The sequence below is a fragment of the Phycodurus eques genome, chromosome 1, assembly GCF_024500275.1.
Source record: "Phycodurus eques isolate BA_2022a chromosome 1, UOR_Pequ_1.1, whole genome shotgun sequence".
NCBI lineage: Eukaryota > Metazoa > Chordata > Actinopteri > Syngnathiformes > Syngnathidae > Phycodurus > Phycodurus eques.
The window spans coordinates 13,983,345-14,055,433 of NC_084525.1; the positions used below are offsets into that span (position 1 = coordinate 13,983,345).

The window sequence follows — 72,089 nt, forward strand, 5'->3', positions numbered from 1 at the left end:
ATTTCATTTATTAAGGAAACAAAAATCTGTTCAAAGTTACCTGGCGCTGTCTGAAAAAGTAATGGCCCACCTAAACCTAAAAAATGGTTGGGCCATCCTCAACAGCAACAACTGAAATCAAGTGTTTTCTATAACTGGCAATGATTCTTTCCTGTCTCCGCTCTTTCTTGATGAATGTTTTAATTAAATAAAAATGGAGGGTTTTCAAGCATGAACGGCCTTTTTAAGGTCATCATTCAAGTCTGGACTTTGACTAGGCCACTCCAAAACCTTTTTTTTTTTTTTTTTTTAAAGTCATGGTGGTGGTGGTGTGTTTTAGATCAGTATCCTGCTGCAGAATCCAAGGACACCTCAGCTTGAGGTCACAGCCTGATGGCTGAAAATTCTCCTTCAGGATTTTTTGTTAAAGAGCGTAATTCATTATTCCATCAATTACAGCAAGTTGTCCAGCTCCTGAATCACATTACCACCATCATGTTTGACTGTTGGTATGATGTTCTCTTTCTGAAATGCTGTGCTACATTTGCGCAAAATATAACAAGACACACACCTTCCAAAAACATTCATCTCGTCAGTCTATATAATAGTCGCCCAAAACATTTTTGCCCAGTATCTTCCTTATTGTTGTGTCATGAACACTGACCTTAACTGAGGCAAGGAAGGCCTGCAGTTCTATACATTTTTGTAATTGCATGCCATTAGAAATGACCATGTTTGATAGCTGTACTCTTGAATGTAAGTAAAGGGGGAGCCTTTGGTCATACTGGGAGAAGCGGGAATGAAAAGTGCAGGACAATACAGGACCATAAAAAAAGGCTTCCTGTTGTTTTAAAATACTTTACAAGCTTGTAATCACAAGCAGGGATAAGTTTGTTGTTGTTTTCCTAGCCCCTCTCCTTCAGGAATTGTACATCAAAACTTGTGATTTGTTTTCTAAGGCAACATAATCATGTTATTGTCATAATAATTTAGGCTTTTTTTGCCAAATGTTTGATATTTCTTCTTGTGTTCTCCGGCCAGAAATTCTGCAGTACACCTCCAGCCAACCAGAGGCTTCCCTGATCTCCCAAATAAAAATTGTATTTGTGGAAATATGCGTTTGCTAGATTATTGTTATTTTTCCGTTGTAATAATGTTTCTTTATTTCAATGCTTCTTACTTAATTTTACATAAACCTGCTTATTTTCCAGTATACAGTACATGGGTTGCACCCATGTAAATTGGACCAAATCATTGCTTGTTCCAAGCAACTTGTGATGGCAGGAGTGTGACCTTAGTTTAACTCTTTAACTCAATCCACCAAAAACAACAAACAAGAGCCAGTAGCAACATCAAAAGAAACTGTTTGGCATGGGAAGTGGAGATTTGGCACATTTTACTACTATACTAGGGTCGCGGGCGTGCTGGAGCCTATCCCAGCTATCATCGGGCAGGAGGGGGGGTACACCCTGAACTGGTTGCCAGCCAATCACAGGGCACATACAAACAAACAACCATTCACACTCACATTCACACCTACGGACAATTTAGAGTTGTCAATTAACCTACCACACATGTTTTTGGGATGTGGGAGGAAACCGGAGTGCCCAGAGAAAACCCACGCAGGCACGGGGAGAACATGCAAACTCCACACAGGCGGGGCCGGGGATTGAACCCTGATCCTCAGAACTGTGAGGTAGACACTCTAACCAGTCGACCACCGTGCCGCCCCTTTGCAAGCTACATATTTAAAATCCCAGATCTCATTTTAACACTGCCTCCCAGTGAGAACATGTAGCCACCTTTCACACATGCATTCTTCTTGTGCCTCCCAAAGTTCTCCTTGAGCAGCTCCAGCAGCACCATCAACATATGCAACTTCTGTCATCCAAGTGCTGCAACTGGATACCTATGAGATAATTTTATTATTGTATTATTTTTTATTTTTTAGGGTTACAATTAATCAGTGACATTTCATAATTAATCAGCTGACTGGCACGTAAATGACAAAATGTTATGAGTTCAATTTCCTTTCACAAAACTAAAAATGGCACAACACAAAAGTTTTATCCAAAATGTAGTGTTTATTGACATAAAGAAAAGACAAAACAAGAACTATTCACATTTGAGTAAGTTTACTTTCTTGGTATTACCCTGAAAAGGACTTAAAATTATAAAACTCTTACACAGTAAATCATTTATTGAATAGTTAGTGGTTAATTACCCTTTGTCTTGTTAAACGTGACAATGGTTAATGTTTCTGTCACTGATTCTCCCAGGCGCATTTGTGATAGATTAGTCATATATGATCTGTCATAAAAGAATTCAAAAGTCAGTAATTCAATAATAGGTAAAACTCATGTAGATGAATGTAGGACTTGTGGGAAATGTTAAAAGATTTGAGTTCTAGAAGAGGTTAAAAACGTATATACGTTTAAATATGGTGAACTCTGTTTAAAAATACTTGTCTATACCTGTACAATATGTCAGGTTTGTGATCTGCTAGTTTAGCCTCTTTGAGAAAAGCGAATGCTGGTCGACTGTTTATGCCTGCTAAAGACAGAGGAGGGGATTCTCTGCGTGATGTCTCATTCTCGGTAGAGCTTCCGGAAAAGCAACATCATTGTCTGAGTGGTCATTTTATCTCGCTTTATTCAGGTATAATACGTGAATATTAATGTGCATAAGCTTTAAGAAACCAGTTTGTTCAAACTTGTTTTTAAATCATATATTTGTTTTGACTCTGTTGGCCGCTGTACTTTCACGTTTATGTCAGAGTTGAGTTCGCTAGTTTGGGTGACGCTCAGCGGCCATTTTTTATTTATTTTTTTGACAATTGTGCAAAAAGATGCAGAGTCCTCTGGCACTTAGAGCAGTTTGAATGACTAATATAGCAATAGTCCGGTGCAATGACCATTGTGCAAAGGGCGCCGAGACTTCAAGCGAGTAGTACGATAATCTGGGACAATGTTGATTGTGCAAATGTTGCAGATACTCCTCAGTCAGTGTGCAAGTGGGGCAGATGCTAGTCTGGCATGAGTGGCCAGTATTGGTCAACAACAGATATGCAAATAGTGCAGCATGGCGAGACTACTACAGTGAGTGCACAACCATGTGTAATTGGCCCCACAGAAATGTGACAACAAACTCAAGACAAAAAAAAATTAGCAGTATGTTGCAATTTCATCTCCCTTTATTCAGGCTGTTACACATTCTTTGTGCGGTCTTTTATTATTGTTCCAAAGACTGGAAAGTTCCAGTGTTCGACAACAGGAAATGCCACAGCTGTGTAATCTCAAGTGTCACAGGCAGGCTACGTACTCGACCATGACATTGTCAGAAAAAATCAGGGTGGACTGGTGACAATTATTTTGTTTCCTGTGGTTTGTGTCAACCTCCACCCGGGGCCACCGGATATTTGTTGTTGGTTAGAAAATTTATGTTTGGAATTTAATGTTGAAATTTGATATTTTTGTTCTTATATGATGGGTCACCTCACTAACATACTGTATATTCAGAGCCACAACATTAGGTACACCTCCACAATCTAATGAGATCCAATACAAAATATGCTATTAATGAGATAATAATGGTCAGTATTGAGAGATATTTATTTAACAGTATGTTTAGTATAAAGCCTGCAGTTGCACTGAATAATACTGGACGGTATGTTCATTATATTGTTTAATTTAAGATTTTAGTGAATATTTCTCTCTTTGTAAAGACAGAATTTCTGATGCAGCTCCTGTGTTTGATCCGATCTAACTGTGCAGTTGTACCGAATTTTGTGGCCGATATGTGCATGTGATATTCATGTGTAAAACAACACTGCCAATACACCAAATTAATTAAGTGAACTGAACTGGTCGCCAGCCAATCACAGGGCACACATAGACAAACAACCATTCACACTCACATTTATACCTACGGACAATTTTGAGTTTTCAATCAACCTACCATGCATGTTTTTGGAATGTGAGGGGTAACTGGAGTACCCGGAGAAAACCCACGCAGGCACGGGGAGAACATATGAACTCCACCCAGTCATGGCCGGATTCGAACCCCAGGTCCTCAGAACTCTGAGGCAGTGTGCTAAACAATCGCACACCGTGCCGCCGAGTGATAAAGTCATTTTTGGTATTATGTCTCAGAAAAGCATGGCAGAGGTGCTTCTTTAGAAGTGTTGAGTAGCAGTGAGTGGAAGTGCATGTTAATTTAGATTCTTCTTTGCTGACTTTATTTAATTCAGTTTATGAACTCCTTCAGCCTCGATGCAACCATGTTACTGTATATCATAAGGCCAGACGACTACACAGGTGAATACTAGCAAGTTTTTAAATTCTACCTTAACTTAAGGAAAATATTTTTCACCGCCATGTATTTCATCACTCAGAGATGTTAAAACATTTACTTTGGGTCTGATTAGTCAGAGAACTGTTATTATTATTGGGAAAAAAGGAATTAGAAAAAAATTGTACAAATATTTTACTTTTGGGGGAAAGTTGATAACAGAGCAATGTCATGGGATAAATTGTCTACTGGGAAACAGCAAGAAGTGATAAGATGTAAGATATGAAATGAATGATGTAAATGATATTATATTGCACATCTCAGGTTTCTGCAGAAGCTGCAGGTTAGGAGCATGTTTTCCCATCCCTGACCTTTGCTCGCTCACACAGACTCTTGTCATACTTGTTTGTGGGAATTCTCCAATTCCTTTCAAGCTCAGACTCAGAACCCTTTCTACCCGCACGAGTGTTTCTAACCAATAGCAGAATATTTTCCAGGGTTCATGTAAAGGCACGTCACACTGTTTCTCTAATAAAACAGGAATTTATTTGTCTTTGTTCAACATCCTGGGCTTAAACATTGATAAGCAATGCAAGCAATGACAAAATTATGGTGCGGTGTGATGAATCGTTTAATTATTTTGGACTCCTCATAAAATGGGGAGTCAAACAAGAATTAGGCCGTAAAATATTTAAAGGGTATAATAAAGGAATTACTTGCTCAATAAATGTGATTTCATTTGTTGTTGATGTATGAATGATTTAGTGGCTATAAAGCTGTAGACCATTATGAACAGTTCACATATACCGTTTGGAACTTTTATTATAATGAAATTGGATAGAATCCAACTAATAAATAACCTTTTGACGTAACATAAACAGTCGATTAGGTGATAAACAGAGATACGTTAGTCAACATACATGTGTAGTGGAGAAATACTCTTAGGGGACTTGAAATATATTTGGAATAGGGTGCATAAACATAATATACACAAAATATTTATTCAACAAAGGTCCGTCTTTGCTTCTAGTCAAAGCAAAGCTTCCAGTTAAATTAGTCAGCATGGCCAATTATTGCATTGAAATCTTGTTGTTTGCGGATCAAATGCAGATCTTCATGATGGCTCGATCTACCACTGCAGTCGGAGAACACTGGAAATACAAAGAAGAATTTCAAGAATTCAACAGTCATATATCACATTGAATAATATCCTCTTGACCTCGACTGAGTGACAATTTCAGATGCTGGGAAACAACATCTGCCAAAGTCAGTTTTCTGTTATAATTTAGGAGTATGAAGTGCAGATCCGGCGGAACGGTGTACGACTGGTTCGAGTGTCTGCCTCACAGTTCTGAGGACCGGGGTTCAATCCCCGGCCCCACCTGTATGGAGTTTGCATGTTCTCCCCATGCCTGCGTGGGTTTTCTCCGGGCACTCCGGTTTCTTTCCACATCCCCAAAACATGCATGGTAGGTTAATTGACAACTCTAAATTGCCCATAGGTGTGACTGTGAGTGCGAATGGTTGTTTGTTTCTATGTGCCCTGCGATTGGCTGGCAAACAGTTCAGGGTGTACCCCGCCTCCTGCCCGATGATAGCTGGGATAGGCTCCAGCACGCCCACGACCCTAGTGAGGAGAAGTGCCTCAGAAAATGGATGGATGGATGGATGGATGGAAGTGCAGATCCAAAACATTACTTTTACCCTCCTGTTACCTTTAATTTTCAAAACATTTTGGATTGCTACTATTATTATTTTGCTTTTTAAAAAAATATTTAATAGGAACAAAGAGGATAACAAAATCATTTATTTGCTGTGTTGACTATCTATCCATCCATCCATTTTCTGAGCCGCTTTTCCTCACTAGGGTCGCGGACGTGCTGGAGCCTATCCCAGCTGTCATCGGGCAGGAGGCGGGGTACACCCTGAACTGGTTGCCAGCCAATCGCAGGGCACATAGAAACAAACAAACAACCATTCGCACTCACAGTCACACCTACGGGCAATTTAGAGTCTCCAATTAATGCATGTTTTTGGGATGTGGGAGGAAACCGGAGTGCCCGGAGAAAACCCACACAGACACGGGGAGAACATCCAAACTCCACACAGGCGGGGCCGGGGATTGAACCCGGGCCCTCAGAACTGTGAGGCTGACGCTCTAACCAGTTGGCCACCGTGCCACCTGTTGACTATCTAAATAGCCCTAAATATAGTCTTTTGTCAAAGCTCACCCAAGGACCACATGATTAGCCCACAGGGCTGTTCCAAAAATATCTCCGCAGTAATGGGACATTTCCTACAAATGTTGTTGAAATGATTATTTGAAAATAACTTTTGCAGAGATTCATATAAAAAAAGTATTGCAAACTGATATTTATCTGTTTCTTATGTTATTAAATCAAAGATGATAATTAATGTAAGAAATTATTAACACGGTCGGTATGTTCGCATAGATGAATATCTTTAATTATCAATAATAACATGTAATTAAGGGTATCCATCCAATCTCTGAGCCGTTTATCCTTTCGAGGGGCGCGATGTGCTGGAGCCTATCCCAGCTGACTCTGGACACCCAGAACTGTGGCACATACTGTATAAACAAACAACCATTCCAACTCACATTCACACCTACGGACAATTTAGAGTCGCCAATTGATCTACCATGAATGGTTTTGGAATAATTTAATTAAATTTGAGCAAATTTGTTATATCAGAAGTGTATATCAAACTGTAGCCCTTCAAATGAATCAGTACCAAAGAAGTAGATCTCAATTTTATTGTTCTTGTAATTTACCCAGTTGTTCCCATTAAACTAGGTAGTCAATTAACATAAACAAGCAAAAATAAATAAAAATACTTCAAGTTTGCTAAGTTCTCCAAGACTGATGTACCTCATGAAATACCCAAGAAACCGCTATGACCCCGTCAATTTGACACTGAATTGTAAAACTGGCCAGGATGATTTCCCCCCTCCCCTCCTTGACTGCATTCCTTATGGACTGGAATAATGAGTAACTAAAGCATTTGCACAAAAATATTAAAAATACTCACCTTATTGTAGCTCCATCTCTCAGCGTTGCTGGTCTCTGCTTCAAATGAAATGAAATGACATAACATGCATCAGGATGACCGAAGGAAACATACATACACGCATTGTGCAATGTGCTCTTACCTAGAACTCATGTAAGATCCCAATCTGTGACGGAAGAGGGGCCTCTGTTTTCAATGAAACGGACATGATTAGTTTTTATGAAATTAATTTCAATAAAAAATACAATGCAGAGGCCGGTCTCCCATTACTAAGATACAGTAGACATAAAAAAATCTACACACCCCTGTTAAAATGCCATCTTTTTGTGATATAAAAAAAAAAACAAGACTAAGATGAAGCATGTCAAAACCTTTCCCACCATTATTGTGATCTACTACCTGTACAACTCATTTGAAAAAAAAAAAAAAAAAATTTGAGAGGTGAATTAAATGGAAACAACTAAAATAATGTGATTGCACAACCTATAACTGTGTTCAGAATTAACCAATCACATTCCAACTCATTGAATGGGACTCAGCACACAGCAGCTTTGTGTTTGCGCCAAACTTGCTTTTTTGAATTTTGGCCAAAAAGTTAAACTTTGGACAGACCATAACACATTTTCCCACGTGTCTGGGAGATTTTTTTTTTTTTTTTTTTTTGCGATCTAGGGCTTATTTCTTTCCACCCCACCCCATAGACCAGAGATGTATGCAGAAGATGGGAGAATGTTGTCACGTCATAAACAGCTGGTATTTGCCATAAATTTCTGCAGCTCCTTCAATGTTGCTTTCAGTGCCCTGGCAGCCTCCTGACAAATTTTCTTCTTGTCTTTTAATGGGTTTTGGAGGGAAGTCTTGAAGAAGTTCTTGTTAATGTCACTCTTGTGCCATATTTTCTACTTGATTATGACTTCACTGTGTTGTATGGTATATTGTATTTAATACCTTTGAAATTCTTTTGTACCTTTCTCAATGATACAGTTAGATCCCTCTGAAGCTGTGGAGGCTCTCTGTGGACCATGGGTTGTTCTGTAAGATGTGACTACAAAAATGTCATGAATAGCCGACTAGAACATCAGAACTTTGTTTGTGATTAATCAGACGTACTTAAAATGGTGGCAGGTGTGTGCTGACGCCAATTTAACATGAATTAAAATATAATTTATGATTTGTTTATTCTGAACACAACTGCGTCCCAAGTTATAAGAGGGTGTGCACACTGTTCCTCTCTAGAAAAGATGTAGGATTTGTTTTTTTTCTCAATATCGTTGTACAGATTATAAATCATGTTAATGGTGGAAAAAGTTTGAAATTATTCATTTGTATTCTAACAGTGGTGTGTAGACTTTTTATAGCTGCTGTAAATCAGAAGCCATGGCTACTGGACCAAATTCGACCCCATTAACATCCAACAAAGCAATGACTAAGATTTTCAATTACCCAACATTGTGTACAGGATGTGTGTGTGTGTGTGTGTGTGTGAGAGAGAGAGAGAGAGAGAGAGAGAGAGAGAGAGAGAGAGAGAGAGAGAGAGAGAGAGAGAGAGAGAGAGAAGGACAGAGCGAAATAGAGAGAGAAAGAGCAAAAGAGAGAAAATGAAAGAGAGACAAAAAAATTGAGAGAGAGCGAGAGACAGATAAAGAGACAGAAAGAACAAATGAGAGAGAGAGACAAAGAGAGTGAGAGCGTTCCCAGCAGCCATTTTGGTCATTTTTTCCTCCGTATTCGAGTCAGGTTTTCTCCTTGGTCTGTCATGATATCCATGATATACCGTGGGTGGGAGAGGACTAATTCAGCCTGCGGTTTACCACAGATTTCCATACGTTCCCTCTCAGCCAGTCACGTTCTGATGGCGTCACTCATGTTTGTCGCATTGTCAAGGCTTTCAGCTGATGAAACATGGATGCCAGGCAGATTTGAAGCCTGTTTGTTGCTCTGGCAGTGTCGAATGAAGCTCCCTTGTCTGGCCTTTGTCTAAAGATTTATGTGACACATGCATTTCTGGTGGATTTCCACAAAATCTGACCTCTGCATGTCCCATCCGAGTACAGAAGATGAGTCACACACTGGATCAGTGGACAGCTTTGTCGTACTCTGGGGATTTAAGAACCTTCCTCAAGGGGACATTAGTGATGGAAGCCGACGGGAATCGCGCTGTGGAAGCTTCAATCACAGGGTGCATTCCCAACCACTCACGGCTCTCAGACCACTTTTACATCCTTCAGGCTTACAGTATATAGCAAGATTGTTGTTTAGTACAGCTCACAGCAGTGTTCACCAATCATCCCCCTGATAGCATTAAACAACTTTTTTCTCCCTTGGCAAATTCACTTCCTGCTTATTTCCAGTGTTCTCAGGTTTCAATACACTTTAAATCCACACCGTCTTTCGTTGTTCTGCTAAGCTATCCTGATAGAAATTTAAAATGTTGCAGCACTAAAAATAGTCTGATTCTGCATTACACCTTCTGTATTGTAGCATGATCGGTTGTATGTGTTATACTTTTAAAGCATTTTTGTTTCTGATTAAATGCAGCAACCAAAGGTCATCGGGCTGAGTTCTGTTAGCAATTCATGGTAGTGTTAAGAACACAAGAAGAGCTCAGCTCAGCTCTGGAACGAGTTCTCCAGAAAGATGATGAATTTTCCTCTTCAAAACAACTGAGTGTCTGTTTCCATGTTCATTGTAAGTGTTGTGATTTTATTCTGCTTTTATGTTATCCATATGAACAAATATTTTGCGGCCTGATTTTTAAAGTGATGCAATATAAGTTATTTCTCTTCACATTACAGTTTTGCAGCGTTACATCGTGAGACTTTGCTGCAAGGGGCACAATATTTACTCGATTCATTTGTAGAGCAATACAGTAAACATTTTCCCACTCTGAGCTAAAACACAGTTTGCCTTCAAGCAACAATAACAAGCTTACGGTAGATATTCAGCAAACAGGCCAAAGTTTGGGCGGAGCCAGGCCAAGGGCCTTTGGTGTTCATGCTATTTTGTCTTGTTCCCAGTTGATAAAGCAAAGTATCGTCTGGCAGGTTCCAGGTGTGTTTTAAGACCATCCCAGCCAAAGTAAATCTGTTGTTTGAATTGTCAAAGTATTTCCTCTTTTGAAATTTTTAATTTTTATGCAGACAAACTGTTCAGAAGCCTTACTGATGGGAAAACAAGAGAGAGACAAACACACGGATTTGTGTGGCTCTATTTAGATATTCTAAAATGATTCATATGTTTGTGCTTTCATGTTTTCCTGGGCTTGCCTTTAGGAAAGCTTTGATTTAAAGACTACCATAATGTTTTTAAGGTACTGCTCGTCAGAACTCACATGCTTCACCGATAATTTACAGTTACTGGCCATCGGGTTAGAAAACTCATTCATATAGCTGCAACATGCTATGGAATGCACATCAGCTCAGCCTGAGAATTCTGACCATGTGCTTGTAAACGGGGTAAGAAGGGCTCACTACTTGAACACCCACTATAAATGCCATTCAAACAAACAAAGGTTATGGGAACAAATAAACCCGTTTTTACAACATTCCGAGTGAGCACTGTGTGTAAGCCTGTGCGCTGAAGTTTTGGCCATAATCATCATATGAGTCTGAAGCTTGACACGATAGATTTTTAGCCTATACTGTACAGTATGTATTATATACCTCTTAAATCTAAGGTGTCATGCAAGGTTAAAGAAAATATTGTCAATTAGCTATAACTCCAATTCCAATGAAGTTGGGACATTGTCCATCCATCCATCCATTTTCTGAGCCGCTTCTCCTCACTACGGTCGCGGGCGTGCTGGAGCCTATCCCAGCTGTCATCGGGCAGGAGGCGGGGTACACGCTGAACTGGTTGCCAGCCAATCGCAGGGCACATAGGAACAAACAACCATTCGCACTCACAGTCATGCCTACGGGCAATTTAGAGTCTCCAATTCATGCATGTTTTTGGGATGTGGGAGGAAACCGGAGTGCCCGGAGAAAACCCACGCAGGCACGGGGAGAACATGCAAACTCCACACAGGCGGGGCCAGGGATTGAACCCAGGTCCTCAGAACTGTGAGGCTGACGCTCTAACCAGTCGTCCACCGTGCCGCCTAAGTTGGGACATTGTGTTAAACATAAATAAAAACAGAATACAATGATTTGCAAATCATGTTCAACCTATATTTAATTGAATACACAACAAAGACAAGATATTTAATGTTCAAACTGATAAACTTTATTGTTTTTAGCAAATAATCATTAACTTGGAATTTTATGGCTGCAACACGTTCCAAAAAAGCTGGGACAAGTGGCAAAAAGACTGAGAAAGTTGAGGAATGCAAATCAAACACCTGTTTGGAACATCCCACAGGTGAACAGGCTAATTAGGAGCAGGTGGGTGCCATGCTTGGGTCTTAAAAGGAGCGTCCCTGAATTGCTCAGTCATTCACAAGCAAAGATGGGGCGAGGTTCACCTCTTTGTGAACAAGTCCGTGAGAAAACAGTCGAACAGTTTAAGGACAATGTTCCTAAACGTACAATTGCAAGGAATTTAGGGATTTCATCATCTACGGTCCATAATATCATCAAAAGGTTCAGAGAATCTGGAGAAATCACTGCATGTAAGCGGCAAGGCCGAAAACCAACATTGAATGCCCGTGACCTTCGATCCCTCAGGTGGCACAGCATCAAAAACCAACATCACTGTGTAAAGGATATCACCACATGGGCTCAGGAACACTTCAGAAAACCAATGTCAGTAAATACGGTTTGGTGCTACATCCGTAAGTGCAAGTTGAAACTCTACTATGCAAAGCATAAGCCATTTATCAACAACACCCATAAACGCCGCCGGTTTCTCTGGGCCCGAGCTCATCTAAGATGGACTGATGCAAAGTGCAAAAGTGTTCTGTGGTCCGACGAGTCCACATTTAGAATTGTTTTTGGAAATTGTGGACGTCGTGTCCTCCGGGCCAGAGGAATAGAACCATCCGGACTGTTATCGACGCAAAGTTCAAAAGCCAGCATCTGTGATGGTATGGGGCTGTGTTAGTGCCAATGGCATGGGTAACTTACACATCTGTGAAGGCACCATTAATGTTGAAAGGTACATACAGGTTTTGAAGAAAATAAATGCTGCATCCAAGCAACGTCTTTTTCATGGACACCCCTGCTTATTTCTACAAGACAATGCCAAACCAATTTCTGCACGTGTTACAACAGCGTGGCTTCGTAGTAAAAGAGTGCGGGTACTAGACTGGCCTGCCTGCAGACCAGACCTGTCTCCCATTGAAAATGTGTGGCGCATTATGAAGCGTAAAATACGACAACGGAGACCTGTTGAACAGCTGAAGCTGTACATCAAACAAGAATGGGAAAGAATTCCACCTACAAAGCTTCAACAATTAGTGTCCTCAGTTCCCAAACGTTTATATTCAATTAAATATAGATTGAACATGATTTGTAAATCATTGTATTCTGTTTTTATTTATGTTTAACACAACGTCCCAACTTAATTTGAATTGGGTTTGTATTTTCACTAAACATATTGATAGATTATAATGTTTTTGTAAAACAGGCTTTAAAACAACTGTTGTCATTAATTTAGTTAGACTGACATGCTCTCAGAAATAGGGGACACATTATGACGATATAATGTATATATATGACAAGCAATGCCTGGCAAATTACTTTAAAAATGTACTGTTATGTACTTTAATCTATGACCACATCATACAACAAAGAGCATGGATGTTTTGTTTTTTTTTTGATTGTTTATGTTTTGTTTGTTTTTTGTAGTTTTTTGTGTGTGTGACAGTGGCCTCTTGGAAAAGTAATTTTGACTCTGTATGTTTCACATATATTGAGGAGTGACAATAAATGCTATCATACCATAGCGTATATATTAATAGTTACTCATTTTTGAAAGTCATTAGTTACATTCCAATATAACTGCAGTACAGTCACACCATGCCGGAAGGCTTTAACAGAAACCATAGTTAGTTAATGGCATCCCATTAAATGTTAAAATCCGATCTCCAAAAAGTGTTCGTAAAAAGGCTAAATTTGGTTTAAATGCATTTTAACATGGATTACTGAGCTTGTGATATAAATATGGCCTAAATATGGTACGTTGTTGCCAGAGTTACCTTGAAGTGAAGAAACGGGTCCAAGCAGGTTGGAACGGGTGGAGGAAGGTGTCAGGTGTGTTATGTGACAGAAGAGTCTCTGCTAGGATGAAGGGCAAAGTTTATAAAACAGTGGTGAGGCCAGCCGTGATGTATGGATTAGAGACAGTGGCACCGAAGAGACAACAGGAAGCAGAGATGGAGGTGGCGGAAATGAAGATGTTGAGGTTCGCTCTTGGAGTGACCAGGTTGGATAAAATTAGAAATGAGCTCATCAGAGGGACAGCCAAGGTTCGATGTTTTGGAGACAAAGTTAGAGAGAGCAGACTTCGATGGTTTGGACACGCCCAGAGGAGAAATAGTGGGTATATTGGTAGAAGGATGATGAGGATGGAGCTGCCAGGCAAGAGAGCTAGAGGAAGACCAAAGAGAAGGTTGATTGATGTCGTGAGGGAAGACATGATGGCAGTTGGTGTTCGAGAGGAGGATGCAGGAGATAGGCTTACATGGAAAAGGATGACGCGCTGTGGCGACCCCTAACGGGACAAGCCGAAAGGAAAAGAAGAAAGAAGAAGTTGCCAGAGTTACCTTGAAAAACTAACTTTGTTATTTTACTGATTACCAGATCTTAAAAGTAACTTAGTTACTTTATTGATGACTTGATTTCAAATGTAACTATAAGTTAGAGTACAAGTAACTTTTTAGTTATTTTCGGCAGCTGCCAAGTGGCAGGAATATCACTTATCCACAATACTAAAAGAACATTAGCTTAACCGTAGTCATTACTTAGTAATATACACCACACAAGTTACAGAAGGAAATCAACATGAACCAATAACTTAAACATTAGTGTAGTTGAAGCCACATTAATTGAGCAACTTGCAGACATAACATGCCAAATACAGTAAGTACCTAAACATGGAAACAAGAACACCATTCTCAAATACACTTCTCTAAAAACATGTAACAGACAGACAGACAGACAGACAGATAGATAGATAGATAGATAGATAGATAGATAGATAGATAGATAGATAGATAGATAGATAGATAGATAGATAGATAGATAGATAGATAGATAGATAGATAGGCAGGCAGGCAGGCAGGCAGGCAGGCTGACATACAGACAGACAGACTGTAGCAACCAGTCTTGCCACAATTACCTTGAAAAAGTAACCTAGTTATTTTACTGATTACTTGAGCAACAATCAAATACACTTTTTCTGAAGGAAAATAACAAACATAGTGTGGTGACAGTTAAACCGTGCATTTCTTTGCACTTTCATATTTACTGTACCTTCACTGTGGATTCAATGATAAACAATGACCTCTCAGTCTGCCTATTCGGTCAAATGCCATTGGACTGTTGAGGTGCTGCTTCTTCAAGTCATCAGCTACAAAGGATTGTAAAGAATCGTTGAGGACTCAATAGTAACTACCATTAGTTTAATGAAGTAACTATAATCTGATTGCTTTCCTGGAAATGGTAACAAATTACATTGCTCGTTACTCAAAATGGCGGCATCGCTGGTTATAAGATTACAGAATGCATTAGAATATACAAATGTTTAACACTGTAAAATAAAGTCCCTGAAAAGCAAAAATAAAATTATTCTCCCCGATTTACTAACCCCTCATTGTTGGAACTATTCCATTTATGAATGACAGACGAAACAAAAATATTACACGATGGTGGAACCTTGTCGCAGTGTGCGAACATTTCATTCATCCCTTTTGTGCCGGTGGTTCAGCAATGTGGGGAGGTTGATTTCACTCAGCCGCTCCAACGTCGCGGTCAGTCACTACTTTGCTTATGGCGTCACTGTGTGCCTTTTCTGTGTTTTTCACCTTTATTTTTTACGTTTTGGTAGCTCAATGTGGGTCCAAGAAAAGCAATGGACAAGCCTGGCAAGCGGGAGTGATTCACTGTAGACTTAAAAAAGATTATTTGTAAGAAGTATCAATGGTGCACGCATTGTAAAGCTTGCTCGCAAGTACAGTACAATGTGGAAGAAACAAGTCCACAATGGCCACGATTGTGGAAAAAAATGACTTTGACTCAAGGGAGTCAAGTTACTTCGAAAGGACCGAGAGAAACATCTGGACCACCGAGAAAAGCTGTTGATCGTTTGGATCAATGAAAAACAGCTAGTGAGTGTTAACATTTCCGAGACGATCATTTGCGACAAGGCGAGGCACTGAATTGTTGTCAAGAAGCTCCAAGCCAAGAAGTCAAGGTAAAGTGTATTTCGTTCTTTATTCTTCACAATTTTAGCAACCTGTTAAGTCCATCCATCCATCTATTTTCTGAGCCGCTTCTCTCGTTTGTTTGTGTGTGCCCTGCGATTGGCTGGCAACCAGTTCAGGGTGTACCCCGCCTCCTGCCCACAGTTATCTGGGATAGGCTCCAGCACGCCCGTGACCCTAGTGCGGATAAGCGGTAAAGAAAATGGATGGATGGCTCTCCCTTTGTCAGGTTTGCAAGATAATTTGGGTTGGAAATGCCCAGGATGCCATTTTTCAAGCTATTCTAGTTGTTCTTTTACGTCTGGCAGTTGAAACGGCCGGATTTCTCATTCATATGCAACATAAATAACCTTTGCTCTGATTGGATTACGCATCTTCTCAATTTTAATGTCTGTCTGTTCTGTGATTCTAACAATTACATTCCACAAGCATTACCAGTACCTTTTGAAATTACTTGACCCTTGCACTGACTTCAGAATCAAAGCAAATCCAAGGGCTGTTTCCTGTTGCTCCCAGATGTATGTACATATGTATATATGTATCATGCAAGACGGATAAGACAGATGCGGAAGACTGATTTTTCCACTGCGAACGAACAGCGAGCGCAAAGGCTTATCTAACTTGACAAACGGAACACAACTGCATAGCAATCTCTTACAGAGATCATGAAGTGTTTTAGAACATTTATAATATGCTTACAAGCAAGTTATTTATTTTAACCGAATGCCGTCTTTTGTACAATATGACATAAACAACAGTTGTTAGCGTCCCTCTGGAGCTGCACTTAGTCTTTGATATAAGATTCCTTAGCTTCTATTTAATGTTTTATCTTGTTCATGGCATATGAGACATATTAGAAGGATGAAAGTACATTTCAGCCTCAGTCATTTGAGGACCACAGCTCTGTTGTAGTATAATACATAGCATCTTAAATGAGCCACCACTAATAACCACAATTAAGTATTTTATATGGAATGCACTGTGTAATTGCACTGCTGCATTTCCAAGCAAGGCTCTGTCAACGAGCAAACCAAAGACGTCAAGGCACACGCTATCACGTTCGGGAGAGCTGGTTTGGGTATTAGCAAAACGGAAGCATGGGTACCTTTTGTGTGATTAGACAGAAGAGAATAAATAGGAGCAGTAGTGCTCCGAAGATGGAGGCGATGATGAAGCCAAGCTTGTACAGGTCTCTCAGTGGTCTTCTCTGAGAGGCCTTCACTGACCTCGTAACATAACTGTCTGTAGAAGATTACACACAATCTGTGACCTCTGAGGCTCCAAGTAACATCACAGAACTCAAAAGATTAATGATCCCACCTGTGCAACCTTGTGTGGGGGACACTTTCGGTTGCTCCGTGCTTGAGCTAAAGAACTTTGAGTATTCATCCTGGCAACTCCAGTTCATTGGTGCATCACTCTTCGTTACCAGCTCCAGATAAACAGACAGCACCCTTGAAGCTTTCTGCAGTGCTTCTCCAGGAGACCCTCTGTAAAGCACTTCAAAACTCTCTGGCTTGTCCTGTAATGGGTATCAGGAAACATAGGTTCTATAAGTTTCCACATAAACATTTTGTGATGTATCTTCTACAACCCTAATTCCAATGAAGTTGGGACATTGTGTTAAACATAAATAAAAACAGAATACAATGATTTGCAAATCATGTTCGACCTATATTTAATTGAATACACGACACACACAAGATATTTAATGTTCAAACTGATAAACTTGATTGTTTTTAGCAAATAATCATTAACTTAAAATTTTATGGCTGCAACACGTTCCAAAGAAGCTGGGACAGGGTCATGTTTACCACTGTGTTACATCACCTTTTCTTTTAACAACATTCAATAAACGTTTGGGAACTGAGGACACTAATCGTTGAAGCTTTGTAGGTGGAATTCTTTCCCATTCTTGATTGATATACGGCTTCTGCTGTTCAACAGTCCGGGGTCTCCGTTGTCGTATTTTACGCTTCATAATGCGCCACACATTTTCAATGGGAGACAGGTCTGGACTGCAGGCAGGCCAGTCTTGTTACCTGCACTCTTTTACTACGAAGCCACACTCTTGTAACACGTGCAGAATGTGGTTTCGCATTGTCTTGCTGAAATAAGCAGGGGCGTCCATGAAAAAGACGTTGCTTGGATGGCAGCATATATTTCTCCAAAACCTGTATGTACATTTTAGCATTAATGGTGCCTTCACAGATGTGTAAATTACCCATGCCATTGGCACTAACACAGCCCCATACCATCACAGATGTTGGCTTTTGAACTTCGTGTCCATAACAGTCCGGATGGTTATTTTCCTCTTTGTCCCGGAGGACACGACGTCCACAATTTCCCAAAACAATTTGAAATGTGGACTCGTCGGACCACAGAACACTTTTCCACTTTGCATCAGTCCATCTTAGATGAGCTCGGGCCCAGAGAAACCGGCGGCGTTTATGGGTGTTGTTGATAAATGGCTTATGCTTTGCATAGTAGAGTTTCAACTTGCACTTACGGATGTAGCACCAAACCGTATTTACTGACATTGGTTTTCTGAAGTGTTCCTGAGCCCATGTGGTGATATCCTTTACACATTGATGTCATTTTTTGATGCAGTGTTGCCTGAGGGATCGAAGGTCACGGGCATTCAATGTTGGATTTCTCCAGATTCTCTGAACCTTTTGATGATATTATGGACCATAGATGATGAAATCGCTAAATTCCTTGCAATTGTACGTTTAGGAATGTTGTCCTGAAACTGTTCGACTATTTTCTCACGCACTTGTTCACAAAGAGTTGAAGCTCACCCCATATTTGCTTGTGAATGACTGAGCAATTCAGGGAAGCTCCTTTTATACCCAATCATGGCACTCACCTGTTCCCAATTAGCCCGTTCACCTGTGGGATGTTCCAAACAACTTTTCTCAGTCCTTTTTGCCACCCGAAAGAATTCCACCTACAAAGCTTCAACAATTAGTGTCCTCAGTTCCCAAACGTTTATTGAATGTTGTTAAAAGGAAAGGTGATGTAACACAGTGGTGAACATGAGCGTGTCCCAGCTTTTTGGAAGGTGTTGCAGCCATAAAATTCTAAGGTAATGATTATTTGCTAAAAACAATAAAGTTTATCACTTTGAACATTAAGTATCTTGTCTTTGTAGTGTATTCAATTAAATATAGGTTGAACATGATTTGAAAATCATTGTATTCTGTTTTTATTTATGTTTAACACAACGTCCCAACTTCATTGGAATTGGGGTTGTATAATGCAGCGTACTTCTGGTTTCCAGTACAGAAAAAGGCCTCTTATATCACAAGCCACGCTCACCTCAATCTCCTCGTTGATCTGAGGAACACATTTCTGGGAGTAGATGTTGAGGATGAGTGTTCTCAAAGACTGAACATAGGTATAGTTGACCGAACCCCTGCTATATTTGAAGTGAGTGGTGAGGAGCTCCAATATCCAGGGTAAGGCAGCTTTCACGAAGCAACACTTGCTCTGTGGGGAATCAGTGTGCAGTCATAAAGATTGAAGATTAAAGGTCCTGTATTTTGGCTATTTAGACCTCCATAGAGTGACTCTCTAACTTGGACTTAATATAAAAGTATCAATTTCATAAAAAAAAAACACTTCAGTTTTGTCAAACGAGTGTTCAAAAAAGGGCCCTATGATAGCTTCTTCTTTTTGACCCAGTTTTGCATCCGCTTTGTCCATATTTGGCTAAGACCGTCCCCTTTTCTCTAACAGGTTGCATCTGTGAAAAAGACCCACCTGTGACAATACACGTTTGTTATGTTGACAGCGCTGGCTCGGGAGCAGAAAGGGAAGGCGGAGAGCTTTGCTAGTGACATAGATAAGCTCGAGAAATTCGAATGACCTGATTTAAGGCCTCTCGGCAGAAAAACCTCTGAAACTCAGGAATGCCTGGACGATTTTAATTCATATTTCACATGTTTACTGAGGCACCACAGAGACAATATTTCATCCCAAATACTAGAACAAGTTGGTTTGGCAAAATACAGTATGTCCCACCCCGCCACTCCCTCCTTGAGCCGTCACCTTGTTGTGGTGGAGGGGTTTGTGTGTCCCAGTGATCCTAGGAGCTAAGTTGTCTTGGGCTTTATGCCCCTGGCAGGGTCACCCATGACAAACAGGTCCTAGGTGAGGGACCAGACAAAGCACGGCTCAAAGACCCCTAATGATGACGACAAAGGATGGACTTCGTTTTCCCTTGCCCGGACGCGGGTCACCGGGGCCCCCCCACTGGAGGCAGGCCTGGTGGTGGGGCTCGAAGGCGAGCGCCTGGTGGGGCCTGCACCCATGGGGCCCGGCCGGGCACATCCCGAAAGGGTAACGTGGGTCCGCCTTCCCATGGGCTCACCACCTGTGGGAGGGGCCATAGGGGTCGGGTGCAGTGTGAGCTGGGCGGTGGCCGAAGGCGGGGACCTTGGCGATCCGAGCCCCGGCTACAGAAGCTGGCTCTAGGGACGTGGAATGTCACCTCTCTGGCAGGGAAGGAGCCCGAGCTGGTGTGTGAGGTCGAGAAGTTCCGACTAGATATAGTCGGACTCGCCTCCACACACAGCTTGGGCTCTGGTACCAGTCCTCTCGAGAGGGGTTGGAGTCTCTTCCACTCTGGAGTTGCCCACGGTGAGAGGCGCCGAGCAGGTGTGGGTATACTTATTGCCCCCCGGCTCGGCACCTGTACGTTGGGGTTCACCCCGGTGGACGAGAGGGTAGACTCCCTCCGCCTTCGGGTGGGGGGACGGGTCCTGACTGTTGTTTGTGCCTATGCACCAAACAGCAGTTCAGAGTACCCACCCTTTTTGTAGTCCTTGGAGGGGGTGCTGGAGAGTGCTCCCGCTGGGGACTCCATTGTTCTGTTGGGGGACTTCAATGCTCACGTGGGCAATGACAGTGAGACCTGGAAGGGCGTGATTGGGAGGAACGGCCCCCCCGATCAGAACCCGAGCGGTGTTCTGTTATTGGACTTCTGTGCTCGTCATGGATTGTCCATAACGAACACCATGTTCAAGCATAAGGGTGTCCACACGTGCACTTGGCACCAGGACACCCTAGGTCGCAGTTTGATGATTGACTTTGTGGTCGTGTCATCGGACTTGCGGCCACATGTCTTGGACACTCGGGTGAAGAGAGGGGCGGAGCTGTCAACTGATCACCACCTGGTGGTGAGTTGGCTCCGATGGTGGGGGAAGATGCCGGTCCGACGTGGCAGGCCCAAACGTATTGTGAGGGTCTGCTGGGAACGTCTGGCAGAATCCCCTGTCAGAAGGAGTTTCAACTCCCACCTCCGATAGAACTGCAACATCGCGTGGACATCGGGGACAGTGCCTCTGGATTGGCAGACTGGGGTGGTGGTCCCCGTTTTTAAGAAGGGGGACCGGAGGGTGTGTTCCAACTACAGGGGGATCACACTGCTCAGCCTCCCTGGTGAGGTCTATTCAGGGGTGCTGGAGAGGAGGGTCCGTCGGGAAGTCGAATCTCAGATTTAGGAGGAGCAGTGTGGTTTTCGTCCTGGCCGTGGGACAGTGGACCAGCTCTACACCCTCGGCAGGGTCCTCGAGGGTGCATGGGAGTTCGCCCAACCAGTCTACATGTGTTTGTGGACTTGGAGAAGGCGTTCGACCGTATCCCTCGGGGATTCCTGTGGAGGGTGCTTCAGGAGTATGGGGTACCGAACCCCCTGATACGGGCTGTTCGGTCACTGTACGACCGGAGTCAGAGTTTGGTCCGCATATCCGGCATTAAGTCGGACTCGTTCCCGGTGAGGGTTGGACCCCGCCAAGGCTGCCCTTTGTCGCCGATTCTGTTCATAACATTTATGGACAGAATTTCTAGGCGCATCCAAGGCGTAGAGGGGGTCCGGTTTGGTGGCCTCAGTATTGCATCTCTGCTTTTTGCTGATGATGTGGTTCTGTTGGCTTCATCTAGCCGTGAGCTCCAACTCTCAATGGAGCAGTTCGCAGCCGAGTGTGAAGCAGCTGGGATGAGAATCAGCACCTCCAAATCTGAGACCATGGTCCTCAGTCGGAAAAGGGTGGGATGCCCTCTCCAGGTCGGGGATGAGATCCTGCCCCAAGTGGAGGAGTTCAAGTATCTTGGGGTCTTGTTCACGAGTGATGACGGAAGAATGGAACGGGTGATCGACAGACGGATCGGTGCAGCGTCTGCAGTGATGCAGACTTTGTATCGGTATGTTGTGGTAAAGAAGGAGCTAAGCCGAAAGGCGAAGCTCTCAATTTACCGGTCGATCTTCGTTCCTACCCTCACCTATGGTCATGAGCTGTGGGTCGTGACCGAAAGAACGAGATCCTGGATACAAGCGGCCGAAATGAGTTTCCTCCGCTCTCCCTTGAGATAGGGTGAGAAGCTCGGTCATCCGGGAGGATCTCAGTGTAGAGCCGCTGCTCCTCCGCATTGAGAGAAGCCAGATGAGGTGGCTGGGGCATCTGATTCGGATGCCTCCCGGACGCCTCCCTGGTGAGGTGTTCCGGGCACGTCCCACCGGGAGGAGACCCCGGGGACGACCCAGGACGCGCTGGAGAGACTACGTCCTTCGGCTGGCCTGGGAACGCCTCGGGATCCCCCCGGAAGAGCTGGATGAAGTGGCTGGGGAGAGGGAAGTCTGGGCGTACCTGCTAAAGCTACTGCCCCTGCGACCCGACCCGGATAAGCGGTAGAAAATGGATGGATGGATGGACAGTATGTCCCCTTTAAAATAAGAAATTGACATCCATCCATCCATCTATCCATACATCCATTTTCTTCACCGCTTATCCTCACTAGGGTTGCGGGCTGCTAGAGCCTATCCAACCTATCTTCGGGCGGGAGGCGGGGTACATCATGAATTGGTCGACATCCAATCGCAGGGCACATAGAAACAAACAATCATTCACACTCACAGTCACACTTACGGGGAATTTAGAGTCTTCAATCAACCTACCACGCATGTTTTTGGGATGTGGGAGGAAACCGGAGTGCCCGGAGAAAACCCACCCAGGCACGGGGAGAACATGCAAACTCCACACAGGCGGGGCCGGGATTTGAACCCCGGTCCCCAAAACTGTGAGGCAGATGTGCTAACCAGTCGCCCACCGTGCCGGCAGAATGGACATAATGACAGAAAACTTGATTGTTGAAATTTCTGCTGATTGTAAGAAATTTTGTGTTAAAGGTCAAATAAAGCATGCTAGTAGGCTACAATTAGTAGAGGCTCTGTTAATTGGATTTCAACTAGTTTGTGGTCTCAATAAGATCGCCATGACACCCGAGTTAGATCCACACAGGCCTCTAGTATGGCAATTTGTTTTCTGCTTGTTACAGAACTGAGTGAAATTGGAGTACCGAACATTTACAGAGAAATTCTTAAATCCCCTGATTGAATAGAGTGAGTTTACCTAGGCTAACTTAAACCATTAGGAAGCCATCTCATAAAATCAAAAGGTACCTTACCAAAGATTTCTGTTCTATGAATGTGTAGGTTATCGAGCACCCGCTTCTCAATTGGTTATCCATCTGTTGAGACATTGTGGAGACAGAACCATGTTTTTGTTTTCAGAATCAGAGTGTAACTGTTTATAAACTATAAACACAGCAGAACACGTTATCAATATTCAGGCAGGCCCTAGTTGCCTTCACTGAATTCATTTTCAGCATCATTTGATTGAGAGGTAAAGGTGTCACATCACAGTCCAGCAGCTCGAGGACGGGCCTTATTTTATATATTATGTATCCTTTATTTAACCAGGTAAAAGCTTATTGAGAGATAAATATATTTTTCAAAAGCCAAGAGGCAGCAGAAATTATACAGTACATAACACAACAACATTCATACAATAAATAAAAATAAAGAATAGTAAAATGTATGGCATCTAATATAAAAACAGTGACAAAGCCCAAATGCTTTTGAGTACATTTTTTTTTTTTGAGGGGGTGGGGGGTTCATTTAAATTTAGCAGGCTTTAAGACCTGGGCCTCTTTAGAATCAGAATCAGAATCATCTTTATTTGCCAAGTATGTCAAAAACACACAAGGAATTTGTCTCCAGTAGTTGGAGCCGCTCTTGTATGACAACAGACAGTCAATTGACAGAGAATACTTTTGAGACATAAAAACACAGTCACTGAGCAATAAAAGGTTACCAGAAATGTGGTCATGCCGATACATTTTTTTTTGTTGACAATTGTGCAAATGATGCAGAGTCCTCTAGCAATTAGAGCAGTTTGAAATGACTAATAGAACAATAGTCTGATACAATGACCATTGTGCAAATTTCGCAGACTTCAAGAAATGTATGCAGTTTAAAGTGACTACTAGTGCGATAATCTGGAACAGTGAGTGCACGAGTAATGTATAATTGACCCGATAGAGATGTAATAACAATCTCAAGACAAAACTGGCAGCATGTTACAATGGAATTGTAAGTTAACTGTTTAAGAAGTTAACAGCAAGAGGGAAGAAGCTGTTAGAATGTCTGCTAGTATGGTCTGGAAGTTGTGTTGTTTGAAGTTAGAGTTCACAGTATTGGATTTCAAAAGGCAGGCGTATTATTCAGAATCAGAATCAGAATCAGAATCATCTTTATTTGCCAAGTATGTCCAAAACACACAAGGAATTTGTCTCCGGTAGTTGGAGCCGCTCTAGTACAACAAACAGTCAATTTACAGAACACTTTGGGGACATAAAGACATTGACAAAAAACAATTGTGCAAAAAGATGCAGAGTCCTCTAGCACTTAGAGCAGTTCGAACGACTAATATTGCAATAGTCCGGTGCAATGACCATTGTGCAAAGGGCGCTGACAATTTTAACTTTCTTCCTACGTCCATCCACTGATGTTCTTCCACTTACGCGAGGTCGGGTCGGGGCAGCAGCTTAAGCAGGGAAGCCCAGACTTACCTCTCCCCAGCCACTCCGTCCACCTCTATCGGGGTAATCCTGAGGTGTTCCCAGGCCACCTGAGAGACGTAGCCTCTTCACCGTGTCCTGGGTCATCCCTGGGGCCTCCTCCCAGTGGGATGTGACCGGACCACCTCACCAGGGAGGTGTCCAGGTGGCAGCCTAACCAGATGCCCGAGCCACATCATGTGACTCCTCCCGATGCAGATGCAGCGACTCGACTCTGAAACCCTCCTGGATGACCGAGCATCTCACCTTATCTCTAAGGGAGCGCAAAGGAAACTAATTTCGGCCGCTTGTATCCACGATCTTGTTCTTTCAGTCACGACACACAGGTCGTGACCATCGGTGAGGGTGGGAACGTAGATTGACTAGTAAATCGAGAGCTTTGCCTTTCAGCTCAGTTCCTTATTTACCACAACAGAGCGATACAGAGTCCGGATCACTGCAGACTCTGCGTCGATCCACAACCGCCTTCCGCTCCATTCTTTCCTCACTCGTATACAAGACCTCAAGATACTTGAACTCATCCACTTTGGCCAGGATCTCATCTCCGACCTGAAGAGGCCACGCCACCTTTTTCTGACTGAGGACCATCTTTTCAGATTTGGAGGGGCTGATTTTCATCGCAGCCACTTCAAACTTGGCTGCTCTAGCGCGAGTTGAAGATCACGGCTTGATGAACTTTTCGGGTTGTTCCCGACCTGGCCCCATGGGTGCAGGCCCAGCCACCAGGTGCTTGCCATTGAACCCGACCTCCAGGCCTGTCTCCATAGGGGGGCACCGGTGACCCACATCAGGGAAAACAAGGTCCAAATGTTTTTCTCATCATAAGGGTTTCTTAGAGCCATACTGTGTCTCGTCCCTCATCTCGGATCTGTTTGTCATGGGTGACCCCACCAGGGGCATAATGCCCCAGACAATTTAGCTCCTAGGATCATTGGGACACACAAACCCCTCCACCATGATAAGGTGACGGCTCCAGGTCTTCCTACAGGTTAGTTAAAAGATTTGCTAACGCTACTGTACAATAAATGTGCAAGGCCATTTAAAAATGTTGTTCATGGTAAAAGTGCCCTCCCTCTTAATGCCATAATTAGATTTGTAAATTATTATCATCAATAACAACAACAAAGCAATATTCAAAAGTAGAAGGTTCATCGTGATATACACAGTTAAGAACAGTCAATTTAGTGGTCACCCAAGAAGTTTATCAATTGTGGCAAGCTTGTATGTGTTAATGGGCTCAAAGCAGTGTATTAAAACCAGACCTTTCAAGTTTCACGCATTGGCTCTGAGACATGCATTCCGGAGATTAGGGGAGGGGTTGCAATTTGGGTGGTTCTATTTATCTACTTTTTGGCCAACAAAAGCCAGTCTCGGAAAAACAGAAAGTATTTAGTATATATTTTATTTCTTGTTTTTAGTGATTTTATCTTTTATTATTCCTTTTCACTTTTTTTCATTTCTGCTTAATCTTATTGTTATTGTTATTTCCATCCATCCATTTTCTGAGCCGCTTCTCCTCACTAGGGTCACGGGCGTGCTAGAGCCTATCCCAGCTGTCATCGGGCAGGAGGCGGGGTACGCCCTGAACTGGTTGCCAGCCAATCGCAGGGCACATACAAACAAACAACCATTCACACTCACAGTCACACCTACGGACAATTTAGAGTTGTCAATTAACCTACCACACATGTTTTTGGGATGTGGGAGGAAACCTGAGTGCCCAGAGAAAACCCACGCAGGCACGGGGAGAACATGCAAACTCCACACAGGCGGGGCCGGGGATTGAACCCTGGTCCTCAGAACTGTGAGGCTGACGCTCTAACCAGTCGCCCACCGTGCCGCTATTGTTATTTTTTATTATTATTATTATTATCCTTCCTTTTATTATTATCCATCCATCCATCCATTTTCTGAGCCGCTTCTCCTCACTCGGGTCGCGGGCGTGCTGGAGCCTATACCAGCTACCATCGGGCAGGAGGCGGGGTACACCCTGAACTGGTTGCCAGCCAATCGCAGGGCACATACAAACAAACAACATTCGCACTCACATTCACCCCTCCGGGCAATTTAGAGTCCCCAATTAATGCATGTTTTTGTGATGTGGGAGGAAACCGGAGTGCCCGGAGAAAACCCACGCAGGCACGGGGAGAACATGCAAACTCCACACAGGTGGGACCGGGGATTGAACCCCGCTCCTCAGAACTGTGAGGCTGACGCTCTAACCAGTCGCCCACCGTGCCGCCCTTTTTATTATTATTATTATTATCCTTCTTCTTCTGCTTATTCCTTCAGTTATTTACCAGAAAAAAAGACTATTTCAGTTCAAATAAACACTCATTTGTTTTTGTACATAATGTAAATTTAGGTTTTCTCCTTTATTTATTTATTTATTTATTTATTTATTTATTCATTACTCTGGTAGATTTTATTTCACTTTACAGTAACATACTGAGTGTAGCTGTCACCTGACTTACTGTCTCTGTGTGACCCTTAAAACAGAGAGTGTGAAGTTGCTGCTATATCTTAAACAGCAAACCAGTGTTTCAGATTACAAGGTTTTTGGTGGAGCTCCAGTGTTGGGTGTAGCCTGAGCTGTGTGAGGAGGTTTACTTGTGCTGTTGACTATAACCACTGTGAAACAATCATTAAATTACATTGTATTTATCTGATTCACATATTGACCTACACTTTCTTTGAAAAAAACTTAGTATGCATTTGGCTGCCTACATTTATATTTCTTTCAATTCTCCTGTCTCTCCTTTATCTTCTGGCAGCCCTGAATGTACCCAGAGCACCTTGTATGACCTACCAATGAGTCAGGTGGAATGAACCATATTTTATTTTTTCAAGGTGGATGTACAGTAAATAGTCTCAAGACAGTTTTAATTTGATTAAAGCAGCCTTATTAGGGAACTTTAACAGCATATTCTTTTTAATTTTAATTGAAACATCCCATGCCATCGAAATAATTTTTTACACAGTTTTATGCAATTCAGTTGTCTCATGTGCTGAGCATTTTGGACCAACTAGAATAGCTTGAAAAAGGGCAACCTGGGGTTTTGCAACCCAAATTATCTTGCAAACCTAATAAAAGTATATCAAAGATGATTTAAAAAATAATTTTAAAAAATGTAATTAAATTGGTGGGCCCTTTAATGATGTTTCTTTTTCCTTTTTTGTATCTGACATATCTAAAAAATAATAATAATTAAAAAAAGAACATTTAAAAAAAAAAAAAAAAACTATAAAAGCCCAGGGCCCTGGTACACCAATACCATTTCCTCCCCACTTTGATCCCCATGAGAACACCTACCAGATGTTTGAGTTTCAGCAGGTGGTCCCTAGTAATGGAGTGTCTGCATGGTCCAGGGACCTCCGCCATGGACAGTGGGAAGCTCAGGAACATAACCACACACAAACACTTTACCTGCAACTGAAACAATCACAGTTTCAATTCGCCATCTGCAAGCATATTTACAAAAGTTGGAAATGTGCACTGGGGGAGTTTCAAAATACACACGTTATGCACTTAACACTAGCCCTAAGAAGGCATGCAAGCACTTCAAAAGAAAGTGTGACAAAAACTAAACTAGCCTGCAAATTCAGCCACATGAAAGTAGCAACGTGACATTACATGTATAATTATTAGGAGTGGTTCCCATTATTAAGGGAGTCCAATTTACAGGAACATTTAATGATGATTAAAATATGATGCAATTCAAAATTCTTCATCACTCATAGTAAAACCATTACTCCCCATTGTTAGTTGCACACATCCATCCATCCATTTTCTTTACTGCTTATCCTCACTAGGTCGCGGGCTGCTGGAGCCTATCCCAGCTCTCTTCGGGCGGGAGTTGGGGTACACCCTGAACCGGTCGCCAGCCAAACGCAGGGCACATAGAAACAAACAACCATTCGCACTCACATTCACACCTACGGGCAATTTAGAGTCTTCAGTCTACCTACCATGCATGTTTTTGGGATGTGGGAGGAAACCGGAGTGGCCGGAGAAAACCACCCAGGCACGGGGAGAACATGCAAACTCCACACAGGCAGGGCCGGGATTTGAACCCCAGTCCCCCGAACTGTGAGGCAGATGTTCTAACCAGTCGTACACCGTGCCAGTGGCATACATTTTCTTTAAAATAAAATTGTGCATGATTGTAAAGCTATCCTGAAGGCCAACAAAAACAATCCTTCCAGCAACGCACAGCATGCAGTAGTAATCATGCCCCTCAAGCCAAACTAAACAGAGCAAATAGCTGGTTGGGGCACAATGGGCCCAGTTTCACACCAAGAAGAGAAAAGGCACTTGTGAGGTCTTAGTAGTGAAGCTCGCATTGCTGAGGGCTATTAGGCAAGAGTCTACCAAATGGGAAATGAATACCCGAGCAAACTCATAAACTGGAGCAAACACATGATAAACAGTGAATCCTTGCTTGGGAAAAGATTTTTTTAAATATTATTTACTCTCCCACATACTAGAGTCCATTTTATTTGCATCAGTGGCTGTCCTGCGCAATTGCGAGTTACTTTTACAAAGCCATTTCTCCTACTACAGTGTGTAAAAAGCTAACGAGACCGACAGCCCAAAAATACCACATTTTACAGAATAGCTCAGAGTCGCTATTTAAATCCCCAAGCGAGGAGGTGATGAGCCTGCCGCACATCCAGAGGAGCCACAGAAGTCTGTTAGCTCGCAAGCTAGCTGCTGGCTAGCGCCACGCAATGACCCAGTGGGATATATAGTCCGGCAACCGGAGGCTTTAAGGGGATATATTTACGCGGCACAAACATCTAGGCATGTGTTGGCATAAGAAAGTTGCTGGACGAAATCGCATTCATTTTTCAGCGAGGTGTTGTTTCAGCGCATTCAGTGGACAAAACAGCTTAAGTTTTCACAGATTTTGTCTCATTTTCTATATATTTATAATAGTTTTAATCATTTAAATTCGGCAGGATTGTTGACAACACTCTTCTCTCTGATGTGTTAGATGTAGAAGACAATTATTTTTTACACACTGAAAACGTATTGGAACACAAAAAGACGAATTGTAAGCATAAAATGTACAGACAATACTGTCCGTACTGTAGTGTCCAATTGTGAGTGTCTGGGCGTGAGTGAGTGTGCTATCAGCGTGTTTTTTTTAAACTGTTCTCCCGGCATTCATTGAAGGGAAGAAAAGTGCACTGGTAACTGTGGCTCTCCTTTCCCACATAAGATTCCATCACAATAAGTAAGTATACTGTGAAAACCCATAAAAAAAACAACGGCTTAAAAAAATTACTCCGACAGTGTCTGAGTACCGTACTTTTGCCCACTATCACTATCACACACATTGTGCATGTGAGTCTAACCATTTGTGATGTTTTACCAGAAAGAGCTGCCATACTATATTCTTTATCACTTGTGAACAAATGGTATTTAAAAAAAAAAAGTGTGTAAAGTACAGTGGTGCCTCTATAATACTGCACTTTATAAAACATATAGTAATAACATGATTAAATATAATGTACATCTTGACTACATTGTTTACATTGTGCATCGAAATTAATTAATTGCGACTCCTTCTTGTGTGCACGATTTGGCCATCGGGGACAATCTAACACAGTCATGAAGACACAAACGAAAAAGACTTTCACAACTACAGTTAGTTACTCAATAAACTGCATTAATATTGCAATAATAATCTTTTTTTCTCAGGGTACAAAGAATATATGAGTCATTTTCATATAATTTAATCAATAAATAGGTTGGTTTATGATTCAATCAACACGGGGCTGCCCTTCATCCTGGAAAACCTTGACAGTGTAGGGACATGCTGAGGAGCCTGTTCATGGATTTATGCTCTGCATTCAACACCATCATCCCTGAACTCCGCTCCTCCGGCTCAGTGTCTTGCTTGCCATCTGCTAGTGGATTTAAAGCTTCCTGACAGGCAGGACACAGTAGGTGAGGCAAGGGGAAACCACCTCATCCACACGCACCATCAGCAATGAGGCCCCCTAGGGTGTGTCCTCTCTCCGCTGCTCTTCTCTCTCTACACTGCACCTCAACGTACCCAGCTGTCAAACTCCTGAAGTTTGCAGGTGACACAACAATCATCATCCTCATCAATGTCAGCGACATGACTGCATATCGACAGGAAGTGGAGCGGCTGGTGCTCTGGTGCAGCCAACACAACTTGGAGCTGAACACGCTCAAGACCGTAGAGATGATTGTAGACTCCAGTAAGCCTCCTTCGCCACAGCTACTCCTCATTCTGTCCAAATGTCCTATGTCAACCGTCGCGACCTTCGTCTTCCTGGGCATTACTGTCTCAAAGGACCTGAAGTGAGAAACCAACATCAACTCCATCCTGAAAAAAGGCCCAGGAGAGGATGTACATCCTGCGGCTGCTGAGGAAGCACAGCCTTCTTCCTCCTTATACAGCCATCCATCCATTTTCCGTACCGCTTACACTCACTAGGGTGGCGGGCAAGCTGGAGCCTATCCCAGCTGACTCTGGCAGAGAGGCGTGGTACACTCTGAACTGGTCACCAGCCAATCGCAGGTCACATACAAACAACCATTCGTACTCAAATTCACATCTACGGGCAATTTGGAGTTTTCAATTAACCGACCATGTATGTTTCTGGGATGCGGGAGGAAATCGGAGTACCCGGAGAAAACCCATGCAAGCACAGGGAGAGCATGCAAACTCCAGACAGGCGAGGCCCGATTTGAACCCGGGTTCTCAGAACTGTGAGGCAGATGTGCTAACCAGACGGCCACTGTCCTTGTACACAGTAGTCATTGAATCAGTCCTTTCTTCATCCATCAGTCTAGTTTGGCGCTGAAACAAAGAAAGACAAAATCCGACTGCAACGGACAGTCAAGTCTGTCAAGAGGATCATCGGTACCCTCCTACTCACTCTTGAGCAGTGTCAAAAATTTAAATTTTAACAAGAAGTATAATGTTTTTATGTTTATAAAATAGATTATAGTTACTTTTATCATATCATCCTGCATTACTATATTGAATATAAAGCACACTTTAGGATCTCTGAAATAAGACTTTTACTTCAACTTGGGCAATTCGCGAGTAGCTTGCAGTAGATAGTAACATGATGCAGGTCAAAAAAATACGACACATTCTCTGACAATGCATGTCGTAAGTTTGGACCGACTTTCAGCCTTTTTTTTTTACAAACAAGTAATAAAACAAACTATTCTTAACTATTCCTAACTAAAAGGCACACAACGAAAAACTGTACATTATAAAACAAAGGTAAAACATTTACAAATGGAGCTGAGGCATTCTTGGAGGGAAGTGATGTCATATATGCGCCAAGTCCCATTTTCAACACATGGACAACTTGTGTGCAAGCAGTCAGTCAACAACAACAACAGGCTCGCGTTTTCAAGCTGTCAGTATTTAGAGTTTCTGTTATTTGAAGATGAAAATATTGAGATTCGTTGTAGACTCTGAGCTGTCAACAGTGTTATATAGCTTCAAAAAACTACGTCAGTTTTGAAGAAACATTTTAATTCACGTGGTACAGTCCCATCGATTGATATGATCAATAGGTAGATACAACATGCCCCCTTTGAGATGCGTGTCTATGACTACCCAAAGCTAGTGTCAGCACATTCCATGTTTTTGGATGGCACGAAAACCAAAATAACAAGGATGCATGCACATTGCATACTGTACAATGATCACAAATGAGGAATAAGGAGTAACCTTTTAAAGGTACGAATTTTTATTTATTTTTATTTTTTTGCCGTTTTTCAAATGTTCTGGATTGAGAGCACACACTTTGGTGTTGACAAACAAGAGAGCTGATAATTATAAGTATATCCATCGATTTTCTTTACCACTTATCCTCACTAGGGTCGCGGGTGTGCTGGAGCCTATCCCAGCTATTTTTGGGCGAGAGGCAGGGTACACCCTGAACTCGTCGCCAGCCAATCGCAGGACACAAACAACCATTCGCACTCACATTCACACCTACGGGTAATTTAAAGTCTTCATTTAACCTACCATGCATGTTTTGGGGAATGTGGGAGGAAACCGGAGTATCTGGAGAAAACCCACGCAGGCACGGGGAGAACATGCGAACACCACACAGGCAGGGCCCCGGTCCTCAGAACTGTGAGGCACATGTGCTAACCATTCACTCACCATGCCGCCTGGACTACAACATATTGCACATTAAATTACCTTGCATCTCAAGATGCTTACATGCTAAATGTCTATGTGTGACAAGTCTGTTTTGAGCATTGAAAGGACAGAAAATAATTATATGCATGGTGTAAAAAGAGACATTGTGCCCTAGCCTTTGAAGAGAATATGGTTAACTTACTTATTTATACGTTTCTGGAAAGAAAGCAAAGTTGTTTTCGAGACTTACCTTGACGACAGAGCAACATTGTCAGTAAACTCCATAGTCAGGTTATGAGTCACTTAATTAATACAAATTCCGATCATTTGAGGCAACTTCTATCAAATTTACTTAGGCCCCTAAATGTTTCTTAGATTATATTGGGACTGCGACAGAGGCAGATAACTCTGTAGACATGTTATTGATCATTGAGCGAACCTTTTGATGCATTTTTTGATCAACTGATGTATACTGTTTTTTTTAAATTATTATTATTATCATTCTATATATACAGTTAATGTCCATGTTCTGACAAAATATGAACAACTCTGCAGTGTAATCCATTTAATACAAGAGTTATATTTAAAACATCTGCCTTTACAAAGATAATAAAGTTTAGCATTACGACTATTAATTTAATGTGTGGAACTTAAGTGGTGTAGAACTGCAGAGGAGCATACTGAATGAGTATTTGTAAAAACCATATGAGAAATGCCTCACAGTATGCAAGGTTTAAACTACAGCCACTATAGGAAACATATTGTTCAGCAAGTTATTTGCTATGGAAATGAATTATGGTGTGTTAACGATGTAACTATTTATATATTATTATATCTTAGTAACCTCAAAGTGTCATGGTCTGTGTTTTGGTTTGGGTTGTGTTTAGTTTTGTTCCATGTTTTCCTGTGTTCCATGTTTGTCGTGTGCTTATTAGGTTGTTGTGTCCACCTGTTCTCGTCTACCTTGTGTCGACCAATCAGCTCTCTCCAGCCACTTGTGTCTTGTCCAGGTGTTCCTCGTTGTCTCGTCAATCTGTTTGTATTTAGTTCCCTGTTGGTTCATTGTCATTGTCACGTCTTTGCCATGTCATAGTCGCCAGTTGTCGTTGTCACATGTCATTGTCAGGTGTCATTATCCCTATCTGTTCCATGTCTTACTCACAGGTCATAGTTTGTTTCCAGTTTGAGATATTCACGTGTTTCTTTGTTACTTTGGTTTGGTTATTATCTGTTGTGGGACTTTGTTGAGTTTTGCTTTATCCAATATCCTTGTTTGCCCTTTTTGAAGATTAAATATTATTTTTTGAGACTCCCACACTCCTGCCTTGCCTCTCTGCTTCCCTACACTTGAGTCCTCCATGTTCTTGCCTTGTGTTCCTTGCCTTCGCCCTAACCACGAACGTGACCGAATGAACCGACCAGAACAGGACCAGAACAGGACCCAGCGGGAAGAACATCACTCTGGACACCACCAAATTGCCTCCCACCGTCCTCAGCCTGCCAACCATACCTACCCTCCTCCAGTAAGCTCTGTCCTTAAGTATTTTCTGTCCCCACTTGTCCTAGTTATTCACCATACCCTACCTTTTTACATCCACATTTTTTTTTCTGACACAGATTTAGATTTTTCTGGTTCCTTCCCTAGTTTATCCCGTCCTCGTCAGTTTTTGTCACGTCTCCCCGTTTCCAACCCCAGTGAGTCCAAATCCTTTCCCTCGGCCCTTTTCTTGGGCACCCGTTTGGCCATCTACCCGGGACCGCCGCGTGGTGGCCAAAGGAGGCGCACAAGTAAAGGTAAAATTTTGCCCCCGTTTTTTTTCCCCGTGTTCCCAAGTCACTTAATTTTTTACCTGTTCCCACGCGTTGTTCCACGGCTCCAATTAAGTTCCGTCTAGTCAAACCTGCCACCATGTTCAGTACCAGCCATTTTTCCGAGTTCACCTTCCCGAGACCCTGTGCATTCTGCCCCTCCTGTACCCTCTACTCCCAAAACGCAATGGCGGCAGGCTGAGGAAGCGACTGCAGGCCCTGTTCCTGCTCCTTGGCAGCCGCGCCAGGCTCCCGCTCCTGCTCCTCGGCAGCCGCGCCAGGCTCCCGCTCCTCGGCAGCCACTTGTCTTGTCCAGGTGTTCCTCGTTGTCTCGTCAATCTGTTTGTATTTAGTTCCCTGGTTTCTTACAGTTCTTGTCGGTTCATTGTCGTTGTCACGTCTTTGCCATGTCATTGTCAGGTGTCATTGTCCCTCCTGTTCCACGTCTTACTCACAGGTCAGTTTGTTTCCAGTTTTAGATATTAAAGTGTTTTTTCTTTTTTGTTACTTTGGTTTGGTTGTTATCTGTTGTGGGACTTTGTTTAGTTTTGCTTTATCCAATATCCTTGTTTGCCCCTTTTTGAAGATATTTTTTGAGATTCCCGCACTCCTGCCTTGCCTCTCTGCACTTGGGTCCTCTATGTTCTTGCCTTGCATTCCTCGCCTTCGCCCTAACCATGAATGTGACACAAAGGGCTCATGAGCAGGATAAGAGGTTACAGAAAATAAATGGAGGGATGAGAACAGGCGGTACAGTGGACGAATGCTTAGCACAACTGCCTCACAGCTCTGAGGATCCGGGTTCAAATCCAGCCTCGCCTTGACGGCGTTTCCATGTTCTTTCTGTGCCTGCATGGGTTTTCACCGGGTACTCCGGTTTCCTCCCACATCCCAAAAACATGCATGGTAGGTTAATTGAAGATTTGAATTGCCATAGATATGAATGTGAGTGTGAATGGTTGTTTGTTTATGTGCCCTGTGATTGGCTGGCGACAAGTTCAGGGTGTACACTGCCTCTCGCCGAAGATAGCTGGGATAGGCTCCAGCACGCCCTCGAACCCTGTGAGGATAAGCAGTATGGAAAATGGATGGATGACAGCATACAAATATGCCCCCTGTGGGCTGTGACGAGTATAGAGATGCCACATCCTGTCCTTTGTTTGTTTTGTTTTGTTTTTTTCTGTATTGCTTGCCTGTAGATTCCCCATGTTAGATCATTAAATTTTCCATAAAATTCACTACCTGCATTGTTGTTTGGGTTCGAGGAAAAAAACCTCTGGTCGTCTAGAACTCATATCTAATTCAAGTAGCAACCTTCAAATTACGAGACTGAGGATAAAAGGTTTGTCGTCACTTTGTCCTGACGTTTTATACATCTAAAAAGTGACGTGGTGCCCCTTTCTAGATCAAATAGCTTGATTTATAATGCTGTAGTTTAAAATTATGCTAAACTGGAAGTACCGCAGGTGTAGCGGACATGCCACACAAAAGATGCCAACCGGCACCCCAGCCTCGCACTACCGCCGCTCCCCGCCGAGGTAGACGTTAACTGCAGAGTCCCACACAGACTCTAAACGAATCAACGCCATTAACCATCAAAAAGAAGACACAGACATTTGCTTTGCCATGCCGACGCTAAGTGAATCACGGCTGCCTGGCGCTTTAAAGCGGAGACCCAAGGATGCCGAGTTCGCCCCCGGACGCAAAGTTAACTAACTCCCCGCCATTCGAAGGATTGCACCAACAAAGGCGCCTCCACCCTGTTGAGTACTGCCACTCGGGAGTTGGAACAGGCAACAGCGACACTACAGACATGGGTTCATAAGACCGGGAGTTAATATTTTAAGAACTTTACATGAACGCCACTAGTGACTGTATTGCTGAAAACTTGAATGTCTAACGTTGAATATGTTGTTAACTGAACCAGAAGAAATGTTCCACCTCACACCACAAATGTCACATGGAAAATAGTAATGTTCTCCACACCACACAACATTTGAAACATTCATTACAAGTATGAAAGATGATGAGCGTGGAACAATGCAGGGTGAGGAAATTGTCTCGTTATCTTAAATCCAATAATTAATATTTTATTCCACTGGTTTTAAACCACAAAATAATCCTAAAATGGAAAAATAACGCCTTTTTGACCCACTGCGGCCATACAAGCGGCCGGAGTTTTTTGGAGTTTTGGTGGAGAAGTCTTCCTCTGGTCTCACCCCGACCAACTCGCGGACAACCGGGCCAGGCAGGATGCCCACCTCACCAGAGGTGGAAAGGACGCATCAGATGATCCCCGGCTGCAGAGCCTCCTGCAAGTGCTCCGAGCCACCCTGCTTGGGCGCCCGAACTCAGTCCGAGGGAATGGAGGTGGACGCAACGCGACCGCTCCGAACGTCAGAGACACCAGAGACAAACAGAGACACCCGAGAAACGTCCTGCCTGGGAACTCGTTGGCCTCCTGCTTTTCCTCCTCTTTTCCTTCCTCCCTTCCATCAAATCCACCTGTTCCCGATGCGGACCGGGCCAGCCGAACACTCGGGAGCCTGACTCGCCGGCCTCAAACGTGTTCCAGACATGTAAGTCCAACATTGCGGTCTACTAAAAATACGGATTAGTGCATATTTGGGTTTACATTAACGAGAACAGGAGTCCTCAGCTATATGCATTCACTACACGCCCATTCTGCTCATCTCACGTCACAAATCCCTTCCTTTGCCAATGTTTGTCTGTACCTGGTTTATTTTGTGTTTGTCTGTGCTTTATCCTGTAGAAACCCCTTTTTATTATTACATTTTCTATAAAATTCACTACTTGCATTGATTGTGGATGTGTTTGGGTTCGGAACGAGACCTCTGGAAAGTCTAGAACTCAGTTTCTAAAATGTAACCACCACCTGATAAGAGACTGATTAAAAAGGTTTGTCGTCATTTCGCCTCAAGTTGAACTTGTAAAAATGTGACGTGGCACCCCTCATATATATCAAATATCTTGATTTATAACGCTGTAATTAAAAATTACGATAACCCGGAAGTGACGCAGGTGCTGTTTACAACTCATCGTTTCCTTCTAAATTAAGCACAATTCTTATGTCATACATAACCGCTACACAGGCGTCGCTTCCAGATTATTCTTTTCCCCTAAATTACATTTTTATTCAACTAATATACACTACAACACCAAAAGAGAAACTGTCTTGTACTTTACGTTTATTGCAGTAAGAGTACACCTCAATGCTTGCTCATTAGCAACGTTCAAATTTTTCTCACATTCCTCATGATCCTCATTTGGAATGTTTGGTTTTACATGCAAGGGGCATCTTGAAAAATAACGTTGCGAGTGACTTCATATGAAATGCATTTCATGCCCGTCACGAGAGGTCTGCCAGTTAGTGATGATCAATGGTGAACGACCTCAAAATACAATAAGAGAGCCCTGTGTTAGAATTTGTTATGGTAAAACAATGCCCTCTGTTTGAAAAGCAAAATATCTCATCTCCCTGTATTCAGTGAGGGCTGCTACTAAAAGCATTTTGGCAAGTGTAACTGTGAAATGGGTGGCAGATGGATTCAATTGTACTCAAGTTTATGATTAAAAACATGGTGATAAGCACCTCATCTGCCTCATAGACATACTACCCTCAAATGTTTTCCGCAATAATTATACATGCAACTCACATGACCCAACACATTCGAATCTGCTTTTACAATAAAAAGATACAAACATAGCAGAGAAGCACAGAACTGAAACAACAAATTTTTATTTGAAGCCTGGCCGACATCTGAGATGGATTTGGATATAACAGACAAGGCATTAAAACCCAGCATGGGCCAAAGACAATCGTTTTCATATTTTCTTTTTTGTTGTTCGTGTATTGTTGCGCACAAATAATTATTTTGGGGTTTTTGTCTCTTTTGTCTGAATCCACAATTCAGTACAGCCATAATTGAAAACAAAACAAAACAAAAAAATATTCAAACACAATAAAATAAATAAGGAAAATGATAAACATAGAATTATGATGACTTATTAAGCGGAAAAAAAACCTGAATAGCAAAGCTAAATTATTGCAAATTAAGACTTAACTCCTTCATGACACGATAAAAAATTTACATAATCTAATACAACTAATAATTTGACTTCTATGTAGCAAATGCAGGCACACAAGAGACTAATGTCATCCATCACATGATTGCTATCCATGTAATGTATAATGTTCGTAGCAAAGGCGCGTTTAATCAAATCTCATGCAAGAAGTAGCAAATGCACTGACACGGAGAAGTGAGAAGTTCTCACCTACCTTAACCTGGCTCTGAATCAGGGTTGGCACAAGGTTGGTCATCTGGTATGTGTTTGACAATGAAAAACAAATCCTCTGTCACACACATTGAAGCAAAGCAATTCTTCTCGTATATTCAGTTTCACTCCACAGAAAGGACTCTCCAGCTGGGTCAGTGTTGCACTCGGTCATGTGTTGTACTTCTAATGCACTGGCTGACGTGCTCCTCTTGCAGAGTCCAAACCAAGACTAACCGCCTCAGCAGAAAGACAGCCCTTATACATACCTCCCACCTCTCGCCTCACAGACAAAATTCATCCGGCCCTTTGCATGTTTTATGGTCATTTTTGGTGGTTGCTGTTTTTTTCTATGTGCTGTACATGGACTTTAAAAGGCACTTTTGTTGACAAACAAAAAACAATATAAAATAGACCATTGTGCATATACATTAGGCTGTATGGGTACCTCTCGTCAGCTCATTCAGAATGCTACAGCTTGGGTTCTGACCAGAACAAAGAGGTCAAAAGATATGACTGCAATTCTAAAGTCGCTACACTGGCTCCCAGTCAGTTTTAGATTAGATTTTAAAGTTCTGCTACCGGTGTATAAATCACGAAATGGTTTCTACATGAAAGAAATGCTAATGGCATATAAACCCAGTAGGGCACTGAGATCTACAGACTCAAATAGTGAGTCAAATAGTGGAGCACAGAGTCCAAAGCAAACATGGTGAATCAGCATTTAGCTGTTATGCTGCACACAAATGGAATAAGTTGCCAACAGAAGTGACATCAGCCCCAAGTGTGAATGTTTTTAAGTACAGGTTAAAAACTTTTCTTATTTCTCATGCTTTTTTGAGCATTTCCACTTTTAAATGATATTTCTTGCACTGTACGCTGTTTTAATTGTACTTTTATTTTTCTCTTTGTTTTAAATGTTAATAAGCTGTTTTTATTTTTGTTTGTTTTGTTTTTGCACATAGAGCTACCTTGTGTATGAAATGCGTTGTATACATACATTTGCTTTATATGCTTTACCCACGAAAGTACTAGCGTCCAAATTAGTTTCAGAACAAGTTCAGAACCAAGAAAACTGGTGCTAGTGTGGAAACAAAACCTTCTCAGGGACAGATTAAAATGCAGTGACTAGAACCACTACTTTTTTCTCATGCTTTTTCGAGCATTTCCATTTTTAAATTATATTTCTTGCACTGTACGCTGTTTTAATTGTACTTTTATTTTTCTCTTTGTTTAAAATGTTAATAAGCTGTTTTTATTTATTTTATTTTTTTGCACAGTTACCTTGTTTATGAAATGCGCTCTATACATACATTTGCATTACTTTGCTTTTCCCACAAAAGTGCAAGTGTCCAAATTAGCATCTCAGTTTCAGAACAAGTTCAGAACCAAGAAAACTGGTGCTAGTGTGGAACCAAAACCTTGCAGGGACAGAAAATGCAGTTGCTAGAACCAGCTTTCCAACTATTTCTGCCGTTACTGAAGTCGTGCTGTGAAAATGTCCTGTTGTTGCTATACCGTTAGTTCAATCACCTGCTGTGTCAGCAAGACAAACTCCTTTTCTGCTGTCATATCTGCCTTTTGTGGCGAGAAACAGTGGCATTTTGAGACTCTCGCAGTTGTCCGTTTCTCTGTGTTTTCCCTAAAAGATGAAATACCGACATGCAGATTCCGTGAAGGGGCCAGCTAGTCAGTAGCCGTCTTAGCCATTTCTGTTAGCAACATGTAGCAACACAAACAGCTTGGATGTAAATGTTAGCTTTGCGGCAAAACTTGCGCTTGGTCTGGCAAGCCGTCAATATAGCCGACAGCGCTGTCCGATGACGCCACTTCTAGGCGACACACAGTAAGTTAACTACAATTTCCAAAGGACTGTTCGACCTTCCTTCCATATCCATTCTGTATCTATGTTAGGGGTGGGCGATACTGGGAATTTTGGTATCAATCTGATACCAAGTCAATACAGTGCTAGTACACTAGCAATGTATTTTTAGATACTTTTTAGTTGAAATGTCATGTTCATTGAAGAATTTTGTGGTTTTGCCTTGAGTTAGTTGATCATGATTATGATTATGGTAAAACAGCACAAAGACTTTAGGCAATAAAAATGCTTTTTTAATTAACTACAACAATAGGAAAAATAAGTAACAGTATAAAAATAATAAAATCATTCTTCTACTACCACAATTGTTTCATGGGAAAAGTCACTCGTGCAAAATAACAAAAACAGCAGCAATGTAACAAAAATATAAATATAACAATGTCAACATCACAACAAAAACTACCTTCCATTGCACGATATTGTGAAAAATAAAGTCAGTAGTGCAAATAAAGTGTAAACTACAGTTGGCTCTCATTCTTAACCTTTGGCTCTCTGCTCACAAAGCCCTCCAAGGAAGAATCCCTTGAGGTGCCCTTTTGGCTCTGTTCCCATATTGAAAACAGATTTCTAGGTTTTTGTTCAAGAACAGTAACATGTTTACATTCTTCCCTTTTATTGGACTTCTTCTGAGTTACTAACTGTCCCGCCTTAGAGAAAATCATTTCTGCTTCTGCTTCCTTGCTGGACGACAGAAGAGAAACTGCAGTATCGATCTCATCACGCTAGTATCAATCCGATACCAATACTTACCTTGGCATCGATACTATCGATATTTAGATTGATATGCCTATCCCTAATCTATGTCCATCCATCCATTTTCTGAGCCGCTTCTCCTCACTAGGGTCGCGGGCGTGCTGGAGCCTATCCCAGCTGTCATCGGGCAGGAGGCGGGGTACACCTTGAACTGGTTGCCAGCCCATCGCAGGGCACATACAAACAAACAACCATTCGCATTCACATTCACACCTACGGGCAATTTAGAGTCTCCAATTCATGCATGTTTTTGGGATGAAGGAGGAAACCGGAGTGACCGGAGAAAACCCACGTAGGCACGGGGAGAACATGCAAACTACACACAGGCGGGGCCGGGGATTGAACCCCGGTCCTCAGAACTGTGAGGCTGACGCTCTAACCAGTCGCCCACCGTGCCGCCGTGACATTTTCAATTTTAGTTTTAGTTGTTTCATTCGTTTTGCTTAACTATAATAACGGAACAATTTTCCGTGTCTCCCGCCTCGCTGCTTGTTCAAGCTGCCCCCAAGTGTGGAAGTCGTTCTCAATGCCCTCACCAAAATCCTCCTATATTTTTGCCCCAGCAACCACCAAAGCTGAATTGCTTCATTCGGAGTCCCACAGGGAAAAAACGGTCCCATAGGATGTAATTTCTCATGTATAATATGCATTTTTTATAGAAAAAAAATCATCAAAGGTCATTAGAGCATATTATACATAAGTATAAGCAAAGCTGAATTTGTTGATCAGCATCTTTGTTCTTTGCTAATATGAGAACTGGGGTGGAAATGTATGGTGAGGAAGCGACACGAACATCAGTGCATATGCGCAGAGCAGAATATTTCTTTGATAAACCTAACAACAAAATATGGATAATTATTATACTCAAGAGCATATTATACACAAAAATGTTTGGTTCTTCTTCACCACAGCTGTCATAGTCTGTGCCCTGCAGTTCCCCTTTAGGAGCTCGGGTGGCGCTTTGTGCCTCGCCCTTCCCTCTCTCTCCTCTCCCTAGCAATCAGGACCACCTTGGCCGCGCACCTGTTATCAATCAGTACTCAACACTGCCTGCATATAAGCCTGCCAGAGTCAGGAAATCAACACCAGAGTATTGACGTAATCCGTGGTATAGCAGCAACGTTAATAATTTCTTGTTAATTACCTCAACCACTCGCAACTGTACTTACTCCCTTGTGTTCTTCTTCATCTCCACTGCTCCTTCCGTGTCTCCCGCTTCGCTGCTTGTTCAAGCTGCCCAGCTACTCCAGCTGCCCATGCTTCCGCTTCCTACACCTTCCATGTTCCAACGGACCACCATCGCCCCTTGGATATCCTACCCGCTGAGCAATTATTTAATAAACCATTCTCATCTACTTCCTCCGCCTCCGTCTGCTTTTGCGTCCAGTCCAACATCATACGATTGATTACCAATCGTGACAACATCTCCGGTATGCACCCCTCAACAACAGAGGCGCGGAACATGGGCCACTCGGACTCAATGTCCACTAAGGGACATGGTCAAACTTCTTCTGATAGGTGACTCTGCTCGACGTTCCCAGCAGACACTCAACATATATTTAGTTCTGCCAGATCAGATTGGCATCTTACCCTACCATCGTACCCAACACACCACAGTGTGGTGATTGGTTGACAGCTCCACTCCCCTCTTCAACCTGAATGTGCCAGACACGTTAATATCATCCAAGCAAGTCTGATCACATGATCACATATTCGATCACTGAACTGCGGCCTGGGGCGTCCTGGTGCCAAATGCATGTATGATGAGCATAAAAGTCCAAAAACAGAACACCGCTCAGTCTTACTCTCATTGGCCATATGAGTATTGAAGTCCCCCAGCAGAACGAGGAAGTCCCTAGGGGATGTGCTCTCCAGCAGCCCCTCCAAGGATTCCAAAATGGGTGGGTACTCTGAGCTGCTATTTGGTGAGATCCGCAAGACATGTTTTTATTTACAGGAAATTCCTTACAAAGTTTAGATGGGGTTTGTAAGATAAATAGAGGTTAATTCTATGTGATAGTTTGCTTTTGCTTTTCAGAGTAGTGGTGTATTTTATTACTATTTTTTCTGAAAGTACACCGTAACATTTTTTTCCCCAAAAGAAATTTTAAAAATCAATGCTGCGCATTATACATAGGTATAGGGGGAAATTTAAAAAAACTTTCCCATTTTATAAATGTATGCCGCCATCTAGAGGTTATAAAAAGTGGTACATGTTCATTTCAATATGCCAGCGCCACCTAGAGGCTATGAAAAAGGTGTAGCCTACACTTTCATTCCAATATGACAGGGTACGTATGACTGCATATGTACAGTTGTGCTCCTAAGTTTACATACCCTGGCAGAATTTGTGGAATATTGTTTTATTTATTTGTTTTACTGAACAACAACATCATTAATTTCTTTATGGTTATGTTTTGTTTTATGATAATGCTTTTCTGAAATGCTTGACAGTTTAATTTGAATCCTATTAAAATAAAATGTGTTTCGCCTAGTCTTTCATGTTTTCTTTAAAGAATTGTACCTATCTTACAAATTCTGCCTGGGTAATCAAACATATGAGCACAACTGTGTGTTTTCTCATTTACTAAATAAAAGTAGGGCTGTGAATTTCAAAATAAGAGCAAGTAAATAAAAACAAAGTATTACGTGTTCAAATAAAGTGCTTGAGGTAAGAATCATTCTTTAAAAAAAACTACCAAAATACAGATAATACTTCATGTTTTGATCATATTGGGAGACGCAAAATCATGCATTGTAAAAATGCATTATACATAGGTGTTGGATTTATCTCACCAAACATTATAATGAATAAACACAAAAGGAATGAAGACGTTGGTCATTTTACTCATGAGGAGGGCGCATGGGAGATTGTTCAGGTTACAGCCTCTCAACACGCTCTAAACAATCTCCCCCGTCGCTCCTACATTTATTTGAAAATAGGAGGGTTCTACAAGACATAATGTTCTAAGCATTAAGACACAACACAAAACATAGGACCAGACGACACCTGTCCCGTCCCCGACCACATCCGATCACGTCCTTGGTCAAGGCGCCCTTCCATCAAATGTTGCTGAGTCATCTTCTTGAAGGCGAGACATCTTTCTATCTAAATATTGTCCATAATACTAATGCAAGCTACTAATGCAAAATACTAATGCAAGCTACTAATGCAAAATACTAATGCAAGCTAAGCAAATAAATGATAACTACTAAAATATATCTAACAATAGGTAGAAGGGATTTCCAGAATTTTGAAGTCAACTTTGGGGGTGCGTATTATACATAGGTGCACATTATACACGGGAAATTACGGTAGTTTGGGTCCAGGCTTTGTTCCTTGCATATTGCATATCAAAACAATAATAACATTGTGAAACCATAAGTTAAGTAGATTTTCTTGACCCGTTGAGAAACAAAAAGGTCTAAGTCGCACGATAACCATTGTTCTATAAACTTACTTCTTGGAGAAATTGCCCTACTTTTCTGGAACTTCATCACCACTGGTGCAGTTAAATAAGGGCTGAATGTACAGTACAGCAAATAATTCAAAAAAAGATTCATAGAGTCAGATATGAGTGCATGTTTTACTTTTGTTTTCTATTCACAGACTATGAGAATGGCAGTTATTTTTTGCAACCCTAATAAATCTAGCTCTAGGACCAGCGTGGCACCTGAACCGGTTTAGCGCCGGCCAAAAGCGATTTGATGGGAACAGGGCCCTTGAAAGCAAAGTTCCTTTCAAACACTTGTCCACATTTGAACTTGCAGAGAATGAGTTTTAATTGACAGCCAGGCACCCTTGTTCCACAAATAGTTTTGTGATCACATGTTTGGGCCCAATGAAATGGAAGTCAGAAAGAATAATAGAATGGACCGAACGTTCAGTGGGTGTCTGCAAACGCTGCTGGGGCCAGGTGGTGTTCGATTCTGCTCAAGGATTCCTGAAGTTTTGTTTATTATCCACATCATATTGTTTGAGAAAGTTGAATTTAGTGAGATAGTGAGTGTGTTCATGGATACATGTAGATGAGCTAGTTCGGAAAGAACTTTATAACACTCCAAATATACGAACAACATACAGAACGTGCTTCTCAGATTAGATTAAAAGTGATCACTAAATGAAAACAAAGTACAGTTTAGCCTCACATTTTTATACCCTGGCCTAATTTTGAGCTCAAGCAATTTCTTTAGCTGACTGATGATGTAGTGGTTCACTTCCCTGACTTCCGTTAAGGCAATTCATATTCTCAGAAAATATGCAAATAAATATCACTGAAAGAGGCTCTGGCAGCTATTAACAAAATGTTAGTTTTTATACATAAGCAGTTGTATCATTTCTATTAATGCATGACTAACTTTCCTAGAACGTAAAAATGTTTTCAATATATGAAAAAAACTAGTAAGTCCAACAATATTGACTTGCTGTACTTGGCTTTTAGTCAAGTAAACAAGAGTCTTCGCCCATAGAAAAGTGTTGAGAGGTGAACCTGCTTTTCGTGCTCTATAATGTCTTGTTAACAGTCAGGTAATTTCTTCTTTTGCTATCCAACTGATAGCAACTACAGGTGGAGTGTTTAGGTAAGATACTATATAAATGTTAAATACAGAGTATGATGATGCAAGATGCCTTTAGTTGAGATTTCTTGTGTTTTACGAGGTGCCATTAGGCTTGTCGTTTTTATAGCTGAACACTAACTGTTGGCTAATCGTTTCCTTTCAGAGTTTGTTTCATACACCATCTGCGCCTTCTCGAGTCAAGAAGCAGACTCCTGATGTGACTCACTATACGTGAGGTTTAACATTGTCACAGTATATTCAGAGATACTGTCCATGTGAAAAAGCAGTAACGAAAGGTAAAGAGTAATTGGAGCCTAAAGGTAATAGCAGTGGGCCCACTTACAGTTTTGAAATATGCATACAGTATATTTGTAGATTAAATTGTGGCCATGTCAGTGAGTCAGGTTGAGTTGACAAGTAAAACATTTTAAGGAAACAGGTGTCCGCAACACAAATAACCGATATTTGATATCTTGCCATGAGTGAGTACTTGGTGACAGCAGCGAGAAAAAACCCTTTTTAGTGGGAAAAAAGAAAGAAAGCCCAAGCCACAAAGTCTTCAGCTAAGTATAAGGTGTTCTAAATCTGTTGTGGGTAGCTGTTCTCAAGGAAAGGTGAATATTTCACAAAGCTCAAGCCAATGATTGTAGACACTATTGTCCAGTAATAACATGGCAAATATCTTGGGAACCATCACAATCAAGCTGTTTGTTCTTCTTTGGGCTAAGCGTGAATGCTTTTGGGTATCTTCCCACTCTGAGGAGTCAGTACTCTCACACTTCTCATTTTTTTACCTACATTTATACTATTTTCATTCACCTTCGTATTTAATTTGTTGAGAGGGTTATGGACTTTTTGAGGCTAGGCTTGCTAGCTTTGGCCACACCACTGCATGGACAAAGGCTCAGCTCATCAGCATAAAGATGAATATGGATTTGTGTAGCTCCTGTGCCTTGCTTCTTCAGAGGCTGTCACTGCTAGAGGGACGTGTCTTTCAGTTAAAGCCAAATTATTTTAAAACCCTGGATGTGCCGGGCATACCTGATGGCGTAGGTAGATAACCTTCTAGCCTAGCTAGCATTACCCCAAAGCCGCCTGCAACGTCATTCATTTTTGTTCACTGTGGGCCTGTGAAGCCCTTTGTGAATCCATTGTGATTAAGGCCTATATCAATAAACTTGACTTAACAATGAGGGTGTCCTTTTGGGCACTCGATTGAGAAAACTGTCCCATGAACGTAAACGTGCATCTTTGGCTCACTGTGTACTGACGACAGACAGAATCCATGGCAAACAATTTGCGGATATGATAATCACCAGTCACTTGATTCGATTTGCATTAGAAGACAAAATATGTGACATGAGCTTCTAATAAAATGGCACTTTTATTATTTTATTATCTTCGAGTCACTTCTGCTTTTTTTCAAATGATCCTCATTTTATGTCTGCCAAATCTACTGTAATCATGAGCTGCAGAAAGCATTGGACAGGGATGAATGGATATACAGTGGCTAGACGGATGTGAGACTGATTATATGCCAGCTGAAATCAACCACAGGCATTGTGTCAGTCACAGTCAACCAGCCATTTGTTTTCATCTTAACATAAAACCTCCTGATCACGGAATGAAATCAACAAAGCTATTCATCCATCGGAACGCCAACAGCTTTATTTCCGTTTGACATAAACAGGCGAGACACACAGACACCTTTTGCAATGACTTTTACACATTTATAAATAGAAAACAGAAGGTGTTCAGTGTAACAAAACTTGGCAGAACAAGACGGCAGAAATGCAAAGAAGCAAAGCATGATGGTGGATGAATCCTTAATAGGCTGCTGGAGTTTTTGAACCACAGAAGTGAAAGGTGTGTAGCCAGTAGCAGGAAGTTGAAAATAGCGTTAACTTTTTAGTGTTGTTAGACTGCTACAGCAAAGCCTATCCGATTACTGCGACGATCAAATTCTGTGTAGTAGCGGGCGATGAAGTTGGCTCCCAGAATCCAAATGGGACCTGTAGGGGGTGGCACATCCAAGCCCCTGAAGGTAACAATGCAGACATCCCCCTCGATCTGCGATTGCTGGAGCCACAGTAAATCGCCCATGACTGACAATATATAGTACTATAAATTTGAATGACTCAGCATTTGCTGTCCAACTTACCTGCAAAATATAGTCCTCATGGGTGAGGGAGTACTCGTGGCCACCAAGATGAAAAGCAATACTTGGCAATGTCTTCACAGTGTCACAGTTGACTTTGTACTAATTGAAAACATCAGTTATGGTGTAATGATGGGCAGGGCATTCTAGAGCATATATGTCAAACTCAGGCCCGGGGGCCAAATTTGGCCCACGATGTAATTATATTTGGCCCGCAAGACAATATCAAATGTGTATTAGAGCTGGCCCGCCAGTATATAGCACATGCGCCACTAATATTACAATTCCCAGAATGCTTTGCTAGTGTGTTGGCCCATCAGTCGAGACCGGCGAGCACCCCTTCCCTTTCTGTTGCAGTCGTTAGCAACCATGCTACCGGTCTCCTCGAGCAAATTTACACTTCCCCTTCCCAAAAATGGCCAAACGACAGATGGAAAACGGTTAACTTCCAAGACAGGTGGGAGGCAGATTGTCTGTTCACTAAAGTAAAAGATAAACCTGTTTGTCGTGTGCGGAGCAACGTGGCTGTAACAAAGAATATAACAATTGAATTGATGATTTTTTTTTAATGCCCTTTATCAACTCCTAGGCAGGGACTGTTAATAGTTTGAAGTTTGGATTTTTATTGAAGGATATTCTTATTTTTTGGGGTTGTTTTGTTGTTGGCCTTTGAAAAAAGATTTACATCAAAAAGAAAGGTAGTTGGAGATAGCTAAATAGAGGATGGAGAGACAGAAAAATTCATGTTATCTATTTAAATACAAAACAGCAAACAAATACCACTGACGTCTTTTATAGCACATTTGATTTCTCGTGTTTATAATATTAAAGTTTGTTTATTCCAGATTCAGTGTTTAAGCAAAATTTAAGTTTGTTGTCATATGATAAACTTTAACGCTACATTTCCGGAGAGAAGGGAAGCATGCACATCACAGAGATTTTTCATTAAATATTGAGTTTGGCCCGTGTCGTTGTTGCAATTTTTTATTTTGGCCCATCGTGAATTTGAGTTTGACACCTCTGTTCTAGAGGGCAAATATTTTCATCATGAAGCCATTTTGAACATGTAAAAAAAAATAAAAAACTTACACCACTTTCATCCAGCTGTGCTCCGATGCTTTTCATCAGGGCATAAACGGAGGAGGCTGGGCCTGTGATGTAAGACGAGCCTGTGTCGATCACAGCTGTGCACCCTTCTGCACAAAATATCATTTCTGTTCCCACAGAAACACTAAAAGATTGAATAAACAAATGGACAATAGAACAGATGTTGTATGTGAACTATTGGAGGTATCAGGTTATGAAAACCTACCCTTTCATTACTAACTCCCACTTTCCCATCTCTTTGGTGTCCATATAATTAAAGTTTCCAGTGTAGTAGTTTGGGTCTGTGCCACCCAGAACCAGCTCTCCACCAGGTGAATGTTGTGGGTCCCTGAAAGCAGTACACTCTTTTCCAGGATTCTTTCAAATAAGAAAGTGTAATGTTGTAAATATCAATGTCAACATTGTAAGCGTTTCACTTCCTTTTCACGACAAAAGTGTTTGAGATGGTCTTTTTATCTGTCATTCCTGTGAGTAGAACTGTTTTTTTTTTTTTCTCCTCTAAACAGAACCGGATCAAATAGTTGATACTGTACTACAAGTGTGACAGCAACCGAAAGTATAGAACCTAGATTTTTGTTTGGCTTTTATGATAATCCCTGGCTTCTTGCTTGTCGAAAGCAAATTTTGTCAAAAGTAAAGTTGAAAAAACATCTTACATTATGTGTTTCTTGTTCATTACTCACACTATTTCTTGTTACTGCAGCCTTTCTTTTCTTTTTAAAAAAAATAAAAAATATATAAATGTAACACATAACAATATGACTCTGACTGGTGATATTTCAGTCCTTTAGAAGCGATTTTACACATTGTTAAGCCTTAATTTAGGATGAATGCATCTCTATTTTTCTGAAAAACACCAACTGTACCAATGGAAGTGAGTCTGCCGACCTCCACATACCTGCTGTAGTAAACAGAGAACACTTCCTCCTTGAGGACATGCTGAGACATGATGCGGTCAAACACTGGAATGATACCATCAATGGCCACATTCGGGTAGCCCATCCCCAGGACGCCGTCAAACTTTGCAAAGATGAAGGGCATGGCAGACAGGGAGGTCGCTTCAGCAAACACCTGGACCACGGGGATCCCACCCACCTTGAAGGCAGAGAATGACAAGATGAGATGAATGAACATGAGAAGTCCTTCTGACAGACAAATTTGCTTTTAAGACCACACTTTTCATTAATAATGTGGCTATCCACACATTTTTTTTTTCACTTTTACTCCAGAACATTCTCATAAAAAGTGCAGTGGTACCTTGAGGTACAGGTTTAATTCATTCCATGACCAAACTTGTAACTCAAAACACTCAAATCATCTTTCCCCATTGAAAGGAATGGAGATGTCATTCATCTATTCCAGCCTCTGCCCCCCCCAAAAAAAACAATAGACATTTCTGTAATGTGAGGAAAATCACACTTTATAATATATATGTAATAATAACAACATAATTAAATGGAATGTAGAGAATTAAACAGTTCGTATATCATGATTAATTCATTGCGACTTGACCACCGGGGACAGATATATGATGCAGTCATGCAGACAACCCCTCCTTGAACCGTCACCTTATCATGGTGGAGGGGTTTGTGTGTCCCAATGATCCTAGGAGCTAGGTTGTCTGGGGCTTTATGCCCCTGGCAGGGTCACCATGGCAAGCAGGTCCTAGGTGAGGGACCAGACAAAGCACGGCTCAAAGACCCCTTATGATGACGACAAACAATGGACTCAGGTTTCCCTTGCCCGGATGCGGGTCACCGGGGCCCCCCTCTGGAGCCAGGCCTGGAGGTGGGGCTCGAAGGCGAGCGCCTGGTGGCCGGGCCTGCACCCATGGGGCCCGGCCGGGCACAGCCTAAAAGGGTAACGTGGGTCCCCCTTCCCATGGGCTCACCACCTGTGGGAGGGGCCGTAGGAGTTGGGTGAAGTGTGAGCTAGGCGGTGGCTGAAGGTAGGGACCTTCGCGATCCGATCCCCGGCGACAGAAGCTGGCTCTAGGTACGTGGAATGTCACCTTTGTGGCAAGGAAGGAGCCCGAGCTGGTGTGTGAGGTCTAGAATTTCCAACTAGATATAGTCGGATTCGACTCCACACACAGCTTGGGCTCTGGTACCAGTCCTCTCGAGAGGGATTGGACTCTCTTCCACTCTGGAGTTCCCCACGGTGAGAGGCGCCGAGCAGGTGTGGGTATACTTATTGCCCCCCGGGTCGGCGCCTGAACGTTGGGGTTCACCCCGGTGGACGAGAGGGTAGCCTCCTTCCGCCTTCGGGTGGGGGGACGGGTCCTGACTGTTGTTTGTGCCTATGCACCAAACAGCAGTTCAGAGTACCCACCCTTTTTGGAGTCCTTGGAGGGGGTGCTGGAGAGCGCTCCTGCTGGGGATTCCATCGTTCTGCTGGAGGACTTCAACGCTCATGTGGGCAATAACAGTGAGACCTGGAAGGGCGTGACTGGGAGGAACGCCCCCCCACCCCCCGATCAGAATCAGAGCGGTGTTCTGTTACTGGACTTCTGTGCTCATCATGGATTGTCCATAACGAACACCATGTTCAAGCATAAGGGAGTCCTGCACTTGGCACCAGGACACCCTAGGTCACAGTTCGATGATCGACTTTCTGGTCGTGTCATCGGACTTGCGACCGCATGTCTTGGATACTCGGGTGAAGAGAGGGGCGGAGTTAAAAAGCTCCTCAGTGGCAAGGCCCAAGGGGTGGATGAGGTTTGCCCGGAGTTCCTCAAGGCTCTGGATGTTGTGGGGCTGTCCTAGTTGACACGCCTCTGCAACATCGCGTGGACATTGCGGACAGTGCCTCTGGATTGGCAGACTGGGGTTGTGGTCCCCCTTTTTAAGAAGTGGGAGTTCGCGAAACCAGTCTACATGTGTTTCGTGGTCTTGGAGAAGGCGTTCGACCGTGTCCCTCGGGGGGTTCTGTGGGGGGTGCAGTGTCTGCAGTGATGCGGACTTTGTATCGATCCGTTGTGATAAAGAAAGAGCTAAGCCGAAAGTTGAAGCTCTCGATTTACCGGTTGATCTACATTCCTACCCTCACCTATGGTCATGAGCTGTGGGTCGTGACCGAAAGAACAAGATCCCGGATACAAGCGGCCAAAATGAGTTTCCTCCGCAGGGTGTCCGGGCTCTCCCTTAGAGATAGGGTGAGAAGCTCGGTTATCCGGGAGGATCTCAGAGTAGAGCCGCTGCTCCTCCACATCGAGAGGAGCCAGATGAGGTGGCTGGGGCATCTGATTCGGATGCCTCCCCTACCCCTCACTGGTGAGGTGTTCCGGGCACGTCCCACCGGGAGGAGACCCCGGGGACGACCCAGGACACGCTGGAGAGACTACGTCCTTCGGCTGACCTGGGAACGCCTTTGGATCGCTCCGGGAGAGCTGGATGGAGTGGCTGGGAGAGGGACGTCTGGGTGTCCCTTCTAAAGTTACTGCCCCCGCGACCCGACCTCGGATAAGCGGTAGAAATTGGATGGATGGATGGATGGATCATGCAGACAAATGAAGAGCAGTTTCACTTAACTACTTCATGTGCCTCAGCAATCCGGAGTAATATTAGTTGTTTTTGGCAGAGAATAAAAAATACATCCCCATGAATATTCTTATATTGTCGGTATGCATGTGTTCAAATATCAGTTTCTTAAACCATTATAACACCGCCACATAGATGCTATTCGTTAGCCTGTCTAGTGTTTCCAATTTTGTGGTAACATTAGGCTTGTGGCCTTAAAGGTTATGCGGTTGTTTTAAAGACCCAATGTGTAATTCTCTTTGGTTTATGTTTTATTTCACAGTTAAATTCAACTGGGAGTGTCAATAAACCAATTGGCACTTGCACGATATCACTGGAAGGCAGCGTATTAACTGTGCAAGTACAGCACTCAAAGCCCAGTCAGGGAGCGGTGGTAGGGATTGCGTGGATCAAACCATTTGTTAAGCAAGAGGGGGTGCACTTTATTATATTTAAAAGTGTATTTTACTTTACCTTCCTTAAAAAGATCGTGTCAGATTCATGAACAATTGTTATTAATTTGTTGTGCCTTATTAGTTAATAAACAAGTTTCCCCGTAAATTGTTAGCACGCACCGGTCGGTTAAAAAAAAGGCTTGCATAATCTCAACATTAGTAAAAATCCAGACAATTCTCAATTTTGTTACAGCTTTTAGAAAGAAACATGAGCTAGAGACACTCCATTTGCTTTCGCGGGCTACATAAAATGATGTGGTGGGGCCTTGAATGTGCCCATAATCTAACAGCATATATGCCTGATAAGAAAATGGCTTTGATGGTGAATGCCAGTTGGGGTCAACTCACAGGCACTTCCGGAGATGTGTTCTTTTAAGAACACTTTATGAATCAAGCAAATAATTTCATCACAACATGTCAATGGACAGCACAGGTTGTGAATTTTAAACTCACCACAACCACATCCTCACTGAGGAATCCTCTGACATTCCCTGAGGCATACTGGATGGAAAATCCTGTTCCATTTTCCATGTAAGTGCGAGACATGGAGGCGTCATACCTGTTGTGAGTAACTAGAAGGTCACAGTTCATTTGAGTCAACTGAAGTTATGGGAACCGTGCACATACACACTCAAAGCAAACAGTTCTGCTGCATGTGTGTGACACTTACAGCAGGCTGTGGAAAAAGGGGAGCAGCTTTGCGAGGGAACCCACAGGTTGGCTGAGCCTGTGTCAAATACTACATTGAACATCTGAGCTGGAGAGCCAATACTGATTTCTCCATAGTACTGTGTCTGTTAGAGATAAAGAAAACAATTATATTCATGCTGAAAATTCCCATCTGGACTATGAAATTCAACACTGAAAGTATGATGTAGACAACAAGAATATATATATGTATTTATCACCTTTTATATATCTTAAAGTAACCCGGTCAGCTTGTTAGTATTGACATTTCAATGTCTGACCAAGAGAACATGTGATATTAATTCCTTAACATTGTGTGGACCAAATTGACTCACATCCAAATAGTTGGTCAAAGGAGTGGGTGCAGTTCCATTGCTGAAGTCTTGTGAGCCCATCTGTGCTAACTCAGTCAACACCTGCTCCACTGAAACCCCCATATCCTGCAGTGCCTCCCTGATAGATGGCATCTTCTTCAGGCTTATTCTGGAAGCAGAGTTGACAAGCAGGAAACTCAAACCTTGTGAGCCAGAAGAAAGACAAACAGCAAACAGCCTGGTGCATGTGATTGCTGAAAGAATACAAAAGTATAATACGATGTTGATGCCATATCCAGTGACACGCTATATTACTGGTCATCATTCCAGCTTCCAGCCACTAATAAAATGCAGGCTTCTTAACTGTCATATCCTAGCCAGAAAAAAACAAAGAAATACACAAATATGAAGCAAAAGCTAGAAGCAATAGTTGTAAACAAAAATAAACTTGTTTTTTGTCTTTTGGTGTTTGTTGTGTGGTCTGTCCTCATTGCTTTGATTGATGTGGTTCATTTTCTTCAAAGGAGAAATTATTATGAGGGGGGTGGCTAAGATTGCATCCTGTAGCCCCTTTTAAAAGATGGATTTTTTTTAATTTCTGTTCTGTATTAACGGTACACTGAGTTGCCCCGCCAACATTGCTCCTTTGGTTGTAGTATCTTTTTTTGTTTTTTTTGTCCTGTTCGGCTGTTAGGTCAAGCAGAATGGAAAATCTGCATCCCTTTTATGCCGAAACAGTTTTACTGTGTCACAGTGGAGTTTTTAAGCTTCCACTGTGGTATTATAATTGAGGTTTATTGAGAATCAGACTTGATCAGTCGAACAGAACAATGTTTCTAGAAGGGAGAAAGAAACAAAGACAGAAGACAAAGCACTAATTGTAAACAGGATAAGAGAAGTAAATCATTACATTATCTACAACGATGAAACGTTAAATAGGAGTGTAGCATGGGGCTGTAGTGCTACACCCTGTTAGGGAAGGACAGGACAATATAGAACAGGACAAGGACAGGAGAAGAAGCATGCAGGACTAGGGTCGTGAACCCGGCTGTACAAATTAAGTGTGGTGGCATTAATTATGTAAATTATAATAGTGTACAGGACGAGATTATAAGTGAGGGGATACACAAGCGATTTGCATATTCATGAGTTATTTGTTACAGTAAGAGGTGTGTGCCTGCGGATACATACAAGTGAATTGATACCGTTTTACATGCACGAAGACTGACAGAAGTGTCCTGTAATTCCTGTGGCCGCACCGCGGTGGCTGAGGACCCTACCCAATCAATCGACGGGCGGGATCAGGCCCAGGTGTCCACCCGAGAGCAGCCAGGGCACTCCGCCGGCCCCACCGAGGCGCCCTGACAGCCAGCCACCCAGCGGGGGCCACAGGGACCCAATGCCACCCCCCCAGCCAACAACCACACCCCACCCATTGCCCCACACGCGCCGCCACCCCACACCCCCTCCACCCCCAGGAGAGACAGACGTCCCCCAACACGCAGGGGCCGCGATGCAGCCAGTGCCCGCCCAGCCCGAGGGCGGGAGAGTGTCCCTTGTTTGTTGGAAAGGATGGCGGTTAGGGGCACCCGACAGGGGAACGACAAGGGGGGCGAAACCCAAGGAGCAGCCCCAACACCAACCAGTCATCCAGCCCGGGGGGCCCGGCCTTGGGAGCACCGCCATGCAAGTAAGTGAGACCCACCTCCCCCCCCCCCTGTTACTATGACTGCCAGGTCCCCGACTAGCAGTAATTGTCCCTACCCCCCCCCCCCCCGTGTGGGGTAGGGACAATGTGGTGCATTAAAATCTGGAGAGGTCAGTGAGCTGAAGGGGTGGGGACAGGGCTGCCAGGCACTACTGCCTACCAGCCAAACACCCCCCCCCCCCCCCCCCCCACACCCCACCCACGACCCACCACCCCCAAGAGTATGTGGTGCATTAAAACATGGGGAGTGTGTGTGATGCATTTAAAATCCAGGCGGGCAGGCAGGGCGGAAGGGCATGGCGCACGGACCGGGAAACAGCACAGACGTACTGAAACCCAATCTGACCCCCACACCCTCTCGATCCCATACCAGTCCCACAGGAACCCTTTGATATATGTATGTGCCCAGATGTGATTAGTGGGAAATATATACAGTGAATGGTGTGAGTGTGTGCAAAGTGATTGATTAAGAGGCATGGCTTCCGCAGGTTGGGCCCATTAGGCCGGACAACCACCGACGAAGAGGGCCATTCCACCTAGACCCGCAGTGTAGTATCAAAACACACAAAACTCAGTGCTGAATGCTGAAGGGCTAAATAGTGGTGTAACGTTTCACACCTGACCTTTTTTTTCTTTTCTTCTCCAGGCCAGCTGAAAGCCATATTGCTGTTAACAAATACTTTATGTCACATCTGGATTTACAATCTAAAAAAATAAAGGTTCTACATAGTAGTCAAATGTGTTTCTCTGGTTTATATGCTTAGGGTAACTGCTTTATGGAACTAAATTTTATGGTTCTAGAACCAACCATTATACAATGGTTCGACATAGAAACAAATTAGACCCAAATGATTTTTGGATTTTCATCCTAATATTGCTGGCGTCGGGCATAATCCTCATATCTCCAAAACCATCACTTTTCATGAAACCACAGTAAACTAAATGTTATTTGAGCCATTACGAATGCTTTGTCAAAAAGCGCAAGTCATTTTCAACACTTACCTACATTAGATTACGCTAGATTGGTGAGTAATTTTTTAAAATAACAGACCCACATGGGGACTGGCTAATGGTATAGATTTGTGAAATTTTTTTAAATTGACCAAATATGGGCCTAGGTTATTGTGATATATTATCTAAAGCAGGGGTGTCAAATGTATAGCCGAAGGCCCAGAACCACGACCTGTCAGGGGGTCCAGTCCGGCCTGTGGGAATTGTCAGCCTTTAGCTTTAGTTCAAAAGAGGTTGGTTTGGTGGAACCCTTTTGTGTTTTTTTTTTTTTTCATGCACTGCCACAACTTGTATGTATTTTTATGGAAACATTTACAAAGTAGGTGGATAACTGACACTCTTTCTGAGTAGTTACCACTTTAGTTTGTATGATGCGATGAGTCAGTTGAGGTTGTCAAAACTTCCAGATGACTCTGGACATTTGTGTAAATTTAAAATGAATTAGAGAGTTTCAGAGTTGTTTTATAAACAGTGCATATAGAGCCACTTTTATAATTTGCACGTGTAAAAGAAAAAAAAAGATTCATAATGTTGAAATTGCTATTGTTTTTGTTAGGAAATTTCAAATTGCTCATGATTTACCCATCCATACATTTTCTTCACCGCTAATCCTCACTAGGGTCACGGCTGTGCTGCTCTATCCCGGCTGACATTGCGTGAGTGAAAGTGTATACGCTGGATGGCTCGCCAGCCAATCGCAGGGCACATAAACAAACAACCATTCAGACTCACATTTACACGTACACATGTTTTACATGAGTTCTCAATTAACCTACCATGTATGTTTTTGGAATCTGGGAGGAAACCGGAGAGAAAACCCAAACTGGGGAGAAAACCCAGGCAAGCACAGGGGGAACATGCAAGCTCCACACAGGAAGGCCACAGCTCAGATTTGAACCCATGACCTCAAAACTGTGAGGCAGATGTTCTAATTAGTCGTCCACCCTGCCGCCAGGTAATATTCAATAAATGTGAATATTTTCCAAATGTACTCGTAATTATTTACACCAAAACAGGGAAAAAATGTAATATGTGTTATTTATAGCTTATTGAGCCACGAATATACTGCCTCTGGCCCACTTGAGATCAAATTGGGGTGAATGTGACCTGCCAACTAAAATGAGTTTGACACCCTTGATCTAAACAACCCCATGGTCGTTGTCGTTATAATCAGAGATACTATATATAACTATCACCTTTCTAAATAACTGGTAATGAACCCCAAAAAGAGCCCCAGATGTGTATAATAGTGCTACATGGATCCAGGGGTGCAATATGAAACTAGGGGTTAAGTATACAGTAGAACCGCTGAAGCACCTTAATTATTTGGAGTGAGTGTGTGACTCATCTCATATCCAGCTCTCTTTGTAAAAGCATCTTGAAGGGTACCTCCTGGATCATTAACTAATAATGGCACTATTGTAATCAGTTCATCTAAATCAACAGTATCAACATATATAATAGTTGCTGTCAAAGAAAAAGCCTCTTACCTCCTCAAAGCATGGCCTGTGCTCATTGTCCATGACACAGCAACCAAACTTAACCAATAAGCCATCAACACTGCCATGGTGGCTTCTAGCAGGCTGGAAGGAAAAAAAGTAGAAGGCCAATGATGGAAGCTGGATCAAGATGATTGGATACTCTTCTTTTATAAATGGTGAGTCTATGATGGTGGAAGCTGAGGCACTGGCTGAGTCGTCAGGTCCCCCCAACTGTTTTATACCATCACCGCTGTCCTCTTCAACAACAGTGATTCTGGATGGGAGCCTTCCCAGAGGTGACCACTTGAAAAAGACCTCTGCTCCACTCACTCCCCCCCACCCCACCAAACCCCTCCACCCCAGGCACTTCCCCATTGGTCACACAACCCCTACTGCCCAGTAAGATGTCTGCACTTTGACCTCATGGATCCCATTTATGACAGAAAGCAGGGGATTCACGTGTACCAGGTTTTTTTATATTATTTTTTTTGGAAGCTGTGCAGATTGCTAATAATTGAATGGACACCAAGCTTTCAATGGATTCAAGTTACTCCAAATTAATTGCAGTTCTTCTCTCATTTTAAGTGTTCTGTACATTTCCCTTTGAACAGACAAGGATGAACAATGCACATTTGTGAGTTCACTGCAAGATCTTTATTGAGATTGTCGGCAAATGAGCTTGGCCCATGGTGAGCGTATTATGATGATTTTGGCAATGCTGGACTTGCTGGGTTTGCATGTCTTGCTGGGATGCACAGACCCAACAAGGCTGACACCTATTCATTCCAGGTTTGCTCTCAGTGGGTCTTACCCCTGGGAGGATTCCCACAGTAACTGGGCTGTCAGGCTGTGGTTATGTGTTGGTACTGTACTGACCGCCCAGTCGACCAAGGAGATAAGGGAGCGTTCCCATCAGCCATGGCAGAGGTCAGAGGTTAGCCTCAAAGAAAATAAGGTCAATGTGGGCGGACCGTCCAGAAGAAGATAGCATGGCTACATGACGCACAGCACCAGGGCGTAAGATTGACAAATAGCTTTTACTCACATCATGTGGAATCTTGTTTTATCGACTGTTTTGTAACTATTATGAAGATGGGATTATAACCTCTATTCCAACCTTTGTTCCCTTTTTTTATCAGGGCATAAATTACTGAAAAAGAAAAAAGGTTGAAAGAGACAACACATTTATTTAATCACACTTTTTCATTTAAGCTCTCCAGGCCACATGCAACTTTTCTCAGTGTCCTAATTCATGTCATATCAATAATGCTGACGCATAACTTTATTGTTTTTGCAGTATGCACACAGCTACATTCTCCACTGTCATGCACAACAAGAAAAAGGGACCTTTTTATTTTTATGTATGTATGTGTAGCGGACATGCTCCCTGCAAACGGAGGTGACACAGTGGCTCCCCACGGTTTGATAAACTGCAGCCTTCGTAGCCGCCCTGCTGTGAGACTCCCACAACAAGACACTTTGGACCCTAAAGGGACCGATCGACGATGTGATGCAAATACAGCAACAAACTACTTGGTTAATATCCAAATGTGCATGCAAGGCGCCACCCGCAGGCGTCAAGTCGAACTGCAAAGACGACCGGGCGGACTCTCATTTGACGTTCAACCAAGGAAAAACGTCTGTTTTGATATTTCATGAACTCTGCAGAATTTTTCCAAATGTATGCCTTGATGTCTGTGTCAATGTGTCACCTTTACAAACGCAGCTGTGAGATTTTGAGAATTGTTTGTCTTGATTTGACTCCCAGCAGCATGAAATGTGATTCGAATCATAAGCAGTTGATTTGCCAAAACTAAAGTATAAACATTCCATGTGCTTGACCTGTGAGTAAAGAGAGTACCAGGTTGAGGTTATTTTACATTAATGTATGATTTTAAACCCATTTTATCAAATTTGATTGAAGCTATTGGGTGTGGTCTTCTCCGTCCCTCTTCGACACGCCTCTGGGGTACTTAACCCTGGCGCTCTTGTTTTTTTTCTCTTCTCGTCTTTCTGGCAACTCGCCAGCCGGGCTGGCCTTCGGTTACCGCTCCCCCCTGCCCCCTGTGTTCGGGCACGGCTCGGTAACCGCGGCCCTTGGGTAAAGAGAGACCCGGCTTCCCAGCCTCTCCTCGGGCCACCGCTAGGCGATCAGAGCAGCTACTACGAAGGTACCAGGTACGCTTCCAGCCAAGCGGGATCGCTCTGAAATTGCCAGCGTGCCACACACAAAAAGGCAGGAAGAGCGATGGTCCTGTTCTCCCAAGAAGGCGTGACGCGCAACAATTGTTCTTCTTCCGCCTCTTTCCTTTTTGTTTGATTTTTCTACATATTTTTCTTCTGCAACCAAATCTGCCGCCTTGCTTCCTGAGCCACTTCCAGAGAGAGAGACTACCATCCACCAGCTTCAGCCTATGGTCGTGAGTAGACGCGGCAAAACATTTGCCACACTACAACATTAGTGCCTAGTAATTTCGGGGAAATTACTAGCTTCAGACAAAATCTCAACTTCGTCCTCTCTCTCTCTCCCGTCCACACTGACGCAGTAAATGCTCACATTTCCAACTTTAATCCAACATACGATGTTCTATTTCCCTTTTCGTATGCCTATTTTCCTTCTTTTTATCATTATTAGTGTTATTTTCTTTCGTTAGTTCGACTCATTTGTGTGTTTTCCTCTAGATCCCTTGTAGATGTCATTAAATATACTATAAAATTCCACTCAGTTGTATTTTTTTGTCACTTTCCCTAAATTCTATCCACATAAAAAGTGCCATGGTGTCCCTTAAATAGGTAAAATTAGTTTGATTTTAACAATTAAACTTAAAATTACGGTAAACCGCTTCCGGTTTGTTCTTTTCTCCTAAATTAATAAAAAAAAAATTACTAATATACGCCACATATGTATTTATTTATTTATTTATGTCACCTGTTTTATTATTTTATTTTTTTATTTTTTATGGTAGAAATTACAGTTTTAAACTGTGACTTATTTACATTTGGCCAATTACAGTATATATGAAGGTTTCCACTATTCTGGAATGTACTAGAAAGTAAAACAAAAATAAATATGCTTCAAAGATTTAAATTGCTTTAATGGCCAATTTCTATGTATGAGTTGGAGTCAGTTCAAAATTCTCCTTCTAATACGATCCCTACAATTGCAGTTCATTAAAAATTGCATTGTTCTTCTGAAAGAAATCCATTTATTGGATTTCTTTTTTTTATTAAGTCTCACCACTACTTTTTATTTCAAAGCACTGTTAACATTTTAGTTAAGTGAGTTTCTTGTGTGTGTGTGTGTGTGTGTGTGTGTGTGTGAGTGTGTGTCTGTCTGTGTGTTTATGTGTGTAGGTCCGTAAACTCATTCCAGCAGAATCAACAAATCTATTAATCAACTGAGTGCAAATCAAATATTATTTTTGGTGGACTACAGGTTCTCACTCCATCACCCTATGGGGAGCACATGACCTGCTAAAAGCTACTTAATGTTCACTGTGCTATATTTACAGTTCCAACAAGTATAAACAGCTGGAAAAACAGTTCTGTGCAGTTCGTAGAAATAAATAAAGTTGTGAGTGAGGGCTAAAGCGGTCAAGTGGTTCGTTTAGAGTCATTTCATCAAGTATGATAGAAAACATTGGCTAATGTAGTTTGAATTTGAGCCCTCCCTACCTATCCCAGAATTGGGGACAATCTAACATTTGACATCTGACTTTTGACCCACAAGCTAAATAGACACCAATAGCCATTTTCCCACATTGCCAAGAGAGACCTTAACGTCACTCCTGTCTGGCCTCACACCCCTTGTGAGGTCTTTGTAATGGTGTCCATGGGAAAAAGGAAGATAAATTGTTCCACTCATGTTTCCCTTGGAGTCATTTGTGTAAAGTAAAACTCAGTCATCAGGACCCAATATGTTTTTATTTCTTTAACTGCGAAGATTGATGTTTGTTTGAACTCTAAGAAAACACCGAGATTGAGATTTAGAGAGGAGGGCAAAGGTGTTGAAATAGATGCCACAGTCCAAAGCTGAAACAGGTAGCTGCTAAGAGATTCATGTCAAAGACAAAATAGATATAACAGCATCTGCAGGTTTTTTTTACTTATCCATCATGATAAGAGTGAAGTGAATCTGAGCTGCTTTCAGTGAAATGGGACTTAAAGGAAGTTATCTTTCTCAAACAAACAAACTTGATTACCACACCCACAAGATGTTCTATCCCAACTGTCAAGACCAAGAAAATGTGAAACCTCTAAATTACTGAACCCAACAAAACTAATGCAAATTAAATTAAATGGAAACATCCTGACGGCACCTCAAGTGATGGCTGATGCTTTTAACAACTACTTCATTGAATCTGTGTCAGAAATCTCTTCTAAGTTTGCAGTAAAATAAAGGAAGGAATACCCTGCATTGTCTGCAACGCATTTCTTTACTATTACAAATATTACTGAGACCAAAGTTATTGATTTAATTCATTCACTCAAACCATCTAAGGCAAAGGATGTTTTTGGAATGGACACGAACATGTTCAAAGATCTAGGTTCAACTGTTGCTACTCCTATTGCCTCAATCATTAATCTTTCAATTTCATCTGGTCACTTTCCAAAGGCCTGGAAATCTGCTATTGTTACCCCTGTCTTTAAATCCAGTGACTCAACTTCTCTGAATAACTACCGACCTATAAGCATTCTTCCGGCCATTTCCAAAATTGCAGAAAAATGGGTGTCAGATCAGATTGTCCATTATTTAAACAGCAGCTCCCCCTCTCTCCACACCATGCAGTTTGGTTTCAGATCCAAGCATTCCACTGAAATGGCTACATGCCTCTTCATTGAGAAAATAAAATCTTCTCTCGACAAGGGTGGAGTTGTAGGGGCGGGGTTCTTGGACCGCAGGAAAGCTTTCGATACAGTAAATAAAAACAAATTTACTTACATTCAATGATTCTTAGTCACTTTAACTATTGCATAACCAGTTGGTACCAGGCTGGTCAGAATGCAAAAAAAACCATTGGAAGTTTTGTACAAACAAGTAATTAAAATGATGGATAAAAAAACCAAGGCACTATCATCACTGTGCAATTTAAAAAAAATACAGTCTTTTAAACTGGGACAGTCTTCACATATTTGCAGATTTAAATTTGATTTATAAAGTACTGCATGATTTGGCTCCAGCTCCTCTGGCTGAGTTCATCAGCCAAAGAAACAGCTCTGAGGGTGTCACTCGAGGCTCTGTCAGAGGTGACTGTGCGCAGAAGCACTTTTAGTAAGTCAGCCTGGTCAGTGAGGAGCGCTGGTGAGTGGAACTCAGTACCTGAGGAGGTTAAACTGCTTACAACATACAAGGCCTTCACAAAAAAACTGAAAATGTGGCTAGTTAACACCTATAGCTGCCAACACTAAAAGACAAGTATGTTATGATGTTTTTTTTTTTTGTTATGATCAAATGATTTGTGGTTTTATTCTCTCTTAATAGTATAGTATTTGATTATGTATCCTGTATTATATTGTCTTGTAGATGTATTTTACTGCTTTTTTACATCGTGGCCAGGGGACTACAGATGAAAACTAGCCTTCTGGCTAATTCTGGCTTTTTTAACCATGTGTATTTCATGTGTTTTAAGAAATTGCATTGTCCCCTTTCAAATAAACTGATTAAAAAAAAAAGGATCATGCGCGCATTCACGGAACCCTTCATAATTTGAAAAATAAAATACTTTATGGTTTATTTAAAATTAAAAATAGGTAAATATTTTATTTGTTTCAGTTGCATACATAATCACGGTGTTCAAAGAACAAAATCAACAAAACGTGGATTTCACACAAAAACAAAAATATATTTATTTATATTTATTTCTAAAGATATTATATTAATAGAAATTGAAATAAACTTATGGTCCACTGAAAAAGTCCACTAGAAATCCCCCAAAAATGATGTTGCTGTTGTCAATGATTAATTCAGAATAATCTAGAACAGGGGTATCAAACTCATTTTTGTCGCGGGCCACATTGTAGTTACGGTTTCCCTCAGAGGGCCGTTATGACTGTGAAACCATAAAAATCTTTAATCGCCTCATCATATTTACACACAAAATGTATGAACTAGGTTTGGAATCAGAAATCAAGGGTAATGGGTTTTTCAGCTATTATTAATGTTTGGTAACACAAAAATGCTGACAATATCGCAACATTATCATTTATGATATATGACGTTTTGAAATTTTGGTACGGATGTTAACAAGAATCATGGAAGTTGACACATGATTTTGCATTTGCGGGCCACATAAAATCATGTGGCGGTCAGATCTGGCCCCCGGGCCTTGAGTTTGACACACGTAATTGAGAATGTCCAACGCCAACCTGATGTTATTAGATACAGTGCCTGAAATAAGTATTTAATGCATCACCATTTTTCTCACTAAATATACTTCCAAAGGTGCTATTGACCTGAAAATTTCACCAGATGTTGGGAACAACCTAAGTAATCCATACATACAAAGAAAGTAGAACAAATAAGCTCATAAATTAAGTTGTGGGAAGTAATGTGAAATGACACAGTGAAACAGTATTGAACACGACAACTAGTATTTGTTTAATACTTTGTACAAAAGCCTTTGTTTGCAATGACATCTTCAAGACTCCTCCTGTATGGAGAAACTAGTCGCATGCATTGCTCTTGTTTGATTTTGGTCCATTCTTCCACACAAGCAGTCTTCAAATCTTGAAGATTCCGTGGGCTTCTTTTATGGACCTTGAGTTTCAGTTCTTTCCATATATTTTCGATTGGATTCAAGTCAGGTGATTGGCTGGGCCATTTTAGCAGTTTTATATTTGTTCTTTGAAACCAATTGAGAGTTTCCTTGGTCGTATGTTTTGTAGCATTATTCTGCTGAAATGTCCACCCTCGTTTCATTTTCATCATCCTCGTAGATGGCAGCAGATTTTTGTCAAGAATGTCTCTCTACATTTGCCCATTCATCCTGCCTTCAATAATGTTAAGTTTACCAGTACCCTTTGCTGAAAATCAGCCCCACACCATCATGTTCCCACCTCCGAACTTCACTGGTGGTATGGTGTTTTTAGGGTGATGTGCAGTGCCATTTCTTCTCCAAACGTGGTGTGCATTATAGCATCCAAAGAGTTCAATTTAGCTCTCATGCGACCAGACTATATTCCCCCAGTATTTAACTGGGTTGTCCAAATGTTTTTCAGCAAACTTTAAACGAGCTTTGACATGCTTTTTTTTCAGCAATGGGATCTTGTGTGTTGAGCGTGCATACAGGCCATGGCGGCGGAGTGCATTGCTCACTGTTTTCCTTGTAACAACTGTACCTGCTAATTCCAGGTCTTTTTGAAGCTCTCCACAGGTGGTCCTTGGCTCTTGGACAACTCTTCTGATTATTCTTTGCACTCCTCTGTCTGAAATCTTGCGTGGAGCACCTGATCGAGGCAATTTTATGGTGGTATGATTGGCTTTCCACTTACGTATTATAGCCCTAACCGTGCTCACTGGAACATTCAGAAGCTTAGATATGTGCCTGTAACCAATGCTATCGTTATGTTTTGCAACAATGAGTTAGCTCTTTGCACTTACCCATCATGAGCTGTGTCTTGACTTACACCTTGTAAATGAGACCTTTTTGTAGGCCATCAGTTAGGACTGAACCACCATTTGTGCTGACAAGGGATTGCTGTTTGATTATGAATAGATTTTAGGTGTTGTCTTAGCGTTCCATGCCTTTTTGAACCTCCCTTTCTTCATGTGTTCAATACTTTTCTCCTGTGTCATTTCACATTTTTACACACAATTTAAATTCTGAGCTTATTCGTTGTACTTTCTTTGTATGTATGGATTACTTGGGTTGTTCCCAAACATCTGCTGAAATTTTCAGGTAAATGGCAGTGGGTATTCAGACACCCTTCAATTTTTCACACTTTTTTATATTGCAGCCATTTGCTAAAATCATTAAAGTTATTTTTTTCCACATTAATGTACACGCAGCACCCCATATTGACAGAAAAAATTGAATTGTTGAAATTTTTGCAGATTTATTAAAAAAGAAGTTTCTCCCATCTCCCGACTGCATCTCTTCTTTACCTCTCTCACCAAGGCTCTTCTCCCCTGATTGCTCAGTTTGGCTGGACAGCCAGCTCTAGGAAGGATTCTGATCGTCCCAAACGTCTTCCATTTCAGGATTATGGAGGCCACTGTGTTCTTGGGAACCTTAAGTGCAGCAGAAATGCTTTTGTAACCTTGGCCAGATCTGTGCCTTGCCACAATTCTGTCTCTGAGCCGTTTAGGCATTTCCTTTGACCTCATGATTCTCATTTGCTCTGACATACACTGTGAACTGTAAGGTCTTATAATGACAGGGGTGTGGCTTTCCTAATCAAGTCCAATCAGTATAATCAAACACAGCTGGACTCCATTGACGGATGTAGAACCATCTTAACGATGATTAGAAGAAATGGACAGCTCCCGAGTTAAATATATGAGTGTCACAGCCAAGGCTGTATACTTATGGCTGTGTGATATTTCAGTTTTTCCTTTTTAATAAATCAGCAAAAATTTCAACAATTACGTTTTTTTCTGTCATTATGGGGTGCTGTGTGTACATTAATGAGGAAAAAATTAACTTAAATGATTTTAACAAATGGCTGGAATATGACAAAGAGTGAAAAATGTAAGGGGGTCTGAAAACTTTCCGTACCCACTGTATATTTGGGGAGAAAATTGGTACCTTGTAGTCATGATTCAAAAGACAAATAGGACGCCAGTTAACAATTAGCAGTAAATCTTTTTTGGCTTTCGGAATGAACGTGATTAGACCTTGTGTATATGTGTGAGGAAATGATTCATTATCAATACTCTCTGTGAAGACTTAATAGGAAGGGGGCTAATTGTTTTGCAGATTCTCTATTAAAATTCTGAATTAATGCTATCCACACCAAATTTGCCTGGAGTTTTAGACTATTGATGGAATTGGTTATTTCCTGTAAAGTTAAAGGAGTATCACAAGCTTCCCTATCTGCGACATTAATGTTATTCACCTTAATTGAGTCTAAGAAGGTTGATGCACTTCTATCAAAATGCTGAGAAGTATCGAAATTGCTGTAAAAATTTGAGCACTATGTATCTATTTGTTTAGGGTTATCACATACACCATTATAAATTTTGCCATAGACTGACCACAATAAAAGGCCACTCTGAAATGTGCAGTTTTATCACACAGCACAATGCCACAGATGTTGTAAATTCTGAGGGAGCGTGCAATTGACATGCTGACTGCAGGAATGTCCACCAGAGCTGTTGTCTGTGAATTGAATGTTAATTGCTCTACCATAAGCCGTCTCCAAAGGCATTTCAGACAATTTGGTAGTACATCCAACCAGCCTCACAACTGCAGACCACGTGTAACCACACCGGTCCAGGACCTCTACATCTAGCATGTTCACCTCCAAGATCGTCTGAGACCAGTCACCCGGACAGCTGCTGCACGAATCGGTTTGCATAACCAAAGAATTTCTGCACAAACTGTCAGAAACCGTCTCAGGGAAGCTCATCTGCATGCTCGTCGTCCTAATCTGGGTTTCAACCCGACTGCAGTTCGTCGTCGTAACCGACTTGAGTAGGCGAATGCTCACATTTGATGGCATCTGGCACGTTGGAGAGTTGGTCTCTTCACGGTTTAATCCCGGTTTTCACTGTTCAGGGCAGATGGCAGACAGCGTGTGTGGCATCATGTGGGTGAGCAGTTTGCTGAAGTCAACGTTGTGGATCGAGTGGCCCATGGTGGCGGTGGGGTTATGGTATGGGCAGGCGTATGTTATGGGCAACAAACACAGGTGCATTTTGTTGATGACATTTTGAATGCACAGAGATACTGTGACGAGATCCTGAGGCCCATTGTTGTGCCATTCATCCACGACCATCACCTCATGTTGCAGCATGATAATGCACTGCCCCATGTTGCAAGGATCTGTACACAATTCCTGGGAGCTGAAAACATCCATCCATCCATTTTCTAAGCCGCTTCTCCTCAGTAGGGTCGCGGGCGTGTTGGATCCTATCCCAGCTGTCATCGGGCAGGAGGCGGGGTACACCCTGAACTGGTTGCCAGCCAATCACAGGACTCATACAAACAAACAACCATTCGCACTCACAGTCACACCTACGGGCGATTTAGAGTGTCCAATTAATGCATGTTTTTGGGATGTGGGAGGAAACCGGAGTGCCCGGAGAAAACCCACTGTTACATATATTGTAGTAGTTATCATTTATTTGCTTAGGTTGCATTAGTATTATGGACGCTTTTGAGAAAGAAAGCTGTTTCGCCTTCAAGAAGATGACTCAGCAGGAATCATCAGAGAGAAGGACGTGGCCGGGACGTGGCAGGTGTTGGTGCCATGTTTTCACCTTGAAACCCTCCCCTTAGTGTGTTGTGTCTTGTAACCTTAGAAACCTCCCTATTTCAAATAAATACAGGAGCGACGGGAGAGATTGTTTAGAGCGTGTTGAGAGGCTGTAATCTGAACAATCTCCCATGCGCCCTCCTCATGAGAAAAAGAAACCAGCGTCTTCATTCCTTTTGTGTCTATTTTTTATAATGTTGGGCAAGATAAATCCAACATTAAATTGGTCCTTCGAGCCGGATGTCAACACACCCGAGGATTCCAGTTGTGGAGCCGACATCCAGTTAAGAGACCGTGGCCACGGCAATTGAGACCCTTTCCGGGGCTGGTCTTCGTTCTCCTCAACTGGGATCTGTAGGTTGACGACAATCCACAGGATTGAAGACGACTGGTGAGTTAAATTTTTTTTTAAATTTTTTAGGAAAAAGGATTAAAGAGTGAGAGTATTGCCCGACAAAGAAGTCTGCGGCAGAATAAACCTTGTGTAATACTAGTCACTGGCAAGTAAATAAGGGACGGCGGAGTCCGACAAATTCCGCAGGGAATGGCAGAGTCCTGTACGTACTTAAATTCCGTGTTAAATAAAATAAAAAAAGGGACGGCGGAGTCCTGTACGTACTTAAATTCCGTGTTTTTTTGTTTCTGTGTTTCCATGTTTTCGTGTGTTTGTTAAAACGTTACTAAGATCGTGTGTATGTGTAAAAGTGTGAATGTATAACACTGGATTGTAAGTGACAACTGAGTTTGGAAGCAGAGGCAAGAATCCTCCGCCCCATTTGGAGTAGAAGGTTGAGGGTTACCATAACTCAGACATTCATTGTCACCCGGTCATTTTTTTCGTTCCAAGTCAGTATTAGGTCACTCTAGGTGCGAATAAACTGACTTGCAAATTGTCTGCAGCCTTGCAGCTTATCACACAAATAAAAGATAAAAAAAAGAAAATTATGAGCTGCATGTAACTCTGTGGTACAAAAAACACGCCATTGCCAGACCCAGTATATGAAAACAAGTTACGACATGCGACACCTGATAACATTACTGTGGATTATCTGTACTCTGACAATGAAGCAAAAGTCGCGGCAGGAATTATTTTACCGGACAAATTAAAGGAACTGTATAAAAATACAAGTGTCCCACATATTTCATTGTGCAAAGATTATGGGTCACAATGGAAACATGTGGGAACATTAGTGAAACAAGGACAGGAAACAAATGATTGGCGACAAATAGGAAACAAACTGGAATACAGTGCGTCAACTGGTCTAATCAGGAATGCGATGTTTTGGACAACGCAGGCTGATGAAGGGAGACACATGCATCCTGTATGATTAGACCAAATGATCCTCACTGAAATTGATGAAGAAATATTGACATAAGCAATGCTTTCTTTTCTATACCAATAGAAAAGAACAGTCAATTTTGGTTTGCATTTAAATTTGAGGGAAAAAATATACATTTACTAGATTACCACAAGGTTACTGTGAAAGTCCAACCATTTATTCACAAGTAATGATAACAAGCATGTCTAAATTCACTCCCCCAGGATGGAGCCAAATTTTACTATAAGTGATTTTATTTTACTATAATAATGTGCTTTTGGCATCTCCAGATGGAGAGACATTCATTGGCCTTACTGTGTCATCTAGTAGAGGAGGGACATAAAGTTAACAAAAATAAATTGCAACGGTGTAAAAAACAAGTAAAATATCTAGGACATAATCTAAGTGTAGGAGGAAGGACTATATTAGAAGACAGAAAAGCTAGAGTTTTAAAAGCCCCTAAACCACAAACAAAGAAGCATATGATGTCATTTTTAGGTCTGACAAATTATTGTAGAGCATGGATTCCAAACTATGCAGAAATTATTGCACCATTGTCAAAATTAATGTATGAAGACAACTTTAAAATAACATCACCTGTTTAATGAAATACAGAGGCAGAAAAGGCCTCCTGTAACATTAAACATTTGGTGTCCAGTACTGCGCTCGGCCTTCCAAATTTAAACATTCCTTCAAATGGTAGATTGTAAAAGCTGTTACATGACCTCCCTACTTACACAACAATACGGTGATAAGCTAAGACCATGGGCTTATTTTTTTACTAAATTGGACAGCGTGACGTGTGCATTACTGCATTGTGTCGGAGCAGTTGTGGCAGCTTCGATGGCAATAGAGAGCAGTTCCACGATTGTGTTATTTCATCCATTAACTATTAAGGTCCCACATACAGTGTCTGCTCTCCTATTGCAAACGAATATGGCGTTTTTATCACCTGCAGGACATTTATCTTGCATGGCCATCTTGCTGTCACAACCACATTTGACTGTTGAGCGATGCACAACCTTAAATATATACTGGCTATACCGATAGCCAGTATGAGGGTTCCACAACAAGAACGCAATTATTGGTAAAAAACAAAGTGCAAAAACTACAAAATGAAAATTTACATTAGCAAAAAGAAGAAAAAAAGAAAAAAAAACTATTCAAATGGGCTGCTATATTGAGCCATGCTGTGTCACATGTCTCAACAGGAGGGATGGTAAGACAGATAAATCAATATTATACAACTTATGGTTTTAATTCTTATTAAAAAAAATAATAACAATAATTTGTAGAGCATGTATGATTTGCGCTAGGTATAATCCACAAGGCAATTTGAGGCCCAGGAGAGGAATATTGAATTAAACCAAAGTGAAGGAAAAAAGTATTGTTTGGTCATCGTAGATGTATTTTCTAAATGGATCGAATTATTCTCAACAAAATATAACGATAATGGGACTCATTATAACGATAATGGGACTCATTTTGTAAATCAAATAATCAATAAAATAGGAACCATGTTGCACATAAATTTGAAAAACCATTGTGCTTACCACCCTCAGAGTGTAGGTCTAGTGGAAAGAATGACTGGGACAATAAAAAATAGCAGAAAGAAACACGTGGGTTCATTTAACACACTGTAAAAGAGTCATTTCAGCCGAGTACTCAAATAGGGAAGGTGAGCAAAAGTCTGATAACGGAGCGGGAGCAGATGTGTAGATTCTGAAAACGCTTGCTGGTCAGTGAAGAAAAAAGAACTCAGCAGAATGGCACACCCACGTTGGTTACGAGATTCGATAAGCTGTTACGTAGCAACTTTGGCTACTATAGTGTTGGTTTTGTTTTGTGGTACATGGGACGTCCCACCCTAAATGATACA

General features: G+C 42.0%; 2 protein-coding genes across 9 annotated transcripts; both read right to left on the minus strand.

Annotated features, from left to right (window-relative positions):
• Positions 1 to 2,127: 2,127 nt before the first annotated feature.
• On the minus strand, positions 2,128 to 39,084 carry csf1b (colony stimulating factor 1b (macrophage)). 8 transcript variants are annotated; one of them, XM_061678892.1, is made up of 9 exons: positions 38,843 to 39,084; positions 27,897 to 28,010; positions 23,129 to 23,191; positions 18,983 to 19,153; positions 16,982 to 17,183; positions 16,767 to 16,903; positions 7,442 to 7,485; positions 7,321 to 7,358; positions 2,128 to 5,420 (listed from the first exon to the last, which is right to left on the minus strand). In XM_061678892.1, the coding sequence occupies exons 1-8, from the start codon at positions 38,882 to 38,884 to the stop codon at positions 7,340 to 7,342; spliced, it is 792 nt and encodes a 263-aa protein (XP_061534876.1). In that variant the 5' UTR covers positions 38,885 to 39,084; the 3' UTR covers positions 2,128 to 5,420; positions 7,321 to 7,339. The 8 variants fall into 8 exon arrangements, 6 of the variants coding, with proteins under 6 accessions (XP_061534876.1, XP_061534867.1, XP_061534854.1 ...); XM_061678883.1 differs by having other exon boundaries at positions 7,321 to 7,355; positions 27,897 to 28,016; XM_061678870.1 differs by having other exon boundaries at positions 27,897 to 28,016.
• Positions 39,085 to 47,950: 8,866 nt separating this feature from the next.
• Positions 47,951 to 58,558, minus strand: ren (renin). The gene is made up of 9 exons (XM_061682703.1): positions 58,482 to 58,558; positions 54,294 to 54,441; positions 53,942 to 54,065; positions 53,725 to 53,843; positions 50,197 to 50,393; positions 49,504 to 49,626; positions 49,281 to 49,422; positions 48,195 to 48,293; positions 47,951 to 48,112 (listed from the first exon to the last, which is right to left on the minus strand). The coding sequence occupies exons 1-9, from the start codon at positions 58,556 to 58,558 to the stop codon at positions 47,951 to 47,953; spliced, it is 1,191 nt and encodes a 396-aa protein (XP_061538687.1).
• Between the last annotated feature and the right edge of the window lie 13,531 nt (positions 58,559 to 72,089).

Bases quoted from the DNA above. Each gene is read 5' to 3' on its own strand.
- ren (XM_061682703.1), bottom strand. From the start codon at position 58,558: ATGGCAGTGTTGATGGCTTATTGGTTAAGTTTGGTTGCTGTGTCATGG. The intron at 54,066-54,293 runs GTGAGTCAATTT...TATCTCTAACAG, and splicing joins CTTTGACCAACTATTTGGAT to ACACAGTACTATGGAGAAAT. The intron at 49,423-49,503 runs GTAGGTTTTCAT...TCAATCTTTTAG, and splicing joins TGGGAGTTAGTAATGAAAGG to TGTTTCTGTGGGAACAGAAA.
- csf1b (XM_061678870.1), bottom strand. From the start codon at position 38,884: ATGACCAACCTTGTGCCAACCCTGATTCAGAGCCAGGTTAAG. The intron at 19,154-23,128 runs GTAAGGTACCTT...GATTCCCCACAG, and splicing joins TCATAGAACAGAAATCTTTG to AGCAAGTGTTGCTTCGTGAA. The intron at 17,184-18,982 runs GTGAGCGTGGCT...TACCCATTACAG, and splicing joins AGATCAACGAGGAGATTGAG to GACAAGCCAGAGAGTTTTGA.